Source organism: Plecotus auritus (assembly GCF_963455305.1).
Source record: "Plecotus auritus genome assembly, chromosome: 7".
NCBI classification, from domain to species: Eukaryota; Metazoa; Chordata; class Mammalia; order Chiroptera; family Vespertilionidae; genus Plecotus; species Plecotus auritus.
The window spans coordinates 106,440,684-106,512,772 of record NC_137774.1 but is presented as its reverse complement, the minus strand read 5'-3'; the positions used below and the strand labels follow the sequence as shown (position 1 = coordinate 106,512,772).

The 72,089-nt window shown below is 40.9% G+C and overlaps 2 protein-coding genes across 2 annotated transcripts; both read right to left on the bottom strand.

Annotated features, from left to right (window-relative positions):
* Positions 1-19,080: 19,080 nt before the first annotated feature.
* Positions 19,081-30,530, bottom strand: TICAM2 (TIR domain containing adaptor molecule 2). Its single transcript, XM_080677235.1, has 3 exons — positions 30,421-30,530; positions 22,008-22,128; positions 19,081-20,057 (listed from the first exon to the last, which is right to left on the bottom strand). The coding sequence occupies exon 3, from the start codon at positions 20,000-20,002 to the stop codon at positions 19,298-19,300; it is 705 nt and encodes a 234-aa protein (XP_080533361.1). The 5' UTR covers positions 20,003-20,057; positions 22,008-22,128; positions 30,421-30,530; the 3' UTR covers positions 19,081-19,297.
* Positions 30,531-46,076: 15,546 nt separating this feature from the next.
* On the bottom strand, positions 46,077-59,466 carry LOC308252504 (transmembrane emp24 domain-containing protein 7). Its single transcript, XM_080677236.1, has 3 exons — positions 58,965-59,466; positions 54,078-54,323; positions 46,077-49,225 (listed from the first exon to the last, which is right to left on the bottom strand). The coding sequence occupies exons 1-3, from the start codon at positions 59,163-59,165 to the stop codon at positions 48,989-48,991; spliced, it is 684 nt and encodes a 227-aa protein (XP_080533362.1). The 5' UTR covers positions 59,166-59,466; the 3' UTR covers positions 46,077-48,988.
* Positions 59,467-72,089: the final 12,623 nt, after the last annotated feature.

Sequence of the window (72,089 nt, the reverse complement as noted above, 5' to 3'; positions counted from 1 at the left end):
CTGATTCTCTTTTTAGTTATAATAATTCAACAGCTAACAATCACATATCCCTTCTGTGCTTCCAAACGCAATCAAATCACACATTTCTATTTCCCTTTAACCCCTAAGGAAATTCTAATTCATTATGTTAATCACAGCAATGGAACTATTCTAAATCAAAATTCTAGAGGTAGTAAGTTTCACAAGGGACTTGGGTGATAACAGAACATGTCAGGCCAAGAATGGTTGATGCAGGCAGAAGACGGGTTGGCAGGCACTGCAAATTACATGGGTGTGGGAGGCAGGCTTGAAGTCAGGCCAAGAAATGTTTTAAGGAACATTACGTGAGCCCTTCAAAGGAGAGAGCCCTTCAAATGTTTTAAGGATGCAGAGCCCAGGCTAAGATATTAGAGAAACAAAGGGTCAAGGACATGAGAAAAGAGCCTGCAAAATTCAGGGATCCAAGACTCAGGCTCTAGACAAGAGTCTAGGAAAGAGACTTGCAGATTAGCAACAAGAGGAGACTTGAGACTAGGCTACCCAGAACTGAGCTCAGTGTGTTGAAAGGTAAATCTAAAAGAAGGAACATAAAATCCACACAGCTGGGGGGAGGGGGGTTTTAACAGATAGAAATATACTAATAAAGTAAAGGTTTTTAAAGTGTGGCTTCTATCAGCACTATGGGCATCAGTTGGAAACTCGTTGGAAATGCAAATTCTCCAGTCTTACCTGAGAACTCAGGAATCAGAAGCCCTTGGGGATAGGGCTCAGCAATTGGTGTTTTAAAACACCCTCTGGTCATTGAGATGTGCAGTGAAGTTTGAGAACCACAGCAACAGTGTCTTCACTCTTACCTTCCACTGACAAGTATCTGAGAACTGCAGGACCAAGAAATTAGCCTAGCTCCCTCCTTTCTCCTGAGCCTGCTTCCTCTATTTTCACATTAGAGTCTTCCTGTCAGGGCATGTGGAAGGGGAACAATGGTCAAAATGCTTTCCACTTTGGGAATGTTATGAAGCAGATTACTGTTGAGCTGCATGTATGCATATTAATTCAAGACAGGTTTATAAAAGATTATAACTACAGTTGTGAGTATGTGAAGCAGTTTATCTTGTATTATTATTTATTAATTATTGTAATATTATTCATATGAACAACTGTAAACCTACTTCCCCCCCCCCCCCCCTGCATTACTGCAGGAACAAGTGTATGTGGAATATGATCTGGAAGAGAAGGGGGAAAAGACAAACAGTAGTTTACTATAGCCAGGCACAAAAGCAAAAGAACAAAGCAGTGAGAAAGCTCGAAGGTAATTCTCACCCATGATATTGCTCACATGAAAAACAAAAATATTTTAGAATATAGTTTTTCTGACTGAAGAAAATGGTTTTGCAACACAAATGAAGGACATTAACATAATACACCTAGTGTGTATTATGCTAAGGGAAATTAGACAAAGACAAATACCGCATGATCTCACTTATATGTGGAATATAAAAAAAAAAAAAAAAAACAAAGCAAATGAATGAAACAAAACAAAAACAGACCCATAGATATAGAGAACAAGTTGATGGTTGCCAAAGGAGAGGAGGGCAGGGGTAGGTGGGTGAAATGAATGAATGAATGGATGAAATAAGAAGTAAGATCCTGTCTAAGTTAAAAGCACATATATTAGGAGTGTTGTGTGTGTGAGAGAGAGAATTTGGTGCCTATTTTGGGTCACTTTATTATCCAAGTACTATCATTTATGAAACATTGAAAAAATAATATTTCCTACAATGCTTTCATTGTTTCCTTGACTTTTTCTTACATAATATATTGTACAACTTGTAATCCAGAATCTAATTGTAGCTTTTATCATTATTCCTAACCCTGTGTCTTTATGGTTTATTATTATTGTGCAACTAGCCATATGGCATTACACTATTTCTAGAACTGAAACACATCAACTGAAGCTCATATAATATCATTCTCTGTACATTAACAAGTTATTACCATGATCTTTTGTAATCTTTTGATAAATGTAAACAAGGATAGATAAAAAGAGAAACCAGGAATAGTCAAATTATTTTTTTTAAACTAAGAATGATTACTGGTATTTATTGCCAAAGAATAATAGTAAGTGTGGCTGAATAAAACATAAAGTAGAAACTCCTTTTTTAGAAATATATATATATATTTTATTTCAGAGAGGAAGGGAGAGGAAGAGATGGAAGCATCCTATATAATCCTATATAGTAAAAGGATAATATGCAAATTGGCCCTAATGGTGGAACGACCGGGAATGACCAGTTGCTATGATATGCACTGACCACAGGGGGCAGACACTCAACACAGGACTGCCCCCTGGTGGTCATTGTGCTCCCACAGGGGGAGCTCTGCTCAACCACAAGCTGGGCTGACGGCTGTGAGCTGCGAGCTACGAGCATAGCAGTGGTGGCAGGAGCCTCCCCCGCCTCTGTGGCAGTGCTAAGGATGTCCGACTGATGGCTTAGGCCTGCTTCCTGCAGGGAGCGGGCCTAAGTCATCAGTTGGACATCCCCCAAGGGCTCCCAGGCTGCCAGAGGGATGTCTGACTGCCAGCTTAGGCCTGATCCCCCAGGGAGTGGGCCTAAGCTGGCAGGTGGACATCCCCTGAGGGATCCTGGACTGTGAGAGGGCACAGGCTGGTCTGAGGGACTAAGCCTCTAGTCATTGATAAGAGAGAATCATTGATTGGCTGCCTTCTGTAAATCCCCTACTGAGGATTGAGCTCAGAGCCCGGATATATTCCCTGACCCAGAATTGAACCAGGAACTCCTGGTTCACAGGTCAACACTCAACCACTGAGCAACACCTTTTTTTTTTCTTCTTTCATACCAGGATGAAAGATATGGCCAGTCTGGGACACACCCTTCAGAGGAAATATGTTCCTGCTATTGTTGGGGTACTCCCAGTCTAACTTCCTTAAATCAGCCAAAGAGAATTATAAAATTTCCATAATGCTAACCATTAAAAGGAACAACAGAATTTCTCTCCCTTTACATTAAAACCATTTTCTTCAGTCAGAAAAACTATATTCTAAAATATTTTTGTTTTTCATGTGAATTTCAAAACACAGCATTACATATAGAAAATAATGTGTGCATCTTATAGTGTTGCACTTTGCATTGAAAAAAAACAACAACAAATATGACAGTCCCTGACATTCAGAAGCTTGCCTTACCCTCACAATTAGACCATGTTATTCTCCTACTAGACATAGATCATCTCACAGAACATTATGTTTTTCTTTTTAGACTGTATTTTGTTTATTTCTGCTCTGATCTTTATTTCCTTCCTTCTACTCACTTTTGGCTCTGTTTGTTTTCTTTTTTAAGTTCCTTTAAGTGTAAAGTTAAACTGTTTATTTGAGATTTTTCTTGTTTCTCAAATAGGCTTGTAATGTTATAAATGTCCTTCTTAGGACTGCTTTCACTGTGTCCCATAGATTTGGGGTTTATTCTCATTTTCATTTGTTTCAAAGTATCTTTTTATTTCTTCCTTGATCTCATTGTTAACCCACTCATTATTTAGTAACATGTTATTCAGTCTCCATGTCTGTGTTTTTCAGGTTTTTTTCTTGTGATTGATTTCTAATTTCATACCATTGTAGTCATAGAAGATGCTTGATATGATTTCAATCTTCTTAAACTTATTGAGACTTGTTTTATGTCCTAACATGTAGTCTATCCTAGAAAATGTTCCATGTGCACTTGAAAAGAATGTATATTCTTCTGCTTTTGGGTGAAATGCTCTGAAGATATCAATTAAATCCATCTGATCTAGTGAATCATTTAAGGCTGCCATTCCCTTGTTGATTTTCTGTATGGAACATCTATCCATTGATGTTAACAGAGTGTTAAAATCCCTGACTATAACTGTATTACTGTTGATCCCTCCCTTTATATGCATCAAGATTTGCTTTACATATTTAGGTACTCCTATGTTGGGTGCATAAATATTTACAAGGATTATATCCTCTTGTTTGATTGCTCCCTTTATCATTATGTGGTATCCTTCTTTGTCTCTTACTATACCCTTTGTTTTTAAAGTCTATTTTGTCAGATATAAGTATTGCTATCCAAGTTTTTCTTTTTTAAAACAATAGGAATCAGGCTTGACAACAGTCCATTTTAAAATTTGATTTTAGAGAGAGTAAGAGAGGGAGAGAGAGAAAGAGTGAGACATGGATTGAAGAGAGAAATACTGAACATTTGCCTCCCATATGCACCCCGACCTGGGATCAAACCTGCAGCCTGGTTATGGACCCTGACCAGAAATTGAACTCACCACCTTTAGGTGTACAGGATAACACTACAACCAATTGAGCCAAATCAGCCAAGGCCATTTTCTTTCTTTCCATTTGCATGAAGTATCCTTTTCCATCACTTTACTTTTAGTCTATGTTTCATTCTGAAGTGAGTCTCCTGTAAATAGCTGATATATGGATCTTTTTTTCTTATCTATTCAGCTACCCTGTGTCTTTTGATTGGAGCATTTAAGCCATTTAAATTTAAAGTTAATTATTGATAAGTACATATTTATTGCCATTTTATTCTTTTAACTATGTTCCTCTGATCTATTCTTTTTCTTTTCTTTCTCCTTCTTCTTAAAAGAAGACCCTTTAACATTTCTTGTAATACTGGTTTGATGGTAACAAACTCCTTAAGCTTTTTCTTACCTGGGAAGCTCTTTGTTTCTCCTTTCATCTATATATATAAAAGCCTAAGCGACCGAACAACCGAATAACCGGAACGACCAGAATGAGCAGAACGACCAGTCACTATGATGCGCACTGACCACCAGGGGGCAGAGACTCAATGCAGGAGCTGCCCCTTGGTAGTCAGTGCACTCCCACAGTGGGAGCGCCACTCAGCTGACTGACCTGTCCCGGTGGCCAAATTTGTGCACCAGGCCTCTAGATTTAAATAATAGCTTTGCTGGGCAGAGTAGTCTTGTTTGTAGGCCCTTGCTTTTCATCATTTCATGCCAATCCTTTCTAGCCTGAAATGTTTGTGTTGAGAAATAAGCTGTCAGTCTTATGGTAACTCTTTTGTAAGTAACTAACTCTCTTTTTCTTGCTGCTCCCTCCCCCCAACCTCAAGGCATAGTTTATTGATTTTTAGAGAGAGAGGAAAGGAGAGAAACATTGATGTGAGAGCACAACATTCATCAGCTGCCTCCTGCACACCCCCCACTGGGGATTGAGCCCATAACCTGGGCATATACCTGACCAGGAATTGAACAGGCAACCTTTTGGTGCCCGGGATGACACCCAACCAACTGAGCCAGGGCTCTTTTGCTGCTTTTAAGATTCCATCTTTGTCTTTAACCTTTGCCATTTTAATTATGATGTGTCTAGGTATGGGCCTCTTTGGAATACTACTCAGCCATAAAAAGAAGAAAATCTTACCTTTTGCTACAGCATGGATGGACCTGGAGAGTACTGTGGTAAGTGAAATAAGCCAGAGAAAGACAAGTACCATATAAAATCTAAAGAACAAAATAAACTAATGAACGAAATAGAAACAGATACAGACACAGTTAAAAGACCAACAACTGTAAAAGGGGAGGGTGGTTGGGGGCCTAGTGAAAAAGGTGAATGAATTTAAAACAAACAAAAATTTCTAGATGGTTGTTCAGAGCTCAAATGTTCTTCCTCCATCTTTCACAGTACCCAGTACAGGGAGTTTATGTCATTACTGTGGCCATACTTTTACTCTACTTGTGTCTTTCATATATCTGAACACTCATTGAGAGCAGGAACAGCGTCTTCTTTATATCTTCAGCCTCTTATTTATATCACAATGTATGATGCATAGAGTGTGCTCAATGAAAAGACTTTAAATGAAGGTGTACGAATAGCTCTATACTGCAACAATTGGGAACTATGAAACACTACAGAGTCTAGGAACAGGCCTAAAATACATATGTGAATGTTTAATAGATGATAAAGGTGGCATTTAGAAGTACTGGAGAAAGATAAATGATAACAAAAGGGTATTAGAGCAACTGGAAAAAATAATTACATCAACATTTCTCACTTTACACCAAAATAAATTCCATAGAATTCAAAGACTGTAATGTGAATAAACCCACAAAGGTATAGAAGAAACCAGAGGATAATTTTTAATAATATTTACATTAGGAAGTCCTTCCTAAGCATAAAAAGGATAGAAAAAAACACACACTCAGATAAGCCCTAGCTGGTTTGGCTCAGTGTCGGCCCACAGACTGATGGATTGCAGGTTTGATTCCAGTCAAGGGCACATACCTCAGTTGCAGGCTCAATCCCTGACCCTGGCTTGGGTGCATGTGGGAGGCAATTAATCGATGTGTCTATCTCACATCAATATTTCTCTCTGTCTCTCCCCCTCCCTTCCACTCTCTCTAAAAATCAATGGAAAAATATCCTCAGGTGAGATTTAACAACAACAACAACAACACACACACACACATACAAACTCAGATAAAAAAATTGATAAATTCTATAATTTACACATTTAAAATAAAGTTTATATGGAAAAAACTACTGTAAGTAAAGTCAAAACTTACACTGAGAAATATATTTGCAACTTAAATCTCAGTCATTGGCTAATTTATCCCACACATAAAAAGCCCCTACAATTCAATATGAAAAGACCAATAATCCAATAAAAACTTGGGCAAAAGGCATACACAGATAGTTCACACAAAAAAAGGGAACACCAAAGACTCTTAAACATATGAAAAGATGTTCAACCTCACTTTTAAAAATATACCAATTAAAGTTTGATGAGATACTATTTTTAGAGATGCTATTTTTTATCTACTAGATTGGCAAAGGTCAAAAAGTTTGGTAACATGCTTGAAAGGATCTGGGAAAACAGTCACTCTTATATAATGTTGGTGGTAATATATATTGATACAAACTTTGTGGAGAGTATTTTGACAGTATCTATAAAAATTTCACAGACATTTGCTTGAAAATGAACTCACTAGGCTTTTATCTTACCGACATAATTATTCATGCATGAGCAAAATTTCACACATATTATTTGTTACTAGAGGCCTGGTGCATGAATTCATGCACCGGTGGGGTCCCTCGGCCTGGCCTGTGGGGATCAGGCTGAAACAAGCTCTCTGACATCCCCGAGGGGTCCCAGATTGCGAGAGGGCAGTTCTCGGGTGACACACCCCAGAATCAGGCTCCTTCCTCTCTGGTTCCGGGTGCATCACCTAAGAACCGCAGCTGCCAAGTCACCGCAGCTTGGCAACTCCTGCGTTGAGTGTCTGCCCCCTGGTGGTCAGTGTGCATCATAGCTACCAGTCGGACAGTCAAACAGTCCGATGGTCGCTTAGGCTTTTATATATATAGATAGGACCATTGTGACAGCAGATTGGAACCAACCTAAAAGCCCACCAATAGAGACTGATTAAAATAAATCATCATACATTGAAACAATGAAATATTTGACAGTCAAGAAGAACAAAATAAAAAAGCTCTCTATGTTTTGATATGGAATGACCTCTGAGATTGACTGATTGATAAGCATGGATAGATAAATCTATAATATGTACATACATATAGGTCTTATTGATGATATGCATAGAGTATCTCCGGAAGAGCAATTTAGGAGCTGGTAATATTAATGGGCTTTGAGAATGGAAACTGGATTGCTTCTTTGTATCCTTAGAATTTTGAAGCATTTGAATATATTATTTGTTTTAAAAATTAAATAGAACTACGTTAATTTTTTAAAGTTGAGTAGGCCTTTGTAACAACAGAAAATCACTTGGATCCTAATAAGGTAGTCCAAGGAAGAACAAGAGAAATATCTCAGCAGAGCATAATAACCAAGACCTGTTGTTCTCCTAAGTTCCCAGTTGTCAGGTAGACTGAATTATCTACTCCCTGAGCCAACCCCGTTGCAGAGTACTAACCAATGCCAGAATTTCCCCGGCGACGAAATCAGGGCTACAGCTGCCCTCACCTTCCTCTCCTTGCTTGCTAGCAATGGAGAAGCCACCACAGCATACACTTAGACTGACCAACAAAAGAATGGCTGGAGCCTTCCAGTTCTTTAGCTGACATAAAACTCAGAGAAACAAAGAAAGTTTTGGAGTCCCTAGGACCTGTTACTACCAATCCTTATGTCACCTCATCTTCAGAGCACAGCTTTTGAGTTCTCTCCCTTGGATCTGCTCCAATGTCTGGATGTCTGACTACATCAGGCACCTAGCCTTGGCTAGAGGGAGGCAGTGCAGCTCATCTTTACAGACATTCTTTTTAAAGTTAAATGCAATAAATCTGTTTCTGTTTAAGTGGCAGATGGGTTGTTCTTTGGCTTTAGGAAAACTTATGTGAGGAAAGTGAACCCATATGGTCTGATAGGAAAAAAATAGGGCAACTATCAAGATCTGGATTGAATTACTTAGCTAATCGCGTAGCAGTCGGCCATGATTAATGAGCAAGGTCCCATGAAAGTGACTTCCTAGAATGCCTTACTCATGTTGGCTTTAAGCACTTTATTATTATTATTATTTTTAATCCTCACCTGAGGATATTTTTCCATTGATTTTTAGAAAGAGTGGAAGAGAGAGGGAAAGACAGCGAGAAATATCAATGTAACAGAAACACATCGATTGGTTGCCTCCTGCAGGTGCCTGGACCAGGGTCCAGCCAGAGAGGAGCCTGCAACCAAGGTACGTGCCCTTGACCAGAATCAAACCTGGGACCCTTTGGTCTGCAGACCGACGCTCTATCCACTGAGCTAAACCGGCTAGGGCTTTAAGCACTTTACCTGTAATAACTCATTTATTTTTCACAACAACTCTTAAGAGGTAGTCATTATTATGATTTCCATTTTACAAATGAGGCAACTGAAACATGGAAAGTTAATTGACCCAAAGTTACCCAAGGGGTAAATAACAAATCTAGGATTGAACTCAGATAATGTGGCTCCAAAGGCTGCACTCTTATGAAAACTTTTGGCATTCATTAAGTCATAGTAATTTTACCTGTAGCATGATCTAAACATGAAGAGTAATAATTTTTGGTAGAACCAGCCCTACTGAAACTCATAGATCAGAGTGTATGTGAATGTCTATATTTCCTTTAGTCAATATTTTGTACATTGCTGAATTTTTTTGTTCTGAAGACATAATAAACAACATAGTTATATGCACCCAGAAGCTTTGCAACACTAATTTTCCTGAAATAGACACAATTCCAACTCATTTTTCTTCTTCCTTCTAAATCAAGGCAGTGTTTCATTTAATGTACATATCATCTAGTGTGAATAAAGAAAGCAAATAAAGCAAAACAGGAGTCCTCAGCAAAAATTAGGACAAAACTTGAGTCCTTAAGACTGAAGACTGGAAGTTAGCTAGACAGAGCACAGTGGAGTTGGACCATGTATCTCCTGACTCCCAGTCATGAGTTATTCATACTAGGCAAAAACTAGAAACAGGATACCTTTACCTCACCATGCCATTTCTTGATTTTACCTAGAAATTGCTATCGCTTCTCCTCATGCTACCGACCGACCTCTCCTAAGATTCTCAACCCTGGGGAGAGCAGACAGATTCATTGATAAGCACCAGACTTAGAGCCAGATCACTTGATATTCCAATGACTCCACTACCTATCAGCCTGTGATCTTGGGCTTATTACTTATGTCTCCAGCTTCATTATCCAGGGACTAATAAGACTAATCATGTGAAAACATGGAGATGATGTAAATTAAGTGACCAACACATTAGGTGGTAAAAAATGAAACCAGTAAGCACCGGCATGTATTTCTCTAATTTATGCATCTATTGAGTCTTCGTTTTTTTCATTCCTCAAATCATTGCATGTGTAATAAAATTCTACAGCATGCCCTTACTGGTTTGGCTCAGTGGATAGAGCGTCGGCCTGTGGACTGAATGGTCCCAGGTTCAATTCCAGTCAAGGGCATGTACCTTGGTTGCAGGCACATCCCCAGTGGGGGGTATGCAGGAGGCAGCTGATCGATGTTTCTCTCTCATCGATGTTTTTAACTCTCTATCCCTCTCCCTTCCTCTCTGCAAAAAATCAATAAAATATATATTTTTAAAAAATTCTACAGCACTTAACATGACTTCAAGAATGTGCTGACTTAAAAAATGACTATTAACTATTTCAAACATACAGAAAAGCATGGAAAATATTATACTATCACCTATGTATGTATCCATTGAAAATATAGCACTGTCTTATATATTTTAAAACTTTATATAAATGGTATAAGATTGTCCATATCCTATGTAACAAAAGCCTAGGTGGCATCATGCAACATTGTCATAAGATGGCCGCTGTGACGTCGTCACAAGATGGCTACCACAAGCTGGCCACCCTCATGTCATCACAAGATAGCCGCCACAAGATGGCCACCACAAGATGGTCACCACAAGATGGCCGGCAGGGGAGGGCAGTTGTGGGAGATCAGGCCAGCAGGGGAGGGCAACTGGGGGTGATCAGCCTGGCAGGAGAGGGCAGTTGGAAGTGACCAGTCCCTGCAGGGGAGGGCAATTGGGGGGGACCAGGCCTACAGGGGAAGGAAGTTAGGGGCGACCAGGCCAGCAGGGGAGGGCAGTTGGGGGCAATCAGGCCAGCAGGGGAGGGCAGTTGGGGATGATTGGGCCAACAGGGGAGGGCAGTTGGGGGCGATCAGGCTGGCAGGGGAGCGGTTAGGGGACCATCAGGCTGGCAGGCAGAAGTGGTTAGGGGCAATCAGGCAGGCAGGCAGGTGAGCATTTAGGAGCCAGCAGTCCTGGATTGTGAGAGGGATGTCCAACTGCCAGTTTAGGCTCTATCCCACAGGCAGTCGGGCATCCTCCAAGGGGTCCCAGATTGGAGAGGGTGCAGGCCGGGCTGAGGGACACCCCCCCACGCATGAATTTCATGCACCGGGCCTCTAGTCTATACTAAAAGCCTAGGTGGCCGTCACACCGTCACGCCATCACAATCCATCACCAGAGTGGGCAGGGCTTGATGCTGCGTGTGTGGGGGCGGGTCCCAGCGGCTGCTCCACGTGACTTCCGCCGGGGTTCCCGCGGCCCCGCGTGCACTGCGAAGGCAAGACCCCCAGCTCTGGCCTACCTCTTTGGAGCAATCCATCAAGGAGCCCTGGATGGGTGGGCAGGGCCTACCTCTTTGGTGTGATCGATTGTGGGGCTCCCGCACTGTGAGAGGGCACAGGCCAGGCTGGGGGACCCCTCCCCCCAAGTGCACGAATTTCGTGCACCAGGCCACTAGTTATTCTATAACTTGCTCCACTCTCTCTAGCATTGTGTTTTTCAGATTTAGCCAGGTTGATATATGTAGCTTTGTTAGTTATTTTAAATGCTCTATAGTATTCAATTGTGTGAACCTACCACAATGTATTCCTACATTCTCCTACTGGTGGACATTTAGATTTCCCCCCAGTTTTTCTAAGCTTACAAAGAATATCGCAATAGACATCCTCCTCATAAGTGTTTCTTTGGGTATCCGTGGGAGAGTTTCTCTAGGGTACAAATTCGGAGGAGGACTTGCTAGAATGCCCATTTCAACATAACTAGCTTTTGCCAAATTATGTTCCAAATTGCTATAGCACTTTGTTGTTACAGTTTGTGGGGTTTCTTTGTTTGTTTACTTGTTATTGAGATATATTTTACATGCCATAAAACTTACCAATTTGAAGTGTACAATTCAATACACTATAGTTTTTAGTATATTTGCCAAACTGTACAACTGTTACCCCAATAGAATTTTAGATTCATGTAAGTGTTTTTATTTATAAATATACTTAAGACATCTCTTTGTAAAGCTGGTTATATGTTCTTTCCAGTGTATCCATGGAAATCCCCTGGGAGGAGCTAGTTTGTACAGATTTCCTTGTTTTAAACCTGTTTGAGTAGGTAGCTGGAAGGAACATTCCTAATTAGATTATGAAACTGCTTAAATGCAGGTTCCTGTTATTTGCTATAAAAAGCATTCCTATTTATTCACCTCAGAGTAAAATGACTCAGAACTAACTCTATTTGAAGAGAATGGGAGGAGTGTTATACCAAATAAAGGAGTTATTTTCCCTCAGAACAATTCTTGCTGAAGCCAGAAAGAGAGGGAGGTGTGAACCAGCATAGATGTTGGAGTAAACAGTTGTGAAAGCCAGTGCATTGGCAAAGGAGAAGAGAGCAACCATTTCCCTCCCTCTTAGTCCTCCCCCACCCACCCCCCACACACAGGTTAGCTTATTGAGCTTTTAATCAAATAATTTTCATGTTCTAAGTTATTAATTAATAGAACTTTCAAATACTGTTTACTCCAATTCAAAGTTAATGTGTTAATTGACAATGTGGATTGTCAAATATGACTTAAAATAAAAATTTACATAAAAACTAGAGGCCTGGTGCATGAATTCGTGCACCGGTAGGGTCCCTTAGCCTGGCCTGTGGGGATTGGGCCAAAACCATCTCTCCAACATCCCCCAAGGGGTCCCAGAACTGCAAGAGGGCAGTTCTTGGGTGATGCACCCGGAAATCAGGCTCCCTCCTCTCTGGTTCTGGGTGTGCCACCCGAGAACCGCAGCTGCTAAGTCACAGCAGCTCAGCAGCTCCTGGTGGTCAGTGCATGTCATAGGTAATGGCCAGACAGTCAAACAGTCGGATGGTCGCTTAGGCTTTTATATACATAGACTAGAGGCCCAGTACATGAAAATTCATGCACTGGAGTGGGGGGTCCCTCAGCCTGGCCTGCCCCCTCTCATAGTCTGGGAGCCCTCAGGGGCGGGAGGTGACCCAGCGATCAGGGGAAGGCGATGCCCCATCACACCTCTGCTGCTGCCACTGCTACCAGCGCAAGCCTCGGCCAGCCCTGGTTACATGAGCCTTGGGTGGCCCTGGGCAGCTGAGCAGCCGCTATCCAAGACTTGCCTGCGCCTCAGGCCGGCCCTGGGCGGCTGGGGGGCTGAGGGCGGGTCCTGCCACACCGTGTGCCTGCCACCCCCCGGCTGGGCTGAAAGGACTGGGGGACTCTGGTAGGGCTGAGGGGACTGGGTGCCACCATCTTTGTGATGGCATGATGGTCAATTTGCATATTCTCTCTTTATTAGATAGGATATTATTCCTACCCAGCTACTAAGTGTTCAAATTCTAATACATTTTTTTTCTACTTGGAATCTCATAAGAAAAATCAGGTTTATGGACAACAACATTGTACTAACTCATTCTTTTACTCATTGGCTTAAGGACATCAATTTTCAGATGCTATGGTTTCATTTACTCAGGTGCTTGGCAGCTTTCTGAAATTTCCTCCTTGCCCTTCAGAGTTTCCCACACGCACAAAGGGTATGGTCACATTCTGTGACCCACCCAGCGGGTGACATTAAGACCTGGCAATGTAAGATTCTGATGAGGAGGAAAGGCACAGGGCTGACTGCCCAAGGCAAATACACTGTATCTCCCCTTGCCAGCAATGCAGTTATGGCAACAGCTTCTCAACATTGGGCCAGCCCCACCCAGTCAAGAGGCTTTACCTAAAGGAGGAAATAGTTTGACTCAACAATGAAGTGTGGCACATGGACTGAGACAATTCTGAATTGGGTATTTATACTAAGCCACCCTCAATCCTGGGTGTCAGCTCAGATTTCCCTATGAGTTTATGAAAATCACTTTGCCCTCTCTCCCCTCTGCTCTGCAAGACCTCATCTACATGTGAGTTTAATATTTACCACCTGGAGATGAAGTGATTGGGCTTCTTCAGGCTTTGGAACAGCACGCACAACCGTAGCCAGCTTCAGGGTTTAAGAATGAGCTGCAGTCAATGTGAGGACCCAGGGAAGCTGCTTCTGTAACTGGCTGTGTTACTCCCCATGCATTGAAGCCTCAGGCCCACATAGGAGGTTGTGGGTCCACCCCCAGGCCCAACTCATACTTTAGGATCTGCAAGGTGAAAAGAACAATGGAATGAAATGGAAAACAGCCATACTTTCACTGGAAGGGATTAAGGCAAGCAAGCAACTTGAATTCAGGGTAGAGGTCCAGTTAGGTGAGGAAGGAGCACTACCCCCTCTGCCCATCCTAAGAAGGAACAGTCTACTTCATCAAACCTGTGTTCCCAAATGAGGCAAAATTATCTAGGTGTTGCTCAGCCCCAGAAAATAATTGAGTTAAATGAGGCCCTCAGACCCCGACTCAACAGCATGCTCCATTTGTCCGCTGCTTCTGAGTGTGAGAAGCAATGAATAGCAGAGGCATCCGCATCTGGGCTATTCGCATGAACTGCTTCAGAGCTGGCACTCCTGGACTTCCACCCCCCTTGCTTTCCTAGTTTATGGCCCCACTTCCCTAACTTGTCACAGTCTCAGCCATGTTCTTTCATCCCCGTGGCCTAGGCTCCCTCCTACCACAACAGCTCACACATCTCTTGCTGTTCAGGGGGCTTCTCTCAATTTTCAGTACCTGGATGGGTACTGCACCTAAAAACAAGGCCATGCATCGTTCTTTCTCTGTTTAAACTCTATTTCCTGCAAGTAGCAAGAGTTGCAAGAATTGAGGTGTAAGTGGTTATAAACTCATATTTGCCCTTTCCCCCAACCCATGTGCCGGAAGCCAGTTCCAGCATGTCATAATTGCAAGAGTTTCATCAAAAGGTTGATGGAATTTGGGGACTCAACAAGGGCTGAGTCACATATGTTATTGCCTGTTGGAGATGGCAGAGAGCATTTCCCCAAACCTGAAAAGGATACATAAATTGATTGCTTGCTGCCAAGAGAGCTCAGGGTATCTTAATCTACATGTTATTGCCTCCTACTAGCCAAACACCTGAACAGCCCAAGGCAGTTTCTCCCAAACCTGACAATCTGACAATGGATTCTGTACCTAACCCTACCCTTTAATGTGTATATCTCCACCTCGCCTTAGGACAAATTGTGTTAATAAAAAGCAAGGGGTCCTGAGACAAAGAGAACTTAGTTCCTTTAGCTAAGTCTCGTCTGACTCCCCATAATGCCTTCCAAAATTATGTTTCGTCTCTGGACTCTTATTTAATTTATTAAATAAGGAAGGGTCCAGATTTCTGAACCCTTCTAAATGCTGGATCAAGACCACCAGCATTACCATGGAGCAGATTAAATGTGCATAGGCAACAGGAATAGTTCTAGTAGCATAGAACTGGTATAGTAGCTATGTGTAAGGCACTATTTGAATGCTTCCCATGTATTACTTAATCTGCAAAATAATCTTACTAGGGAGGCATTATCTTTATTTTTGGATATAGACTCTGAGACTCAGAAAGGCTAGGTATCTTAATTAAGATCACATTTTATAGAGGACGGGGTGAGATTCAAACCCAGATGGGCTGACTCCACAGCAGTGGCATTGGAAGGGATGGGGCAGGGTGGTGGTGGGAGGAATCCATTTGGCTGCAGGTGGAGAGAACTTTAAAATAAAATCAACTCAAATTATTACGCCATGTATAAAAATTTTCAATATAGCAGTGATGAAATATTCTTCCTTACTTGGGTGGATCCCTCCCATCATCATAATAGGCTAGACCAGCCGTGGGCAAACTACGGCCCACGGGCCGGATCCGGCTGTTCTATCCGGTTCTCTTGCTCTCCCCTCCGCTCCTTTACTTTGAATTTATATTAGTTCACACAAACACTCCATCCATGCTTTTGTTCCGGCCCTCCGGTCCAGTTTAAGAACCCATTGTGGCCCTCGAGTCAAAAAGTTTGCCCACCCCTGGGCTAGACAGTGTTGTGTCTGTATATGGTGCCTGACAATGGAACAATCATGGTACAACTGAGGGAAGCTTGACTGCAACACTGCAGATGGCTGAGCAAAGATATAGAAAGAACCTGGGGTTTTAAAATTATTGTGGTAAAATACACACAAAATTTACCATTTTAACCATTCAGTTCAGTGGCATTAAGTACATTCATAATGTTGTGCAACCATCACCACTATCCACTTCCAGAACTTCTTTATCATCCCAATAAAGAAACTCTGTACCCATTAAATATGACTTTCTATTCTTCCCTCCCCCAGCCGCTGGTCACCTCTATTCTTCTGTCTCGATGAATTTGCCTATTTTAAGTACATACAATATTTGTCCTTTTGTGTCTGGCTTTTTTTCACTTAACATCGTGTTTTCAAGGTTGTATCTATGTTGTAGCATGTATCAGAATTTTATTCCTTTTTAAGGTGCAATATTATACTATATGTAAGAAGCTGGGTTTTAATGACACCTTTGAGGCACCATATGTTAGGGGACCTCTTGTTAAGGTGGATGATAAGTTTATCTTATGGGGTAGGTCATGTGCATTGGGTTTTGTTTCTAACAGCTGAAAGAATCCTAATTGACACATAAGGTACAATTCAGATTCTTCTGTGAAGCTCCAGGGTGGGCAATAGGCCCAGAGTACTCAGAGTGGAAGCTCTCCAGCATGTGGCACAATTCTCCAGCATTTCCCCATGGGTATGTGTGTAAATCTAAATCTATGTATGTGTACATATGTATAGGCACACAAACACATGACCTAGCCCAAGCCTTTACCTCTTTTCATCCTTAGTTTAGCTATTTTTATAATTTTCTTTAAAAAATATTCTTATTGATTTTAGAGTGAGAAGGATAGAGAGATAGAAACATCAATGAGAGAGAAACATTGATCAGCTGCCTCCTGCACACCTCCTACTGGGGATCAAGCCGACAATCCGGGCATGTGCCCTGACCAGGAATCAAACTGGTGAACTCTTTGTTTGTAGGTCGATGCTCAAACACTGAGCCACACCAACCAGCTATTTTGATAATCTCTTGTTAAAGCTATTTGGTTCAACATATACAATTATTCGGTACTTAACATTTTTCATCATAAAAAACTACATTGAACTCCAAATGGAGTGAGACATTGTGTTTGGTGCTCTACAGAGGAGTACACATTGATGCCTCTTTTGAAAATACTTTTCCACAATCTTCAATAGAGTTAGTAATAATCAAGTTTAGTCAAGGGTAAAGAATAAAAACATTTATTTAAGGAAAACCATCCAGCATCAATAGCTCTGAGTTTGGCAAGTACTATGAAGAGTGGGTGATTAATGTTTTGTTGGTATATGAAATTTGAAATACAGGAAGCAGTATGGCAATATAGATAGACAGATAGATATAGATATAGGTATAGGTATAGATATATATACTTATTATTAAAACTGAAAAAGAAGAGTTAGTAAGCTACTATGATAGAAAGGAACTTGAGGTTAAGAAAATGTCACCATGCATGAAAATAATCCCCTCTCTAATAAGTTACTAGTAGAGAAGGAGGCTAGACTTACTTGCAAGATTATGGGTGAATGTTCCTCATGGAACATTTTGGTTCCTGGCTGTGAAGAGGTGGACTGTACAAAGATGTGAGCAGTCCCCAGTACTAGAAGGAGACACGGAGAAGCAGGATAAGGAGAAAAAAAAAATCAGGCAGAATGTCTTTGCTCGAGGGTCCCTATAAAAAACATATTTTTAAAAATCTGAGTAAGCATGTATTATAATTTTTATGTGACTATAAAAATATAATAAACAGCATGAAAAGTATTGTAAACATATAAGAATCCCCTTTCATTGTAAACATATACATTAAGCCTCCTGAAACTATATTATACATCACATTACAAAATTCTATTTTTGCTGTTCCCTTTTCTGGTTCCTAGTTGTTCACATCTGGGAGAGAACCAAGGCCTTTAGAGACCCTTCAATCCAGTCCTTTTATTTCATAGATAAAGAGGGTAAGCAGCTTGCCCACGGTCACATTCATCCTCAGTGGCAGAGACTGGACTAGACCCAGGTCTCCTGATCTCCCATTGGGTGCTCTTCACATCATAACATGACCTGGCTCATACCCCACTCCTCCTGGTCTGTACCTGATGATTCTCCCTGAATCTCAGCTGGACAGAAGGGCTGTGAGGGAAAGGACAGGTCTGTTGGGGCTTTCTGGGTTGCTATGAGTGTGGGACACTAGATAAAGTCCTGATTACAGAAAATGACCAACATGAGGAGCTTCACCTCCAGGGGACATCGCAACCCTCCTCCATGGAGTCTCTAACAACCACATGATCAACTGAGCTGCTAATCAGTAGTGGGACTTGCCTCCAAATATGTAAATTCCTGCAAAAAGAAAAATACATTTAACTGGATTTTTTTGAAAAGCCCCATCATTCTCACATCTATTTCTGATTTCATGTTCATCAGCACTCAACATTCCATATGTTATATCCTGGCTAACCAGATTTCTGGGTGACAATAGGGTGGATGCTTTATCACAACATTCATGAGAGGTGTCTCAAGAGGGAGGGTCGTCAGATCTCTTGGGGTCATTCTTATGTGTTTCCTGTGAGAAGAAAATTAAATTATATATATATATATATATATATATATATATATATATATATATATATATATTTACTGTTATTTTTAAATCATCACCAGAGGATATATGATCTTACTAATTTCACAGAGAAAGGAAGGGAGAGAGGGAGAGAGGGAGGGAGGGAGGGAGGGAGGGAGGGAGGGAGGGAGGGAGGGAAAAACAAACATTGATGTGAGAGAAAAACATCAATCAGTTGCCACCCATTGCACCCCGATTGGGGATCAAACATGCAACCTGAGTATGTGCCCTGACCAGGAATCAAAACTGCAACCTTACAGTGTATTGGACGACACTCCCACCAACTGAGCCACATAGGCCAGGACGAAAGTGTTATATTTTTTAAATGTCTATCATGCAAGTTTTTGTTCAAGTTTCAACACAAGGACTGTGAATTGAGAATATCCTTTGTGCCCTGACTGGTTTGGCTCAGTGGATAGAGCATCGGCCTGCGGACTGAAGGGTCCCGGGTTCGATTCCGGTCAAGGGCATGTACCTGGGTTGCAGGCACATCCCCAGTGGGAGGTGTGCAGGAGGCAGCTGATTGATGTTTCTCTCTCATTGGTGTTTCTAACTATCTATCCTCTCCCTTTCCTCTCTGTAAGAAATCAATAAAATATATTTAAAAAAAAAAAAGAGAATATCCTTTGTCATATTCATGAATTAGGAAAACTGTGACAGCAAAGATCTTGAAACTGACATTCTCAAGTTTATTGAAAATTCAAGAAGTACCACAATTCTTTGATTGTCTGGCAGAAATTTATCTCCCTTGTGCTCTCTAGGTTCCTATAAGAATAGGATCTCTTTTATTTAAACCTTTCCTGGAAGTTACTTTCTCAAGTGAAGATAAATCATTTGTTTTATAAGTCGAGAGCCAGCCACGTGTTCTGTGTTCCACCTCAGGCAATGAATTCCCTTTGTGCCATTTTTCTTGTCTCTTTCCATATAGTTTGCTGTGTCTTATACACAGACTCCTGAAAAATTCTTTCCACTTGTGTAGGAAAGCCACGACTTTCTTCCTCCAGGGCATTGATGGTTCGCAGAGCAAAGGGAGTCCTTTCCCGGGTCAGGGGGTTGTTCAGGGGCCGCATGGGTATAACAGAGTTGTATTTGTGCTGCCTGTTAACGGAGTTCATCAGGGACGTGTAGAACTGGAACCTACACCAGGTATCTCTTAAAAAGTTTTCAGTCAACAATAAGATGGTCCATGCAGACCCATTTACAGCATCATCTAAATTCTGTAAATGCTGTCTGCCACATGGCATCTCAGCAAAGATGATTCCAGGTTTGATGCCAAAGTCATTTTGGAGCAGATCCTGGACTCTGAGAGCTTCGTCTATGTCATCCTCTGCGTGCAATATCACAAATTTGAAGAACACCTCTTCTTCTGCCTCCTCTTCAGACATCCCATCCACGCCCGCAGCTCCCGCCAGCTCTCCAGTTGGCATCTCTGTGGTGCAGCTGTGCTCAGGAACATCATGCAAGGAGATGTCAGATTTCTTGGAATCCGACTCATGTCGTCTCTGACTTGTGTCCACACTGTGGCTTTTACCCAAAGAGAGAGAAAGAGGGCAGGGATCTATTTTAGACTTCCCGGTACCCATGATAAATATCCAAGTTAGAAGAGAAAAGTTTTATTCCTCAGCATTTCTTCTCATTCTAAAAGAAAAAATAACAAAGAACATTGTAAATTTAATCAAAACATTAAAAACAGAAACTTGCATTCAACATGAAAAGCTCCTAAGGAAGAAATGCCACACAGATCATCGGGAAACAAAATCAACTGTCTTTTGTGAGCTTCACAAGGGCTACTACAGGTAGTCAAAGGTAAGTTAAACCGAGTGTCCAGGCAAATATAATAGGAGACATTTGGAAGTTTTAAATTGTGTTCTATTAGCACTATAAACCTCCAAATTAAAATGAATTACTTTGATATTGTAGTGAAGAGGTACCATACCACTCTATCCATCTGCAGTTAAAATCCAACTTCTCTATTATCAAATTACTAGAGGCCCAGTGCATGAAAATTCATGCACTGGGGGGGGGGGGGGGGTCCCTCAGCCCAGCCTGCCCCCTCTTACAGTCTGGGAGCCCTCAGGGGCAGGAGGCGACCTGGTGATCAGGGGAAGGCAATGCCCCCATCACACCTCTGCTGCTGCCACTGCCAGCAGCGCAAGCCTTGGCTGGCCGTGATTACCTGTGTCTTGGGCGGCCTTAGGCGGCTGGGCAGCTGTCATCCGAGGCTTGCCTGTGCCTCGCACTGGCCTGGGCGGCTGAGGGGCTTAGGGGACTGGGGGACTCCAGAGGCAGGCGCCCAGGTGGGGATGAGGGGACTGGGCGCCGCCATCTTGTGGCTGTGAGCGCCAACATCTTTGAGGGCATGGCAGTCAATTAGCATATTCCCTCCTTATTGGCTGTGGGTGCCGCGTGTTTGTGAGGGCATGATGGTCAATTAGCATATTCCCTCTTTATTAGATAGGATTCTAGAGGCCCGGTGCATGGGATTTGTTCATTGGTGGGGGGGTGGCCTGCAGGGATCGGCCTGCTGTGGGAGCGCCGCTCATCCCGGTCAGCTCAGTAGCACTCCCACTGCGTTGAACGTCTGCCTCCTGGTGGTCAGTGCACATCAAAGCTATTGGTCGACTGGTCATTCTGCCATTCTGTTGCTGGGCTTTTATTATATAGGAGTCTAATTTCAGAGTGGAAGAATTAAATCAGACATAAAAGAAAAGTATTCCATGTGAATCTAATTTAAATAAATGTTCAGATAATGTTGATAACATTGTTAATGTAACTACAAAATAGGCAGTGACAAGGGGATTCTTTTATCAAAAAAAAACAGAAATTTTTTTAAATTTTATTTTAGGAATTGGCTCACATGATTGTGGGGACTGGCAAAATCCACTTCCTTTTTCTCACTCCCTTAATAATTTCATATAATCTTTAGATTTTAAATGCCAAATAACCACCTCTTGGCTGGACCTCTCCCCCAAACCCAGACTATATGCTGTGCTTACTCAACATCATTAGCAAGTCTTGTCATACATTAAGCTGTGCATATCATATTGAATTACACCAGGAGGTACGTAATGTCTAGTTCTCATCAGTAAGACTGATCAGTTGGATTAGGGTGATGAAAATCTCCCTCCTCCCTCCATCTCTCCCCTCTCTCCCTTCTCGAACCTATTAGTCATGTTTCTTTGGAGAACCCTAATACCACCTTCTTTAAAAGTTTGTTGCCCTAAAATTAAGAGTTAATGTTTGCATTTTTAAAACATTATGACCACTTGGGAAGAGAGGCTCCCAAACAATAAATAAAATAATAATCATTAATAATTTGATAATAAAATACATGCACATGTACAATTTTTAAATCTGTCCATGAATTTACCACAGAAAAAGTTTTTGTGTTTAAATCACAGCCTCTGAAATTTATCACATTTAAAATTAATGCATCTAGGACTAGACTTGAATCCTTCAGCCTCTACGTTTTCTGTCCGATCTAAACAGCTCCATCTTGTGGCAAATACATGCAAAATCAATGGGTTCTTTACTCGTCAGTTAATATATTTTGATGTTATTAATAAATAAGTGTTGTTGAAAACTTACTCTGTACCAAAACCTGCTGGGTTTTGGGGCTGTGAAGCCAGGATAAGTAGACGAGTAGGACCCACTGCACTGGGGCTTCACTCAGGAGAACGGGTGCCACGCAAGCACTCGGGAAGGACACCTGCAGCAGGGCACAGCGGCATTAGCACGGCAGAGAGAGAGGTGGACGTTTCCACGCAGTGGGACCAGCATTTGCAAAAACACAGGCACCAGAGGGCAACTTTTGTTAGGATCATTTTGCACTAGGTGTTTATATGGCTCGAGTCCATGTATATGAGGGTGGGAAGAAGGTAGTGATGAGAGATTAGAATGGAGAGATAAATAGGATTACAGAGCATAAGGGGCCTATGATACTATGTTCAGGACTTTGAATCTGATCATGCTGGCAGAAAGAGAGCCCCTGGTAGATGTTCAGTTGGGGTGTTTTAGACAGGTTAAAATAGCTGCAGTAAAAAGACGAGGCTAGGAGCCTGTAAGGCCTTAGACAGGCAGAACAATCAGTTGGGAGGCTGGTGCAATAATAACCTAGGTGAGAAAGCAGAGTCCTGACCTAAAGAAGTGATCATGGAGACAAAGACCTATATAGTAGGTAACAAAGGCAGGTGGGTGGCAGAAAGAATAATCACGTATGCCTCCCAAACCTGTGCCTGCTGTAACTTGGTGGTATTGCCATTCGCCTAGATAAATGGGGGTGGAGGCAGGTGTGAACAATTAATCCAGCTTGGAATCTAGGGAGCTTGGGGTCCCCATTACCTAGAAGATGGGCTATCCAGTAGGCACATACACAGATAGGTCCAATGCACAAATAGGAGAACATCTTCAAGGGGGATAAAAGTTTGGCACTACTTCATCCTGTGAGGAATTGAGACTAGGCAGAAAATAAGGTGAGAGAACAGAGACAGAACCAATGCCAGACAGGCATCCAGAGGAGGAGGGGCCCGCAGAGAAGACTGGAGCATCAGGAAAATCAGACACAGGTCGGTATCTGGAACTGAGGGAGGAGAGTGCTCTGAGCAGTGGTTGGTGTCCACTGCTTTTAGCACTTGGAGGCTGGGGGGGAGCAATGATGGAATGACGGGAGCTACCACACGAGACTGCAGTGTGCTTCAGAGTCCAGGAAGTGAGGGCTCGAGGAGGGGGCGGGGGGACTTCCCGAAGAAGGAAAGGAGAGACCAATAGTTACAGATGAACGTAGGGTCCAGAGAAGATTTCATGAAGAAAAGTGATGCTTGGAATGCCTAGGAACTGAAGGAATTTGCTAGGAGAGAGAAAGAGGATGAAAAATATGAGAGGGAGCTTCTTAGAGCTGAGCTGTTATCTTCTTGGTCATTAGGCAGTTGTGCCTCTCTTCAGCTTCCCCTTTCCTGAGGAAAGCAGAGAGAAGCCTTAGCTCCTGAGTGTGCTAGGTCATGGGATCATGCTCCTGAGGAACACTGCACACAACGTGGTGACCTAGCAGCTTTCAGGAGAAGGTGAGTGCACTTCTGTTTGTGTGAGGGATAGTTACATTACAGTATGTCCTCGGGTTACGTAGGAGATCCGTTCCTACAGCGAGAACCCACCTACATAAGCACCTACGTCACTCACACGGAGCACATACACAGCAGTAATGAAGTGAAACAGTACAAAAAATTTAAAAGAAAGATAACAATTCCTGACCTTTACTTGTGGTAAATAAATAATAAAAAACATAAAGCACATATGTACATACGTCGAAATGGCGGAATTTTTTTTTATTATAAATAAATGGGAGATGGTGATGTAACCACAAAACAAGGTACATCGAGTCCAACGTAACCGGAGGACTGCCTGTATCTTGAGAGAGATATTGTTGTCTGGAAGTTTCAGTATGGATGTGAAGTGGCCAAACGGGTATTCTTTAGCAGATACTACAGATTTGCTCACGCAAAATTGATTCTGACTTCCTTTTAGTGTTCCTTCCCGAAATTCCTATACCAAAAGTACTTAAAGCTATATTTCCTAGACTCCCTTAAAGCTAGGGTTCAAGATGTTGTTTAATTTCTGCCAATCAGATGTACTTACATGTCTGGATTAAATATGAAGGCAGGCAGAGCATGGGGCCCCTATTTAGCTGGTTAAGACTTTAGCAGAGTTGTGATTCAGGAGCCGGCAGCTTCCCGAAAGGTTTTTTGATAGGTTTCCTGGTCGTGGCAAAAGCCCCAAAGCTGCTAGGTGGTGCAAGAAGGTGTCCCTAGAAACTCAACCTAGGGCCTAGCTCTTCAACTTTCCTGATGAGACTGTAAATCCTGCAATGTCCTCGTATGCATACCTCTCTGCTTCAACTAGCTAGAGTAGATTCTGTTCCCAGCAACTAAACTGTGATTGGTACAACCTCCTATTTCAGGGCAAAACAGCCTGCCACCTGTTTTGCAAATACAGTTGTATTGGAAGACAGCCATGCCCACATACTTATGTACTATCTGTGACTAATTTCATGCTACAGAGGCAGAGTTGAGTAGTTACAGGAGAAACCATGTGGCCCATAAAGCTGACGATATTTACTGTCTGACCTTTTCCAGGAAAATCTTGCCAACCCCAGGATGTCAGCACAGGAATGCCAGGACACAAGAGAACAGACCTATCAGCCAGACAAAGAACATGTGGACTTGTCTTTCTTCACACTGAAAATATTTTTAAAACACCAACTATGGTAACCAATACTAGCATAAAAAGGTAGAATTTTTTTAAAATTTCTTTTATTGATTTCAGAGAGTAAGGGAGAGGGAGAGAGAGACAGAAACATCAGTGACGAGAGAGAATCATTGATCGGCTGCCTCCTGCACACCTCCTACTGGGGATTGAGCCTGGAACCCAGGCATGTACCCTTGACCGGAATGGAACCCGGGACACTTCAGTCCACAGGCAGGCACTCTATCCACTGAACCAAACCAGCTAGGGCAAAAGGTAGAATTTTAATCCATCCTGATCTTATACTGAAATAATATTATTAAGAATCAGCTGGCATTTACTTATTTTCTTCTTTTGGAGACTGTGCAGAATTCATAAGGATGGCAGAGGCCCAGTATAAATAAAAGGATTAGCAAAATTACCTATTAATACTTATTTATAGCCCAACTAATTAGTGCCTGTATTTTCCATATGGGTTACCAGAGCTTGCATGAGAAAAGTTAGGGTTATCGGCTATCTAGGAGTATAGCACCCTGCATCTTTCCTTCATGGCACTAATCACATACACTTTATTAATGATGTATATCATTTACTGCTTAATTTCTCATTTTTTCCCACTGGCAGACTGTAAACTAGTAGATTGTAAAGTCTACCAGAAAAATGACCAAATCTGCCTTGTTCACCACTACACCCCCAAAGTCTCACTTACAATCACCACTCAAGAAAACCCTTCTGAATGAATGAATGAGACAATTCCAGATATGACTAACAGGTTTTTTTGTTTTGTTTTGTTTTGGTTTGGTTTTGTTTAGAGAGATAGTCAAACAGATAGCTTTTTATCATCTGTATTAGATAAATTACTGATTCAATCAGAATAGGATTAGCCAGTCCAAATATATCTTGGATTTTAAAATGAGCAATTATGTTGCATTTTTAAAAATCATGTGAACATAAATATGGTATATTCATTTCAAGACACAGCTCACGGATCATATTTGGCAGAAAGCATTTTCTGTTATCTCTAGGTTAAGTATTCCTCTCCTGGACACCCATAATAAATATCCTGTTCACAGCTCTTACAATATGTATAGCACAGCAATCTTAACCTGTCTTCCTTGGTAGCCTGGGAGGTAGCTTCCACTCATTTTCCCATACTTCGTCAAGGTAAATGGCATCATCACTTTCTAGTTATGACTGCCAGAAACCTAAGGCTTCACTGACACTTTCTCCTTCCTCTCTAGACTTTCACTTCAAGCTATCAAAAATCCTGTCTATTCAACCTCCAAAATACATCTCTAATTGTTCCACTTTCCCTCTGCACCACATTTTCACTCTAGATCAACATCTCTCCCCTAGTCCACTGCACTGCTTCCTAATTGGTCTCTGTAGGTACTCTGGTCAGTCTAGTCCTTTCTCCACTCAATAGCAATGATCTTTTTAAACACATACTTCGGATCAAGTTACTTCCACTTACAACCCAGCAATGGCTTTCTACTGCTCCTAGAATAAAAGTTTCTTAATATGGTCAATGCTACCCTGTATCTGACTTCTTCAGCTCCAATCTCGTCTCCTGCCTCGCTCCCCAGTGTTCCTCCAGGTCCCCGCACACAGGTATTTTTTTTTCCCCAGATCCTCCAATTTGCTCAGCTTTTCTCCTGCCACAGGATCTACGAAGACATTTTACTGCAATTTTGAAGAATGAGTTTTATGACTATATTTTCCTTTTATTAGATACTTGAACATAGTATCATGGACTAGCCAAAATTCTATTGAAGGTAAACAATCAGAATGTCCAAAAGCTGGGGAATGGCAATAACTTAAACTGTATCATATTATTTATATGACTGAATCCTATTATATCATTCAAAATGTTTATGAATGTTATGAATAATTTTAATGACATGAGAAAATGCTTCCATAATATTAAGAGAAAAAAAGTAGAGTATAAAATAGCATATACAGTGTGATCTCAGCTTTGTAAAACTAACTGGAGAAAACAGATTGGAAAGAAGTACACCAAAAAGGTAACATTGATTATCTGTGTTTCGTAGGTGTGTGAATGTACGTATATCTATATGTATATCTATCTATCTATCTATATCTATATATATCTATATATATATATATATCCTTTTTCTACAATGATAATGCAATCTGAAAAAAAAAGATTTTAGTAAATAAAAAATTGTTTTCTAGGTTTTATACTTTTAAATGGAGATTTTGCTATAAAAACTTGATAGTCTGATGTCTGCTTAGTCACTTAAAAATGTGTATAATATTTTCTGAACAAGCTACTTCATTTTTCTTCTTTCTATTTAAAGTACCTGTTACTGGTACCATTAAGAAAGTCTTTAGAGACCACAGCTTCCTACTGAAGCAAAGGAATTAACAAAAATAATTATTACATATTCTTTTTAGTAAACTGGATGGTATTTTTCTTTCATTTTCTGTATTTAAAAATGAGAGCTGGCACTAAAGGGCAAATCTTCTCCCAAACAGGAAGAACATTTTATAAAAACACAGAATTTAAGGGTAACCTGTATATCTTATCAAAATGAGGCTCAACAGAAAGATGGTTGTGTATTTTAATAATAGAGAGTCCAGCCTGGCTAGCATGGCTCAAAGGTTGAGCATCAACCTACGAACCAGGAGGTCATAGTACGATTCCCAGTCAGAGCACATGCCCAGGTTGCAGGCTTGATCCCCAATGGGGGGCATGCAGGAGGCAGCTGATCAATGATGTTTTTATCTCATCATTGATGTTCCTATCTCTCTCTCCCTCGCCCTTCCTCTCTGAAATCAATTAAAAATATATAAAAAATAGAGAGTCCTAGTAACCTATAATGTTCTAAAGGTGCCACATGCTTCATGGAATACCAGTAGCTAATAGCAACCCACCCAAGGGTCAGTAGTAAAGAAAAAAATGGTACAACAGGACTATGGCAGTACTGAGACAGAGCACTTGAACAGGGAAGTGAAGGTGCACAGCCTGTGATGGTCTACTAGAGGCCATGGCAGGCAAAGGGAACAGGCTCGAGGTCAGTGTCCCTACAGTGGAGTAAGCAAGGGAGAAGGTAGGGGATGAGATCAGAGAAGCAGCCAGGAGTTAGATCACACAAGGCTTTGAGGCCATATTAAGAGTTTGTTTTTTATGACTGTGATAAGTAGCCATCAAAAGATTTTTAAGGGAAGTGAAAATTCTGGTTATACTTGAAAAAAGTCACTGCTATTTGTAGAAAGACAGAGGAGAAATAAGGACAGAAGCAGGAAGAGTAAATCTGAGACTTCAGTCAACTAGGTAAGAGAGATTGTGTTTTGCATGAGGGAGGCAGTGAAATGTGGTCAGATTTGCGGTATCTTTTCAAGGTAGAGTCAACAGAATTTGCTAGATGCTTGGATGTAGGGTCTGAGCTAAAAAGAAGCATCAAGGATGATTCCTCGAGTTTCAGCCTAGTTCAGTGGTTGGCAAACTTATTAGAAAACAGAGCCAAATATCAATAGTATGATCGAAATTTCTTTTGAGAGCCAAATTTTTTAAACTTAAACTTCTTCTAACGCTACTTCTTCAAAATAGACTCGCCCAGGCCGTGGTATTTTGTGGAAGAGCCACACTCAAAGGGCCAAAGAGCCACATGTGGCTCGCGAGCCGCCGTTTGCGGACCACGGGCCTAGGTGAATGGCATTAACAGTTACGGAGATAAGGAAGGTAACTGAGGGGAACGTGGAAGGGGAGGACTGGGTTCTGTTTGGACTAACTCCATTTAAATGCTTTTTAGACTTCCAAGTGGAAATGGTGTGTAAACAGCTGGATGCATGCATCTGGTGCTCAGGCGAAGTAAAGCTAGAGATAAAAATTTGGAAGTTTTTCAGCCTATAGATGCTATTCACAACCAAGGGATATGGCTTGGGATAGAAACTGCCTTGGGATGAAGTATGGCTAGAAAGAGAATATGGCCAAGAACTGAGCGCTGTGGTACTCTTAACATTCAGTGGTTTGGGAGAGGAGAAGCCTGCAGACACAGGAGTACCAGTGAGGTGGAAGGAAAAGCAGAACTGGTGACCTGGGAGCCAAATGAAGAAAGAATATCAAGGAGAAGGAGTAGTCAACCACCATATGAAGTGAAAACTAGGCACAGATACTGGATTTCACCAAGGGCAAGGGGGTGATGGAGACAAAAAGCCCAGAGGAGAGGGTGGAGGAGGACACTGGAGGAATGGAAATAGAGACTTGGCCGCAAGTCATTGAAAGAAGTGTTGCTGTTTTTTAAATCTTTATTGTTGAAAGTATTACAGATGTCCCCTTTTGTTGTTGCTTAAATAAAAGGGAGCAAAGAAATGGGTGGGACCTAGAAAGGATGTTTGGTCTGGGGGCAGGGAGAATTATTTAAAGACAAGATTTATCAGCAGTCCCAAATTTGTTAAATGAATAATAAAAACATACCACGAGGAGCAAATGATTCAACAGTATAAATGTGGTTTATACTTCAAGTACCATACTGCTGGGCATGCGTAAATTTACTTTGATTTAAAAGGAAGTGAGGCATTATTCTACTCCAGCTCAACTACTTTCAGATTTAAATGAAATATAAACTGGAGTTGCTTAACTCCATTTATAACCAACACACTATTTAAAGTGTTCAACTATCTCATATTTTAAAGACACCCCTCTCCCTTCTTTTTTAAAGTTTATTGCCAAAAAAAAAAAAAATGGAGAGGCCTTAACTAATATAATACCTAAAAGCAGCTCACAGTTGTCAGCCCAAATTATTTTTATCCAAATTAACTTTTGGACAAGAAGCCAAATAAGACAATCGAAACCTTCAGCATTTTGTGCCTGGCTGAGGCTCAGGCAGAACCTTTAAACCATTTAAGACGCTGGGCTATTTGCATGTGGCTCTAAGGTTTCTTTTCTTTAAAAAAAATGGGTTTTCCAGTCAACGTGAAACTTACAAGGGCAGTAGAAAGTTCATGGATATTCCCTTCAGAGTCAGGCACCGTCGGCCTGAAAAGACGGCGATGGGCCCACCCGGGGACCCCAGGAGCAGGCCGCGCCCCGTTCGCCGCGGGCCGGGTTCGCTGGGGCAGCAGCGCGCGGCCGTCCGGCCCCCCAGCGCTCCGGAGCCCGGCGGCGCCTCCCCGCGACATCCTACTTGCCTGGAAGGAGTGCGGGCCACACCGGGCCCAGCCTCGTGGCTTTTTGGTCTTCGTCTCCTGCTGAGCGGACCCACTCAGTGTGCGACCTCCCCGGGGTGTCGGGAAGGTGAGGTGTCCAGCCCCGCCCGGCTGCAGGTCCCGTGCCCACGCCCACTGCCCTGCGCGCCGCGGCCCTGCGCGCGGAAGTCGAGGCACCCAGAGTCCCCACCCCTCGGAGACGCGCTGACACTTACTTAACCCTTGGAGGTCGGCGGTGCGGGCGCCGCAGCTCCCCAGGGCGAGTGTGTGTGCGTGTGTGGAGGGGGTGGTTATAACGTGGCTGGACCTCTCCGCGCAGGAGGGAGAAGCGGACCATTCAGAAGGGCGGAGAAGAAATCAGAATTCTGACCCAGGCAAACATGGACTCTCGCTGCGCTGCGCTGCGCTTCTGCTTTTTTGGGGGGAAGGGGGTCGGGGGAGGGGGAGGGGGTCCCCATAAGCCCTGACTTTGAGACTGGGGAGTGCGGGGGACTGCACTGTATCTGCTCCTAACAGACCTGGGTGCACTGCTTCCGCCTTCCCCGCACGCCCAACACTGAACTCGCCAGTAAAGCCAAATACTTGATCCTACCATATCCACCGACGCTTCCCAGACGGGAGCCCCTAAACTCCAAAGGAAGGAATGGCCTGTCTTAGCCAAACAGACCTTTCCCGAGGTACAGCGACTCCCCTGGTCCTCCAACATGGCCCCTTGGCGTTTCCTTTCCCACTGGGGCTCTGTCACGGAAGGTTGTTGCTGCAATCAACCACATCCCTGGCCAGGGATGCATAGCGCATCGCCCTGTCCCCTGCAAAATCACCTTTCTCAGGTTCCTTTCCCACAACAGAAACAGACCGAAACTTCGCTGAATTAAGAAAGAAAGAAAAAAAAAGCAATCAAGTAAAAGAAGCATAAAAAGCCTTATGCAAGAAACACCTGTAAGAACTGTTTTTGCCTTTATTTGAGCCAAACAGATGACAATTGACAGGAAGCAAAATCTCAATGAATTGAGAAAAATGCTCCAGAGAGTTTTACATCTTATTTTATACATTACAATCAAAAGAGGAGGCATAAGGGGGTTACATGAAATTTATTGGTGATAGATTAGGGAAAGTGGGAGAAGGCAAAGCGGGGAAATCTCTGGAACAGAATTAAAAAGTAAGACGAATAGACACATATTTCTTCTTAATAGGGGGGTATAGGATAGTTAACAATTAACATTATAGCAATAACAATGAGGGGTTCTGTGGTCTCCTGCTCTGGTGGGAGATTGTGCCCTTAGGGGGTCTGAAAAAAGGAAATTACCCTGACATTCCAAACATATGTTATCCTAAATGCAAAAAAATAACAAGACAGACTTAGTTGAGATAATAAGACAGACTCATTGACCTTTGTTGAGAAAGATCCTGACCCAGGACATGAATACCTGCCAGGACCTGTTTTTGGTTAAAAAGTTTAATTTCAGACCATCCTATGTGGGTACTAAAAGGTTAACATGGGTGGTGCACCCGGGCAGGCTAAATAGCCATCTCAGATGGTGGATAAAGAAAAACTGAGGAGGTAGGGGATGGGATATCCAAAGGGAAGGGCTGCACAGCACCAAGCCAAGGGGACATTGGGTCGATGATGGCAGCACTCAGGAGCTGGAGTTTCATCCTTATACTAGAGGCCAGTTGCACAAAGATTCGTGCAATAGGTCTTCCTTCCCCTGGTTGCCGGCACTGGTTTTCCTCCAGCAACTGGGACCCAGGCCTTTGCTCTGGCCGCAGCGGAGAAGCCAAGCCTTTTCAGTCTTCAGTCTTCAGTCATCTTTAGTCTTCAGTATTCAGTCTTCGCTCTGTGCCTGTGTATGCAAATTATCCTACCATCTTTTTTTGGTTAATTTGCATACTCACCCCTGATTGGCTGGTGGGTGTCATGGCGGTATGGTCAATTTGCATATTTCTCTTTTATTAGTGTAGATGTAGTCACTGGAGGGAAGCTTTTGTTGGTCAGTGGCTTTGGGGGCTGAGGTGGTGGGCTTGGAATGCGATGGAATGCAGGTGTACAATCAGGTGCCTCAGGACAGTTTCAATTCCTTAGTCCGACTCCTGGTGTCTAGCAAGTTTTTCCTGGTCTTTTGTTCTCCATCATCAGGAAGCTTACAAATGGCCAGTAAGGATCATATTGCCCTATAGTCCTACTTTAGGTCTCTGAGTTTGTAAGGCTGCCATGCAGGCCTCCCTGGAATTTGTCAGGTTTAGTATGTGGCCTCTTTTTTGTTCACACTTATAAAGCCAAAAACTTGATCCTACCATCTCTACTTCAGGCTCCCAATCCTAGTCATATCCTAAGAACCCAGTTCAAAAATAGCCTCCCACCCCTTCTCTTTTACTCAGGCAATCCCTACTTCCTGCCACAGGTAGAGCTAAGAGTTATTTCCTGTTCCTCTACCCACACCCAACAACAGGAAGGGCCATAGAAGGTAAGCACTGGCAGGTATGTGTCAACCACCCCATGTGGCCTTTATGCTTATCAAACTTGTTAAAATTCTCCTCTTTCAGTCTCCTCTGCCTGTACCTCTCACAATCCTTCAAATACTGCTTTTCCATTTTTTTTTTATTGCAATACTACTAATGGCAAATGCCATAAACATTTATTTCCCCATTCACCAACCACATCCCATGCACAAATAAGCCTAAAATCACTAATGTCAAGGACAAATTCACTTGAATTTTTCCATTTTATGTCACAAATTGCTCCAAATTTTGCATTGTTCTTCATATTTACATGCTGTACTCAGAAAATATTTTAAATTGATTATGAGTTCCATTACTTGAATTTTCTTTTTTTAAAAATATATTTTTATTTATTTCAGAGAGGAAGGGAGAGGGAGAGAAGATAAAAACATCAATGATGAGAGACAATCATTGATTGGCTGCCTCCTGCACACCCCACACTGGGATCGAGCCTGCAACCCAGGCATGTGCCCTGACCGGGAATTGAACCGTGACCTCCTGGTTAATAGGTCAATGCTCAATCACTGAGCTACACAGGCCAGACCATTACTTGAATTTTCTATCCAAATTATTAAGTATACATTTCAAGAGAGTACACTGATAACATATGCCACAAATATTTGGTGTCTTCTACACTAGGGATACAGTGTGAACAAAACACACATGGTCCCAGTCCTCTTGGAGATTTTGTAGTCTAGTCCGGAGATAGACAATAGACATATAAACAAGTAAGAAAATTTCAGGTCCATTCATTGATAATGAATGAATGAAATAAAGCAGAGTAAAATGAGAAGGAGTGAGTGCTAATTAAATCAGAGAAGAGATGGCTTCTCAGACATGTAAAATGTTTTCCCTGTGGCTTTCTTCCCCTGAAATCTTTGACGTTAAATGCTGGTGTTTTCAAGGTCTTGATCCTCTGTCCGCTTTAGCTTACTTTACTATTTCCCTGGATATCATACATATGCCCAGCAGACTCTCACATAAATCAGTAAGGATATAAATGATTTGAACATGACTAATGAACTTGACCTGATTGACAGACATAGATTATGGCATCCAATATAATTTCAAAACACATATTCTTTCTAAGTTCACATGGAACATTAACAAATTGAGACATTAACAAAATTAGTCTATATTTTTTGCCATAAAGCAAATCTCAACAAAGTAAAGTCAAAACAAATCAAAAGATTGAAATAACATAGAATATGTTCTCTCACCACTTACATATTAGTCTGAAAACCAAAAACGAAATGATAACTAGAAAAGCCTCTGCATGTTTGGAAATCAAAAGACATTTAAAAATAACCAATGGGTCAAAAATAAACCACAACAGAAGTCATAAAATGTTTTTATCTGAATGTTACTAAAAGTACTACATATTAGTATTTGTGGGACATAGCTAAAAATCTAATGAGAGCAGGATTTCTAGTCTTAAACATACATATCAAAAAACAAAGCCAGAGAAGCTATCTAAACATCCACATCAAGACATTAGAAAAAGAAAATGAAATCCCCAAAAAAAGAAATAAAATAAGATCAGAAAATAGGAAAAAAATTATCAAAGTATCAACAAGAGCAAAAGACAGTTCTTTGAAAAGACTAATAAAATTAATAAACTACTGGTGAAACTACTTAGAAAAAAAATAAAAGAAACAGAAAAGACATAATACTAAAAATAAAAAGGAAACATCACTACAGATTATAAGACATTTAAAAGGTAAAAGATAACTCCATTCCAATAAATTTAGATGAAATGAGCTGGGAGACAGTTGTCTATGTGCCTCTTGTGTTATATATATATATTAATATATATATATATATATATATATATATATATATATATATATATATACATATATATATATATATATATATATATATATATATATATATTGATTTCAGAGAGGAAGGGAGAGGGATAGAGAGGTAGAAACATCAATGAGAGAGAATCATTGATTGGCTGCCTCCTGCACGCCCCCTCCTGGATATTGAGCCCGAAACCTAGGCATGTGCCCTTACTGGAATCGAACCTGGGACGTTTTAGTCCAAAGTCTGACGCTCTATCCACTGAGCCAAACTGGCTAGGGCTCTTGTGTTTCTATGTGTCTTACTGAGTACACCAAGAATTCAAGACCCTGACGGCTCTTTACCTGAGCCATATCACGGGGAAGTGTATATAGTGAGCAACCTTGAGATATAAGGTAATGTCTCCCACTAGGACCAAAGAACAGGCTTACTTACTGCTTGCTATAACAGAGGTGGATTCTTCAAGCTGAGTGTTCCTCAGATGTGACACAAGCCCACTGTGTGCGCAGTATCTATACGGATCCCTTCATGATACCCTGATGGGACTTGTGAGGAGGAACCAATGCAAATGTGCTGATGGTGGTGCTGCTTGCTGTGTCATTAGTAACAAACGTCCTCTGTCTCTGACCCAGGAATTCTGTCTTCTGCCAGCATCCATGAAACAGTAACAGGTTAATTTATTAGACTGTAAGTGGGGTAAAACCAAATCCTAGACCTAACAAAATTGGTAGGTAGAACCTCTAGAAAATCAAATGTTCTCCCCCAAAACAAATATACACTGGATAAAATTGTCAAAAGTAATCATTCAAGGGCTCTGGAAATTGAGATAAACAAATTGAGAACCATTTATTCATTAAAAAAAAAAAAAAAAAAAAACCATGCTGAAATTTTGGCACGAGTCTGTGGCATTCTTGCTAGAAGCTGCTCTCATCTCCCAAACTCAGCACATTTCCCAGTGTTGGTGTACCAGGGGGAGGCCACCAATGAAAGCTGCTGGAGAAGCCAGCCACATGGCTCAGTGGTTGGGCATTGACCTATGAACCAGATCATGGTTTGATTCCTGGTCAGGGCACATGCGCAAATTATGGGCTTGATCCTCAGTGTGGGGCTATTCCTCTCATCACTGATGTTTCTATCTCTCTCTCCCTCTCCCTTCCTCTCTGAAGTCAATAAAAATGTATTAAAAAGAAAAAAAAAAGCTGCTGGAGGGAGCTAACTTGAGTTGGAGTAGATGGATGGCAAAAAGTTCAGACCTAGTGGTGCTGTCAATAAAAATCACAAACTTGGGAGGAAATAAATGGGGAAACCACTTTGTTAGTCTGAAACCACTTTGTGGTCTCACATGAGGTGAGCAGCAGACCAGTGGAATAGCCAGCAATTTAACAGGAAGGTCCTGGAAATGAGAGAGCTATTGAGTCAAAATTAGCTCTTCACAGATCTCTGCATGATTAGGCTACACATATACATGGGAGACACAAGCCTGCCCCTGAAGATATATGTGTGTTTGAACACTGGTTCTAGCACTAATTGTGTGACCTTATGCAAGTGAACTTAACCATTCTGTGCTTCAGTTTCTTAATCTGTAAAATGGTGGAAAAGCATTGCTTAGAAGAGTAAATAAACTATATAGCATGAATGTAGAACATAGTGTAGTAGGTACATGGTATTACGAAAGTGTTTTACTACTATTATTTCTCAAAATGTGGAATAACGCTTGCATCAGAATCTCCGTGAGGATTTCCAACATTCACTCCACATCTACTGAATCAAAGTCTCAGGGTCAGGGGAAGAAACTTGAGAAAGATCAGTTTTTTACAAGTAGACCAGGCGATTCTTATATCACAATGTTTGAGAAGTTCTATTTTCAGGTTGTAATTTTACTATCGCAATTTTCTGTTTGGGATCAGTTTCCAGATGCCTTGAGAATAAGAAATTATCATATTTACTTCAGTATCCCCATTTCCTAGCACACAGTAGACATTTAGTCAAACATCTATTGAATAGTAGAAAGTTTTAAAGTTAATCTCCAATTCCCACCATGTAGAATAAGTAACAAAATAGGCTTAGAATTTAAAACTTTATAAAGCTAAAGTTACTCTAACATCATACAGAATAATGCTTATATACATACACACATATATATACACATATATATATTATATATATACACACACACAATAGAGGCCCAGTGCAGGAAAATTCATGCCTGCCCCCTCTCACAGCCCGGGAGCCCTTAGGGGTGGGAGGCGACCAGGCAATCGGGGAAGGCGACACCCCATCACACCTCTGCTACTGCCACTGCCGGCAGCGCAAGCCTCGGCCAGCCCTGGTTTCCTGAGCCTTGGGTGGCCCTGGGTGGCTGGGGGGCTGAGGGGACTGGGGGACTCTGGAGGTAGGCATGTGGAGCAGCCAGGCCCACCTTGCCACGTGCCTGATGCCCCTGTGGGGCTGAGGGGACTGGGCGCCACCATCTTGTGGCTGTGGGTGCTGCCATCTTTGAGGGTGGGACAGTCAATTAGCATATTCCCTCCTTATTGGCCGTGGGCGCCGCCATCTTTTCCACGGTGTGAGGGTCAATTAGCATATTCCCTCTTTATTAGATAGGATTATTGATTTCAAAGAGAAGGGAGATGGAGATATAGAAACATCAATGACAAGAGAGAATCACTGATCAGCTGCTTCCTTCATGCCCCATACTGGAGATCGAGCCTCTCATGAAAACTGGCTAATTCCTAGAACAAAATAATTAAGCTGTTTATCACTGAATCTCTATTTCTAGAAAAAAGGATAGAACATACTTGGCACTAAATGAGTATTTGTTGAGTGAATAAATGAGTCACTAATAAAAAGATATAATCTGGGCATTATCTGAACTCTGAGTCATCCAAAGGTGATGTAGAAAATGAAAGTACAGAAATTACACATTTCATTCATGATCCAAATGTAAATTGAATTTCTGGAGGTGGGTAATGAGAAAACAGGTCATTGGGACCAATGTTCTCACTGAAGATGAAACACATGTCTTCTTGAAGACATGAGAGATAGAATTTCCCAGGTCAAAATCAGGGACAGGATTGGAGTTCAGGAAGCAGTGCCAGAACTACTTTTGCCCTTGGAGTGGATTGGCAATCTTAGAGGAAGTAGCTGAGTGGCAAAGCTGTCTTTTTTTTATTATTGATTTTTTAGAGAGAGGAATTGGGGATAGAGAAACATTAATGTGGAGAGAAACACCGATTGACTTCCCTGACTAGGAATTGAACCGGTCACCTTTCAGTATATGGGATACTCCAACCAACTAAGCCACAGTGGCCAGGGCCAGAGTTGTCTTTTCATCATCAACTACAATTGGAAAGACAAGGGCTGGGCTTGGTATCCAAAGGCTGTATCCTGGAGTGAGGGGTACAAACTGCAGTGCAGTGTGCCATCTAGAGGAGCACAGAAACTCTAATGCCTAAGTTCCAGACTGTGACCTCAGGCACTTGGCAGAAAGAATAAAAAACTTCTGGCCTTGAATCTACTTGGCAGCAACATAGCTAATGCACCAAGGCCAGAATTATTGGTAAATAGAGACCCATTATGGTGCCTCCCTCAGGGAAATGGTGAAGAAAATTGAAGTCGGCCAACACACCAAGTACACTTGCTCTTTCTATGGCAAAACCAAGATGAAGAGGTGAACTGTGGGGATGTGGCTGTGGTTCCTGCATGAAAATGAAAGCTAATGGTACTTGGACCTACAACAACACTTCTGCCATCACAGTGAAGTCTGCCATCAGAAGACTGAAGGAACTGAAAAAACAATAGCAGCTCTGTCATTTGAAACATTGCTAACTTTTAATAAGTGCGTTAATTTACATAACAAATGAACAAATAAACCAAACTGCCTAAGTCTCTTAAGGAAGAGAAAATCATCTCAGATCTTAAGTTATTTCTTTTTTCTTCAGGATTCTCAAGTAAACAATCAAAGATAATGAAGTATAAGTATAACCAAGACAACATTAATTAGAAGCAAATGGACTACAAATAGCACAAAAATAATCATAACAGGCTGTACATAATGAAATTATCAGATACAAAGGATAATCCATGGAAATAAAATCCTCACTTTATAAATGCAGCAAGGAACTAGATGCCATAAAAAGTAACAGAGCACATAAGGAAAAAGGACCTAACAGAAAAAAAAATGATTAAAAAATATAAAAACAGAAATCATGAACTCAGTGAATCTCTTATGGTAAATTAAAGTTACAAAGTGAATTCATGACTTATAAGATATATCAAAACTATGTAAGATGATGCAGAGAAAATAAATACAGAACATATAGAAGAAAAATATAGAGATATAGGAGATACACCAAGAAGGCCTAACATATGTTTACTTGAAGTCCTAGAAGGCAAAGTGATAGCACATTGGACAGAGGCAATATTTAAAGAGATTAGAATTGAGAATTTCCCAGAACTGACATTCAAATTCACAGATCCAAGTTGCCAAATAAAACCCAAGTAATAAAATACATGATATCCTCACTTACAGGATAATGAAACTGCAGAAAATCAAATACAAAGAGAAAATCTTGAAAGCAGCCAGAGGAAAAAAAGATTAGTTTCAATAAAGCAACAGATGGATAGCTGACTTCTTCATAACAAAATGGAAGCCAGGAGACAATGGGAAGATATCCTATATAATAAAAGCCTAATATGCTAAGTGTCTGGTCATCCAGTTGCCCATTCAACCAATCAAAGCATAATATGCTAATGATATGCTAAGGCCACTCAACTGCTCACTATGACGTGCACTGATCACCAGGGGGCAGACAGTCAACCAGTAACTATGACGTGCACTGATCACCAGGGGGCCAATGCTCCGCCTGGTAGATTAGCTTGCTGCTGGCGTCCAGCTGATTGGGACTGAGTGAGATAGACTGGACACGCCCTGCAGTCCCTTCCCGGCTGGCCAACCTCCTGCATCCCTCCCCGGCCCCGATCGTGCACTGGTGGGGTTCCTCGGCCTGGCCTGCACTCTCTCGCAATCTGGGACCCCTCGAGGGATGTCAGAGAGCCGGTTTTGGCCCGATCCCGCAGGCCAGACGGAGAGACCCCACTGGTGCACAAATTCGTGCACTGAGCCTCTAGTCTATATATATAAAACCCTAATATGCAAATAGACCAAATGGCAGAACAACCGAACAACCAGTCTCTATGACATACACTGACCACCAGGGGGCACGTGCGGAACATGGCGACCGTCAGCAGCAGGCGGCAGAGCACAGGACATGGTGGGCATCAGCCGCAGCCACAGCAGGATGGTGGAGCAGGTGAGCAGGGGTAGCAGACCAAGGCAGGGCGCTGGTGGCTGTCATTGGGGCAAGCCTCTGGTGGTTACTGAAAATTCTTTGCTCCCACCTGCTGCCAGCGCCAGCCCCACTCACACTCACTGCTGGTGCCAGCCCCAACTGTTCTGTGCCGTCAGTGGATGCAAGTGGGGCCGGTGCCGTCAACGCATGGGAGAGGTGGCAGGAGTGGAGCTGCTGGCAGACAGGGGACTGGGGGCCACGGCGGGAGGGGCAGGGGGGGCCCCTGTGCCCACTGCAGCCTAGCGGCCCACAGTTCCTTTCAAGGTGCACTTCTATACTCAGCACAAATTTCCTTCAAAAATGAAGGGCGGAAAATGAAGGCCAAGTAAAGACATTTCTTAAAAAAAGAACGAAATGAACTTGCCACCAGCTGTACTGCACTAAAGGAAATTGTAATGTATTCTTCAAGCAGAAGAAAAATTATTCCAGATGAAAGCTCAAAGAGCATCAAGGAACAGAGAACAAAGTTGGTAAATATATGGGTAAATTAAATTAATATTGACTACATAAAATAGTAATAACATATTTAAAGGTATACAAAATATATGACATTTAAATTGAGAAGGTAAATGGAGTCATAAAGCAATTGTCCATAAATTTCAAATTTAAATAATAGAATATGGCCTCTGATCACAATGCTGCAATTACATTAGAAATCAATAATAAAAAGAAACTTAAATACTTATGTTTGGTAATTAAGAATTATAATTCCAAATAATATCTATGGGTCAAATTAGAATAAAATCAGAAAATTCTTTGAGATTGATAAGTAAAGTAGATATCAAGACTTGTAGAATGGAGCTCGTGGTAGGCAGACTGCTAAGATGGTCCCTGAAATCCCTCCCCATCCCCTTATCTATACCGTCATGTGGCAGAACTTGTAATTTGCTTCTCACCAACAGACTATGGCAAAGGTGGAAAATTTTTGAAGATGCAGTTAAGGTCCCTATTCAGTTGACTCTGAAGGGAGAATATTCCAGGTGGCTCTGACCTAGTCAGAAAATCCTATCAGTCCTTCCCTGAAAGAAGAGACTCAAAGCAGCAAATTCTCTCTCCTGCTGGCCTGGAAGAGACAGTCACGATGGGAACTGCTTATGTGGAGGGGAAGCCTCACGGGCTGAGAGCCTCAGTTCTCCAGCTGCAAGGAACTGAATTTCCTCAACAACCTGGAGAGTTAAGAAGAGGACACCAAGTTCCACAAGAGAGCACAATCCAGGTGACAACTTCATTGCAGCCTGTGAGACCCTGAAGAGAGGACCCAGCTAAGGTTTGCCCAGACTCTTGACTCATAGGTATTGTGAGATAATAAAGTATGTGTTTGACACTGATACATTTGTGGTAATTTGTTATGTAGCGTAGAAAACTAACATAGCCTTGGCCGGTGTGGCTCAGTGGTAGAGCATTGTGCTAATTCTAAATTTTGCACAAAAATGCAAAAGACAGCCAAAATCTTGAAGAGCAAGGTATAAAGACCTATTTTACCGATTATCAAGAAATTAAAAAGCTTCAGTAATTAATACAATGTTACTGGTGTTAAGGACAAACAGATCAATGGAATAGATCAGAGAGCACTGAAACAGACTTATGTAAATATGGGCACTTAATAGTGACCAAATTGGCATTATAAATCAATAGAGAAATATGAGTTTTCAAGAAACTGAAAAAAGAAACCTGGTTACTTACCTTATCTCATACAAAACTCAAATCAAGTAAAAGATAAAATTATACATATTTTAGAACATAGTATAGGAGGTGTTCATGACTTCAGGATAGAGAAATATTTCTTAAACAAGACATAAAAACATCAATACAGGAACAATTGATACACTAGAAACAGAAAAATAAAAACAAACAGTGAGAAGATATTTGAAATAGTTATAAACAAAGGATTGAGTTTACATAAAGGAATACATACAGGAATCCTATTAATCAAAAAATGTCAAACTAATGCAATTTTTTTAAATGGGCAAATGATTTGAACAGGGACTTCACAAGAAATCAAAATGGTAAATAAACCCAGGGGAAAAAAATTTACCTCATGAAAATACAAATTAAGCAATGATGAAGTTTAATACCAGTTTAACAATATGCACATATATGTATAAAAATAACTGAAATACTCAGATTTTCAAAAGTTTTAAAGTCTGACAATACCAAATGTGGAACCTTCCAATGTTGCTGGTGAAAGCACTAATTGATACAATTGCTTTAGAAAAGTTAGCTATTACTTAGTAAAGATGAAGATACACACACACTAGGAGCAAATAATTCCACTCCTAGATGTATTCTCAAGAGATCATACACATGTACAATAGGACACATACTAGTATACAAGAGTGTTCATAGTGGATTTGTTCATAATAATAAAGAACATGAAACAATCCCAAAACTATTACAGTAGAAGAGACATATACCTGTGGTATACTCATATGATGGACTACTATATACAATAACAAAATCAAACTATAGCCATATGTATCAAAATGGATGATTCAGCAAAACAAAGTCACAAAAAAATACATGTAATATTCAACTTATTAAATAGAACTTAATACTCCATTACATTTTACTTACTCAAGTTAATTTTTGCCTGATTAAAAAAGAAATATTTTTCAGTAACACAGACATCAGTACTATTCAAAGTGCGGTCTATAGACCATATCAAACTGTTACAGGCTGATGCTGAGATAAGCAAATCAAGTGAGTTTGACATTGACAAAACATTCAAGTATTTGATTTTGTATTTATAAAAGTATCTGTGACATATAGAAATTATTTAAAAAAGTAGTTTGAGAACTATTATACATAACTGGTGAAAATATAAAGAAAAATAAAATTATTTTCATTACAAGCAGAACATTGGTTATCTCTAGTGGAGAAATTCAAGGATGTGGTCAGGAAAAGATACATAGGAACCTTCTAAGGTGCTGGCAATGTTGTATTTCTTAAAAAAAAAAAGTATTTTTATTTTTTTATTTTTAGGGAGGGAGAGGGTAACATTGATGTGAGAGCGATACATGGATCTCCATCAATTGGCTGCCTCCTGCATGCTCCCTAATGGGGAACAAGCCTGCAACCCAGGCATGTGCCCTGACCTGGAATCAAACCGTGACCTCCTGGTTCACAGATCAGTTCTCAACCACTGAGCTATACCAGCGGGGCTGAAACATTATTTCTTAAGTTCTGGTGCTGCATTTTCTTTTTAAGGTAGTAATAATCACTAGCAAATAACAGCACTAAAAACAGATTATGTTAGACCAGTGTTACTTCTGGTATAATATCGATTTCAGCAAGGAATGGGATAATTTCTAATGATGATATCTTAATAGATAAAATCAAGACATGCAGACTGAAAAATTGCACATTTGATAGTTTAGGGGTAACACCCTGTATATTCATCCAGAATTTGGAAACAACTGAGGTGGAGAGGTTCAGAGATAATCACTTTATTATTAACGAAGTTAAAGAACATGTTTTTCCAACCTGTAGCGATGGGGACAGGCTAATAGTCCCTATCCCTGAATTAGCATTTACTCCACTCAATTGCTGACCTATCTAGACAACCACAGACCTCCCCTGTGGATAGACAAAGTTAAATTTTTTTGGGATATAATTCTTTCGACTTATATATTTTCTTCCTCCTGTAGCACCCTGTAAAAGCCTTAGCACCTTCCAAGGACATTCTGCTTTATTCCTTATAAAACATTAGTTGCTCATATAGCTGTCCTGCCTGCCTCCCCCAACTAAGTTATATTCCTGGAGGTCAGACTATCTTATTCATTTTTGAAACTTTTAACAGACTATTATACACATGATAGATGTTCAAACACTTTCATATGTGTGTTATATACTACTTAAGAACCATATGGTAGAGGCCAAAGTAAGAACTTTAGAAACAAAAGAACAAGAAACCAGAATTGGACCAATGATAAAAATATAACTACTGTTAAGTGCTTGTATATGATAGGCACTGATCCTAATGTTTTATAAACATCTTGTTATATTATCATTATAGTAGATATCACCTTAGTAATAGATGAAGAAACACACTGTTAATAAAATCATTTGTGTGAAGTCATGCAACCACAATTTGAACTTGATGTTCAAGCACTAAACCGATATTGAGCTACCCTGAAATCAAGATAGGTAAGCCTTCATAAATCTATCCTTTAATTCGTGTTTGTAAGGCAATACTGCACGGTGGCTAAGAAAGAGGGCTCTGGAGCCAGACTGCAATGTTTGTATTCAGATTCTACTAATTACTGTTATATGGGGCAGGTTTCCTAACCTCTCTGCGCCTGTTTTTTCAGCTGTAAAATGGGAATTCGTTGGTTCATAGGACTATTCCAAAGATGAAGTGTACCAATACAAGTATTTAGCACAGCTGGCACAGAGTAAGCATTCAATAAATGTTAATCTCTATTTACTGTTTTCCTTTTTTTAAATTTTTATTGTTGAGAGTATTACAGATGTCCTCCATTTTTTCCCCTTGACCCCCACCAGCTAGTTTCTGCTCCACCCCAGGCCTTCATCACCCTATTGTCTGTGTCCATGGGCAATGCATATAAGTGGGGTTTTTTTGCATTCTTTTCCCCCCCTTTATTAAGGTATTACAAATATGTGCTTATCCTCCCATTGCCCGCCCCCCCCCCCCCCGAATCCTGCCCTCACCCTCACTATTTACTGTTATTTTTTATAGGATTGTGCCCAGAAACCAGAAAGTCCCCTATGACTACATTATAAAGGGAAAGAAAAAACTTGAGGCAACTTGGCATTATACAGTATAGGTTAATTTGCTTAACAACTAAGAGCTTTTTAGGAAACTGTAGGCTAAACTGCCTTTCACCCAAACTTTCAGTAAGAAATGCAAAGGGCTCTAGCCGGTTTTGCTCAGTGGTTAGAGTGTCAGCCCATGGGCTGAAAGGTTCTGGTCAAGGGCACAGGCATGTACCTCAGTTGCAGGCTTGACCCCCAGCTGCAGGTCGGGGCAGGTGTGGGAGGCAACCAGTCAATGTGTCTCTCTCACAACCAATGTGTCTCTCTCACATAGATGTTTCTCTCTCTCTGTCTCTCCCCCTCCCTTCCACTCTATCTAAAAATCAATGGAAAAAATATTCTTGGGTGAGGATTAAAAAAAAGAAATTCAAAATGGTTAAAAATGAGGCAGTTTAGCCCTACCCGGTTTGGCTCGGTGGCTAGAGCGTCGGCCTACGGACTCAAGGGTCCCAGGTTTGATTCTGGTCAAGGGCATGTATGTACCTTGGTTGTGGGCACATCACTAGTAGGGGGCGTGCAGGAGGCAGCTGATCAATGTTTCTCTCTAATCGATGTTTCTAACTCTCTATCCCTCTCCTTTCCTCTCTGTAAAATTCAATAAAATATATTTTTTTAAAAATGAGGCCATTTAGAGGTGGTACAGGTTTCCTGTGCTATCTGAAAGCTGAGTGTTCCTATAAAACCTTTCCTAAGCATAAATAGGGTAAAGAAAAGAAGCAATTACCATTAATTTACATGGGAAAATTTTTAAGCATTCCCAGACCCAAAAAATAACGTACTAAATAACACATAAAACCTAAAGTAACATGAACATATAATGAAAGCAGTGCCACTCATGCTGCTCAGGGTGCATGCTGCCTCTATAATGGCTCCCTGCAAAAATGCTGCTGAATGCCATTTTCACCATCCTATATAATAAAAGGTTAATAAGCGAATCGGCTGAACGGCAGAACGACTGGTCGCTATGACACACACTGACCACCAGGGAGCAGAAGCTCAAAGCAGGAGCTGCCCCCTGGTGATCAGTGCCCCCTGGAGCACCTCTCAGCCAGAAGCCGGGCTCACGGCTGGGGAGTGCAGTGGCGATGGCGGGAGACTCTCCTGCAACCGTGGCAGTGCTAAGGATGTCTGACTGACGGCTTAGGCCCACTCCCCACAGAGCCGTCAGTTGGACATCCCCTGAGGGCTCCCAGACTGCAAGAGGGTGCAGGCCAGGCTGAGGGATCCCCCCAAGTGCATCAAGTTCGTGCACCAGGCCTCTAGTTTCTCATAAAACGACAATCCTCTTTGGATTTCTTCCAGTTAGTGAAAACAAGAACATATAATGTAGATCTTTTTGTAAAAGGGAAGTGGTATATTATGAACTTTCTCTTCATTTATTTTTTCTTGGCCGGTCCAAGATGTTTTGATGAAATACCAAATAAATAATCACTCTGTGGCTACAAAAATGTACTCCAAGCTACAAGTTCCTAAGGAGCTTAAATCCTGACTGAAAAAAGTCAATTTGTTGATTTTTTTTTTTAATTCTACAAGAACTGATTGGTGCAACCCTACAGAACCAACACCTGTTTAATTTGTTTTTCTTTTCAAAAGTAACTAAAAAGCCTCTCTTGATTTATTTATATATTAATTTGCTTAATTTTTGAAATCAATAGTCAGAGGGTTAGCTTTGTCCTATTTAACTATCAATGTTACACATTTATAAACTAAGCAAATATGGACAGTACAGAGATTTAAGTGAAACCTAAAAGAATAGAATTGCTTTTAGTCCATTGTATTTTCAAAGTTGATGAGCATCAAGCCAGAAGAAAAGTAATGACCACACACCATTTATTTCTTTTAATAGTAAAAAGAATGTTTAGATTATTAGCAAAGTAATCTTATAATGTATCTTCACAGTTGAAATTTAAGTATTCATTTGATACACTTGTATATTAAAGTCCTTTTCCATTATTTAGTCTACTTTAAAAATATATACAGCTAATGATGTTTAAATATTCTGAACCATATGTTCAAATATAAATATTTGAGAAATTCAAACTGTTGCATCAAGTTATGAAAGAATTAAAGAAAAAAATGAGCTACAAATTATATAGGAGGAAGAAAAAAGTTTACTTAACACTTATGTCTGGCTAAATCTGTACTTTCTCATTTATATATACATACCCAGTTGAGTATAGGCAGCCATCAAATATTATCCAGTTACATACAGATTAGACTAAGCCTCTACTATTTTCTATGACAGGTAACAGTGGTGATTTCAAACATATTAATATACCTCAATAGTTTCATCAAAAGTTATTTGTAGCAATAGTCTAATATTATGAAATTCTGATAGGCACAGATGAAATCACTGCATTATCTATGCCAAACTCAGCACACTAATGGTACCTGACTCTGCTTACTTATGGTCTAATTATCTGAACAAAACAGAACAGACAGGTAACCAGAAAGGACATTTAAGACACACCCATGCTTATGAATCACATTAACATTAGTGTTGAAAATTTCCAAATCTAAATATAGAGGGACACTTATAAAGCTGTGGGACAACGCCCACATAAGAATCCAAATGATAAAACTGCAAAATCTTAAACTTCATTTTTTAATCTGATATTAAGGATTAGCTATTTGGTCTTAAAAATTTTTGGAATTAAAGGGTCAAAGTTGAAAACATGTTTATCCCTTACTACACTGCAGCATTTGAAATTAGCCAGCATGGCAACTTTAATTCCTTTTGCTTTTACATGCAGTAATATACGTATATACGCATTTTAAGACAGCTTAAAATTGAGTTAACTTTTAGTAAGTAGTGGTGATTAGAATTGCTATCCAATCAGTATTCCATGTCACCACATATCAAAGTCTATACAATATGTGCCAGAAGCTAATTCCAGCATGTCAGCAGGGCTGAATCATCTGGAATGGCTGAGGGCATTTCCCCAAACCTGAAAAGGATGCATAAATGATTGCTTGCTGCCAGACAGCTGAGGGCATTTCAATCTCCATGTTATTGCCTCCTGCTGGCCAAACACCTAACAGCCAAAGGCAGTTCCTCCAATCCAACAAAACCTCTGTATACTAAACCTTGGCCTTTGATATGTATATCTACCTTGCTTTAGGACAATTTGTGTTAATATAAAGCAAGGGGTCCAGAGAGACAGAAGAACTTGGTTCCTTGAGCTAAGTCTTCTCTGGCTCTCCAAAATGCCTTCCAAAATTATGTTTCATCTCTGGACTCTTTATTAATTTATACACAGTGCCTTCTCCAGGTTCCTGAACCCCTTCAAGATGGTGGATCAAGACCCCCGGCATTAAATATGAGTCTTTTTCAGCACTTACCACTTTGTGTGGGGAAGGGAGGCATGGCAAAAAGTAGTTGCATTATTTTTTTTTATAGCAGAAAAGCTTTAAATATCTATACAATTTTACAGTATCTTGTATTCTATCTTAGAACAAAATCTTATTCCAGTCAGCTCAATCTATATAAGTTATAAAATACAAACACATTCTAAACCATATAGTGTACAGAATATGCACTATTTAATATTCATTAAATGCAGTACAATCAAATAAAAAAAAACACACAGCATTCTAAATTTTTAAATCTTTGGGATGCTAACCAGAAATTATACAAATTACATATACAAGACAAAAAAAAAGAATAGAAAAGGAAAAGAGAAAGAAAAAAAATCCAAAGAAACTAACTTCTCAGTGCATCACACCTATTGGGATTAAATGTATGGCACTTTTATGATACTAATATTACAACTATCAATTTAAACTGGGAATGACTCAAAACATTAAAGCCACATAATGGCAAGAACGAGCCAATTAAATGTTTAAATGAAACAGATCACCTTTTTTCTTTGTAAAAAGCACTGAAAATGTAATGGGTGCAGATAACTCAAAAAAATTCTTCTTATTTCATTCGTCCCTACACTATAAGACATTGCAGTACCTTAAATTATTCTGTATTTATTCTAACTGGTATGACAATCTGATTTTTTAAGGCCTGAAAACTCTATTATGCTACTGAAACATACTATTTTCTATGTGGTAAGAATATCTTTATGAAAAAAATAACATATCTGGTTATAAATCATAGAATAAACCCCAAAACCAAAAATCTGACATTTTCCAAGCTAGTGAAAAATAAGTTATACCATGATGTATCAATTTAAAATTATATCAATATTAACAAACATTTCTATGGTACATTTTCCCCCCATGAAAATTAAACAGTGCAGAATAGGGCTTGGGCTATAGTGAGTCACATTTGGTTTTCTGAAAAACAAAACCCAATTTACTATAAACAATTAAAGGCAATTTTCTTCCTCCATAACACATGTAGATATTAAATTGAAGATTTTAAAAATATTCACTACCTATAAGAAAAGTAGTTTTAAATGGCAAAAAGGAATCAAAATACCAAAGTTTAGTGTGCGAAGAATAGATACAAACAACCAAGAAAAGAGATCACTGGTGTATTGGTGTTGAATATTTAACACGAATAGCCCAAAGTAAGTCCCAAGGTTGTTATACCTTTACAAATAAAAAAAGGTGTCCTTTCCATAGTTTGGGATATGCATTGTGTATTCTCCCAAACAAGTATATGAGTAAGGTTTTTAAAATGTTGCCAATATTCAGTTCTTCAGTTACCTAAAATTAATTAGAGGACAGCAATATTACAGTGGCAATGGTGCATCAATTCCCAAAACGTAGTTATGATCCAACACGAGTTGTGGTGGTTCTTTTATCTGAGAAAAAGCTTTTCAGAAGAAATACCTGCCCTATGCTAACCACCAGAAGAATGAGGGCTTCTCCTACTGACCAATAGGCCACTCTTGTATTTAAATCCTCTGCTCGGCTTCGGCCTTGAGCTTCTCTCAAGCGGAAATGGGTCTGATAGTCAATGACAGACTTCAGAGCTTCATGAATCGAAACACAGGCAGATTCCATCTAAAGAGAAATATTTCCAGTTAGTATGTTTAATATTTTCTGTACACTCCATCTTTCGTTTTTAATTTCTCATTTCATTAACATTCACACATTTATGTCAGAGGTCCTGGCAATGCAACCCTTTACTCATTCCCACTAGTACAAATGGTAAAGTTAGAGATCCCATAAAGCAGCTGCTTGCCCCAAACTAAAATGTCACAGCTGTGGCATCTGTAAGGATGGCACACTAAGCTAACAGCAGCAGAAATACTTATCAGTTAAGGTTTGTGGCTATAAAATTTCAAACCCAGATTCCTTAAAAAGAAAAGATTAGGAAGAAAAAATTGGGTAGATCAGCAAATATGACCAATCCTATATAATAAAAGGGTAATATGCAAATTGACCAAATGGAAGAATGACTGGTCACTATGACGCACACTGACCACCGGGGGGCAGACACTCAACACAGGACCTGCCCCCAGCTCGCAGGTCCCGATTGCCTGTGGGCCAACCTCTTGGTTCCTTCCCCCAGAGGGCAGGCTCTAACAGCCCATGGGGAACGGGGAACCAGGGGTGGGTGGCAACAGACGTGGGTGGTACCAGGCCAAGGCCCCCACCCTGCTAGTCACCCCACACACAGAGGGCGACCAGTGTTGGGGGACAGGGATGGTGAGTAGGCGGGAACAGCCAACCTCTCAGTTCCTCCCCACGGCCGGCAGGCTCCGATCGCCTCATGGCAAATGGGGAACTGGGGGGTGGGTGGCAGTGGGGGGCAGGGCTGGCTGCCAGCAGCCAGGGAAGATGGCCTGATCACAGGCCAGGCCTAGGGACCATACCTGTGCACGAATTTCATGCGCCGGGCCTCTAGTAAGAATATATACAAATATAAATCAAGTATGGCATAAAAATAGATTGTTAGTCAAAAGTTATTTATCTATTTTAAAAATAGGTGAATCTGAAAATAGGCCAGAGTACCTTTTTTTAAAAAAAAAGTTACCAATTTGCTAAATAAGTTTTTCCCTCATACCAATCAACCAAACCAATATATATGTTCTCAATGGGATACAAGTTTCAGTTTCACTGTGTAATCAGTTTGTAAGCCTTCATCTTACTTTTTTTTTTTTTTTTTTTAAAGAAGAGTTTGCCCTAGCTGGTTTGGCTCAGTGGATAGAGCGCCGGCCTGCAGACTGAAGGGTCCCAGGTTTGATTCCAGTCAAAGGCACATGCCCAGGTTGTGGGCTCAATCCCCATTAGGGGTTGTGCAGGAGGCAGCTGATCAATGATTCTCTCTCATCACTGGTGTTTCTCTCTCTCCCTCTCCCTTCCTCTCTGAAAACAATAAAAAAATATATTGAAAATAAATAAAAAAATAAAAACAGTTTATTGATTTTTAGAGAAAGAAGGAGAAGAGAGCAACATCAAAGAGAGATCTTAACACTAATTGGCTGCCTCCTGCACATACCCCATCAGGGATCAAGCCCACAACCCAGGCATGTGCCCTGACTGGGAATCGAACCAGCAACCTCTCCATGCACTGGATGATGTCCAACCAACTGAGCCACACTGGCTAGGTGACACCTTACCTTTTAAGGGTTAAATGTCTAATTTTTTTTGTAACCCAGAGCTTAATATTTTTTACTCTGAAAACTTAATCCTAGTGATGAAATACATGCTTTATTATACTATACTTATTTTACATCACAAAACACATATTAAGAACTTAAAAAATCGGAGTTGGTCTTAATTTTAAATAAGGAATGTAGACCTTAGAAAATAATTCAAATATTTAAAAAAGTTCTACCAAAGTATGTATAAAAGGAATAATTATAAAAATTAAAGATACTTTTAAAAAGTAGAAAATTATATTTGATGAACAAGAATAGATCCAGAGACAAATGGGGGGGGGGAGGCGGTTAGAGAGCAACCAAAGGACTTGTATGCATGCATATTAGCATAACCAATGGACACAGACACTGGGGCTGTGGGGGCTTGCCCGTGGTGGGAATGGCTGTGGGGTGTGGGTGGGGGGTCAACTGGGGAAAAAGGAGACATATGTAAAACTTTAGACAATAAAAAAAAACACAAAAAAGTAGAAAATTATGAGATCTACAGGTTGAATTTACCTATTAGAATACTCAAATATTTTTGCTGTTCTTGTTTTAGTTTGACCCCTAGGAATGAAAGATTTAGCAAAATGGTGCTAAAATGATTTCTAATTTGTGATAAGAGGCTAGAGAAGTGCTTTAGCATTTCTTTGCTTTCTATGTATCCTCAAAATACAAGGTCTAATGATTCTTCCCCTGGAAAATATGTGTAAAAGCAAGGACTTGACACAAATTCAGAAAGTTTAAGGATTCCTTGAAGCCTGACCATGGGGTATGGATTAAGAACACAGCTGGATTAGAGAAAATAGATTAAGTATAATTTTTCAGAGAGTGCTGTTTCCTTTTTTTTCCTTATACCTTTAAAGTGAAAATGTTCAAAAGTATAGAGAACAGAACAATGAACCTCTATGTCAATAATTATTAACATACGGCTAATCTTGTTCCATCTATATTCCACACCAATTTTCCTCCCTACTCCAATTATTTTAAAGCAAACCCAAGATATTTTATCATTTCAGCTATACTTCTATACTTTATATTTATTTCTGAAAAGTAACACTTTAAAAAATATAACCTCAGTAGCATTACCAGTATAACACAAAGTAATTAAAAATAGTTCCTTTATATCAAACTAGATGCCCGGTGCAAGAAATTTGTGCACTGGCGGGGGTCCCTCAGCCTGGCCTGCGCCCTCTCGCAGTCCGGGACCCCTTGGGGGATATCTGCTAAGGGGTCCTTAGCACTGCTGCGGAGGTGAGAGAGGCTCCCGCCACCGCCTTTGCGCTCGCCAGCCATGAGCCTGGTTTCTGGCTGAGCGGTGCTCCCCCTGTGGGAGCGCACTGACCACCAGGGGGCAGCTCCTGCATTGAGCGTCTGCCCCTGGTGGTCAGTGCGCATCATTGCGACCAGTCGTTCGGTTGATTTGCATATTAGGATTTTATTATATAGGATATAAATTTCCCCAAAAGCCTCAAAAGTTGTTTATAAGTCAGAGTCCAAACAATGTCAACACAATAATTTGGTTGATAGGTCTTTTAGGTCTTCTTTAATCTTTTGGTTCTCTCCTTTTTTTCCTTTCTCATCCATTTATTGAAGAAATTGGGGCCTCAATTCCTGTAGCATTTCCTACTTTCTCAATTTTGATAATTGTATTCCCATGGTGTTCTTCTATCCTTTGTATTTCTTATAAACTAGTAGCTGGAACTAGAGACTTGATGGTATTCAGGTGTACTGTTCTTAGTGGGAACACAGCATAGGCAATGTTGTGTACTCCACTACTGCCTATTATCAGAAGACACATGTCTAGTTACCTATTTGTGAAATATCATTAGATTTAGTGATATCAGTCTTATCTACCCATTATAAGGTTTCCCATCTGCCTTTCACCTGATGGTTTTAGCAGTGGTTTTGCTGCCTACTCTAGATCCAGCATTTTATTACTGGTTGAAAAATGGTGAAAACTATCATTTTTTAAAATTAATTTGTTGTTGTTGTTAATCCTCACCCAAGGATATTTTTCCACTGATTTTTAGAGAGTGGGAGAGGGAGAGATAGAAACATCAATGTGAGAGAGACACATCTACTGGTTGCCTGCCACACGCACCCCGACCAGGACCAGGGATTGAGCCTGCAACCACGGTATGTGCCCTTGACCAGAATTGAACCTGGATCCTACAGTCTGAGGGCCGATGCTCTATCCACTGAGCCAGACCGACTAGGGCTTCTTACACATTCTTAAAAACTGCCTCTATCATCATATGATTTTGCCAAGAAATGTGGGAACAATGAAATACCAGCTTAAGGTTTTAACAAGCAGGTGTTAAATAATTCCTTTGAATACCTAATTGAGTATCTTTTAGATATAATCTGAGCTCATACTGTATTTGAACTAGAACTAAATTAGCCCTTTCATCAGCTGAACAGTACCTGTTCACTGACTTTAAATTTATTTTGCTATCTTTTTCTCATTAAGCTATTCTTCAAAATAAAACCCAATTTAGCTTCCTTAACTCTTTTTATTAGATGACTTATCATTAATCTTTTAATATTTTACCTGAAGTTACAGCAAAAGTTATTGTACCAGTAGCTTGAAGAACAAATACTAGTAAAAAAAACCACCTGTGGTATCTTTATATATTAATTAAGGCATCATTTTGCATCTAGTTATATTAATCTGCTAAGCTATGGTAGCAACATTCCTCCATGAAAATGCTTCAGAATGCTGGAACACTGTTTAGACTTCCTAAATTTCCTTCGCCACTGATGTTTCTACTTAAATGATCCTCCTATTTTATTTTATATATTTATTTTTTAAAAAATATATTTTATTGATATTTTACAGAGAGGAAGAGAGAGGAGAGGGATAGAGAGCCAGAAACATCGATGAGAGAGAAACATCGATCAGCCGCCTCCTGCACACCTCCCACTGGGGATGTGCCCGCAACCAAGGCACATGCCCTTGACCGGAATCGAACCTGGGACCCCCCAGTACGCAGGCCGACGCTCCATCCACTGAGCCAAACCGGTTTCGGCAATGATCCTCCTATTTTAATACTTCTTATTTTCTTTACACTTAAAAGTTCATAAAATCTTTTAACACTGGTCTTCACTGAAAAGTCTGAGGTTCTCTGTGAAATGCTTAATCTACTATAAGAGTTAAGATAAGTCTTAATGACTGTGTTAAAAATCAAAATTCTGTGTTTATCGAGTTAATGCACATAAATTATGTGTTTCACACACCAACATTGTATCATTGATTTTTTATTTACCTGGGTAAGAGCACTGACTCGGTTCTCACTAGGAAACAAAGGGGGGTCTTCTCCAACTTGAAAATCAAAATATACGGTTTTATGTGTGAAAGTAGAAAATTCATTGCTGAAGCAAAATTTGTATGTCCCATTTTTGGAGGCTGTGAAAGTAAAACTGTCATACTGTTTCTTCATCTCCTTGTATAACACATTACCATCAGGGTCTTCTAATCGACAATCTACATCATAGTGACCACCAGTGATCACCTATAAAGAGAGAGAAAAAAAGAGATCACTGCAATTAACAAGTTTTAGAAATAACCAGATTTCCTGTTAAAATGGCAATAAAGTTATAGGCTAAGGACCTTTACTATCACAGACAATTTTACATTTTTTTATTTCTACCAGTGGATGGAACTCGGGGAGGCAGATTTCAGTTCAACTAAAGGTTTATAAAAACTGAAAAAATTTCCTCAAGATAGGAGAGAAGGAACTAGCTAATTAGCCAGACAACTATTCTAGTTAATGTAGATCTCTTATATCACTTAATTCTCCCAAACAAACCTACCAGAGGTTTTTTCACCTTTCCATCTGACAAACTGAGAAACTGAATTAAGATGAAACTTGACCTCCAAAGTCGTACTCTTTACCCTTAAGCTTAGTGTCATGTAATATTTTTCTTCTGCAAATTTTCTCATCTAGTTTCCTATTAGTATCATCCAAGCACACCCATGGATAGAGGAGTGAAATAGTAAGGTAGGTCAGTCCTTAGCATAACATCCCATCATAGAACTCAAACTAATTTTATTGCCAAATTGCAAATAGGTTGTGTTTAAATTATTTTACAAGTCAGTTACATAGAATTTGATACATATTTTGTTTTAAATTACAATGCGAATTGAATAGACTTACTGGCGGTTCTAAGAGTATTATCATTATTTATAAACTTGTTTCCAATAGAAACAGAAATGATTAATGACTAAAGCAAAAACAAAACAGAACAACATAAAAACAAAAAGACCTTTTATCTGGAAAGTTTGTATTTAAGGGCAAGCACATTGAAAGGAAAGCTGGGAATAGATAACATGTTTCTGAAGAGGATTTTGGAGCTATTTTCAAAGGCTTATGCTTAATCAGTCACAATTTGGGCAACTTGCATTTTCCAAGTGAAGAGAGGAGGGGGAGATTTTTCCTGAAGTAACTGGACAATCACCAGAGAAAAGGGGGAAAGGATTAAAGAGAAGAAAGTCCTCCTTATATGAGAAAGAACTGAATGGGAAGAGGGAGGAGACAGGAGAAGAAAATAGGGTGCACGTATACACTTGGGTAAGAATTCATGAGGAAGAGACAATGGGTTTGAGGTTTCCCAAACAACATGAGACTGAGTGACACAAGCCTGTATTTTCAAGCTTGAACAATTTGGTTAGCATATTATTGACATTCTAGATCTGCAGAACAGAGATCAAACTTTGAACTTCAAAGAAGAATGGGTTACTTATATGACCTCTTGTAACTGTACTATGCTACAAGATCATTTTGATAATTAAATGAAACTATGCACTTAGGAAACTGTAAAGATATGTAAGACTAATATTAGAGACATAATGTTTTGACATAAAAACAGTGTCTTATCATTTTACCCCTCTCCTCAAAAGTCAGACTTTTCTTCTGGATAGGGAGGGGGGAAGAAATATGACATCATTTTATACACCTAATTCATATTGACTGTTGCACTTTAAATAATCAAATAAGTACATACATACAAACTGAATAGGGCCAGAACTTATAATAACGCCACTTTTCTTCCAACAAATTTTAAACAAGTATTCTCATTTCAGATAATAGTAACCCTTTACAACTTGTCTAGTCAAATAAGATAGAAACTGGAAATCATCTCAAATTAAGTGGCCCTTCCAGTCCAGTTAAAATAAAGGAATCTCTTGATGTTTTTGCCTTTCTCAAATTCATACCATTTTTTCTATTCCTAATCCACAATCCAGACAAGAGTATTGCCACAACTTACTAAAAGTTCTTCCCACAACCCAATCTCTCATCCCTCTAATCAAGTGTTTCTCAACTTTGATTAGATAATTGTGGGCTAGGTAATTCTTTGTTGTGGGGACTGTGTTGCCTTGTGCAGATGCCAATAGTCTCCTCTTCCCCACATGTCTCCTGGAGGTGGGGCAACCTCCCTATCCTTCTTCATTCCCCATTTGCTTAAAACCTTTTGATAATCACATTTCCTTTCAGAAATCCCCTTTTGATTTCCTCTACAGAAAAATCGAAACCTGTTAACAATGGCATCCATTCCCCTGTACCTCCTCCAGGTAGCCTCAGCTCTTCCTTTATACCCTTTCTCATTCTGTGTTCCAAAAATAGCAGACTGCCAGAAGTTCTCTGAAGTCCTTGCTTTAAATCTTTTCTAACAGTTAAACAGAGTTTTTTGCTGAAGAAGAACCACAGGACCAAAAATGACAATACTTACAAATCCGTTTTTTTGCAGGAAAAGAAAACATCACAGCTAAAAGCTGTCTCACAGAAACAGATCCAAGAGAAGTTAGGTTTTGGCTTCTTTGTCCTCCCTGTGAGGGGTGTGGCTACACATATACTAGTACTCTCTCGCTCAGATTACGTACCACCAAATGTGCAAGGAACACCTTGGAACTAGCCCAAAAGAGTGTTGGCTGGGTATTTTATATTTTGCTGGTCACATAGGCATATTCCTGATAGGTAACCAGTCTTAATACCAAGCCTCTGGGCGGTCTCGAAGAGACCAGGTGCAAATCATCAACCTCACTATTATCAATAAAAAAAATGCCAACAAACTAGTACAAATTACCCTCAAAGCCCTTGGGTCCACAGTTACAAAGCAACACTATCACTCAGTGTATTTCAGTGCCAGCTAAGGCTAATTTCAGGCCTGCTGGAATTTAGTCGTACAAACATAACACATCTACCTAGGATGTCATTTTTCGTCCTGCGGACTTGTAACTCCTATTTATCCTCAGACCAAACATCAGCCCCTCAGCTAAATTTCCCAATGATCCTTCCTCCTTCAGTCAGCACCAAAGTTTTGCCACCCCAAATGTGCCTTCTGGAATATTGATTTTTAAGCTGATTAAGAAACAAAAGACTCAAAGACTGTTACCTCCCCTTTTCCCACCCAGGGTTTGGCCCCTGCTGACCCCCATCTCCACCCCCTTTTCTAAGGAGATTCAGACAAAAAACCTGCTTCAGGAAGGGAACCTCATATTCACTTTATCACATAAGACAGGAAAAAATTTAGCAAAGCCTGTTTGTTCCCTAGCCCTCCGCCCATTGTTCCTGGTTTGCCTAGCAGAAATTTGTTGGCCACATGTTCTGCTCTTTCTGGGTTACCTGTGAATTGCCTATTTCTCCTCTGAAATCCCAGACCCTGCCCACACCTTCTGCTTTGTCCAACATGGCAGATAAGCCTCAATTGCCCAATTACATCCATAATAAACTTTGTACATTTTCTCCTGTTAATTTGTTTCTGTTAATTTGATTATGAGTCCAGCTAGAACTTTGAAGGCAGGAGGAAAGTTATTTTTTTATGGCCCCATGATACCTACTATGTACTTTCACTGTTACATTTAACATTAAATGACTGTTCATGTCTATATAAGCTCCTGAGGTCAAAGTAAGTCTTGAGTTTAACCTGGAACTGCATACTGATTCTGCTACTTGCTATGTTTTATGTCCTTGTGTTTTAACCGATGGAAGCCTCAGTTTCTTCATCAATAAAAAAGGAATAAGAAATATACCTATTTCATATCGAGTTGCCCTGAAAATTAATATACCCGAAATGCTTGGCATACTGTCTGCCACATAACAGGTGCTGTTTGTAGTACTATGTGGTTTGACCCCTGCTGACCCCCCTCCTCTCTGCCCCCCTTTCTGGCTTCTTATTCCCAAATATATAGGACCTCTCTATGGTTTTCAAATTATCAGTTACACAGGGTCCTTGCAAAGCCTATTCCCTCTTCCCCCTTATTGAAGTATGTACAACTCATTCTTTACAATTCAGCTTAAAATCACTTCCTAAAGATTGATTCCAAAGACCAGATTATCTATCCCCTATTTTCTGCTCTTAAAGCAGTTTTGATGAATGAGCAGGTAATAATTAAGAAAAGAAGGGTAGGATAAGCGGGGAATCAGGAATGAAAAAAACACCCTTCGGTGTTTTGATCACAGCACCTAGCACCGAACAGCTGCTCAAATACGTGAAATAAGTCTACCAAAGGAATGGAAACAAGAGTAAAGATTGTCCTAACCAACTTAAAACTACATTCAGCCAAATAAAGCTGCTTCTTTTTTTAAAAAACTATACTTCCAAAGACAGAAGGGGCCTCTCATTTATTGCAGCAATTCTTTTTACACCACCTTGAGATCATCTGGCCTAGAATGATGCTCTTCCAAAGAGAGGGATGCGTTAACGGTTAACCAATAGTTCTACTATCAATGAAAAAACTTAAAAGCAATGGAGCTAGGTATTGGCAGCATCTCACATCTGATTAAAGCAGAGGAGGGATTGGAGAGTGGGGACAGACACTGGGCACTATAGAACAGGAATACTTTTTTAAAAAAGGAAAGTCTTTTAAAAAAGAAAGCCCAATGGCCTTCAAATAAAGGACATTAGAGAATGGGCAGGGGAGGGGAGGAATCACAGCTACGGAAAGCATTTCTGAAACTCATATATCTTAATATCTGGTCTTAAATGTCTCTCGTCCACGGTTTAGAAGAGGGAAACCAAAAGCTCTATCAGCTACCTAGAGCTGATTCCTGAATCAGCCAAGGAGTAAAGAAACAAGGTCAGGAGGGGAGCACTTGCAGATTACTCCCGATCCTGGACCCGAGGGCGGGGGCCCTGGGCCGAGCCCGTAGTACCTGGAACTCGAGGGTGCACTTGGTGCCTTGCGTGATGTCCTCGTAGAAACACTGCTTGGCATTGTCGGGCAGCTCGAAGGTGATCTCGGAGGCGCCGCCGGGTCCCGGAACGAGCAGCAGCAGCAGCAGCAGCACGAGCAGCCGGCAGCCCCAACGGCCCGCGGCGGCCGCCCAGCGGGGGGCAGAACCCAGCCTCGGCATCCCGAGGCGGTGGCCTTAATAGAGCAGGGGAGACGCGGAGTAGGGTCTGCGCGGACTCACCGCGCCGCAGGCCTCAGCCCGAGTCGCTCCAAGCCTCGGTGATATTGGGGATGAGGAGCCTGCCGCGGCGGGCAAGTGGGGGTACGGAGAGACCCGGACCTGACGCCGAGAGCCACCTAAGGAGCAAGTATTAAAACCAGCACGGAACCGGCGGAAAGGCCTGAGGTGGCCGGAAGTGGGGAGCCAGCGCTTGGGAAGGGGCGGGGCCTGAGGCACCTGCCCCAGCGACCCGGATGTACTCTCTTTGGACTGAGGGGAGAGACTTGGGAGTGTATACGTGGAAGCTCGCGAGGCCTCCGCCGCAGCCTGGGACGAGGGGCGGGGCTCACGTAAGGAGCGGGTGGGCGGGGTTAGGAGAAGGGGTGTGGCCGGCGGGCTCCTGTCAGGGCGTTCGCCGACTGAGCGAGCTACCGCCGGGGAGAGTAAGCTGCACGGGCTGGTGCTGTGAGAGCTGAGAGCTCCCAGGGAGTGATGGTGAGCTCATTTTTACCCGAGGGGGCTAACCACCGGCGGTGGAGTGCTTAGCTGTGTGCAGAGAGCTTTCTCTTAAACAATAACAAATATGCGGGAAAGCAGTTTAGCGAGGAGCGTGAATTCTGGGACCGTCTATTGAGTGTTCATTATCATCAGGCACTGTGCTAAGCACAGTACATTTACTGTGTTTTTGGATCCTTCAAATAACCCTAGAAAGTAGGTATTATGCCTGTTTTACTGAGGAGGAAGTTTGTCTTGGAGTACTTAAAAAATAATAGAGTGTAATATTAATAGTAGCCAACAGGTGTTGATTTCATAAATTATACATGTTCTCGCGTTTATAAACACGAATTAGGTATTATACCTTTTTAAAATAAATGACCATGGGGAGGCTCATGCGCTGTACGATGATCAGCAGAGGAGGAAATAGAGGCAGGTGGGTAGGAGACAGGCAGGGAAGTGAGGGGGGCAGTGAGGAGGTGGGGTAGAGAGATGGGTGGAGGGGGTGTTCCCGGGCGGCGAGAGGCAGAACTTCTATGGCAGGATGAAGGAGCTCCAAGGAAGTGAAATTTGCGGGAGATCGCACCTTCCTGAAAACTGGGCTAAAAAGAAGCATTATTTCTTCTGTGAGTGGGAAGAAGACAATTTCAAAGTCGAAATTGTGGGTTCTACTTTCCAACTCTTGACTTCAGGCTAGTAACATTGCTCTTTTAAACCTCAATTTTTTTAATACATAAACTGGCAATATAAACAAAGAATGAAAGTGAATTAGATTAAAATCACAATGCAATACATTACATACCACCAGAGAGGCAAAAATTTCAACACTACCAGATATTGGCGAGCATGTAAAGCAACAAGACCCCTCATACACTGCTTGTGGAAGTGGAAACTGGTACAACTGCGTTGGAATACAATGTGGCATTATCTAATGAAATATAATTTTAAAATTTGAAATTAAATAACATTTAATTTTAAAAACTCTGGGATCAAAAATTTGAAAACAGCTACATCAGAGAAACTTATGCACAGGTACACCACAATACATATACAGGAATATTTAAAGCCTAATAAGAGTCCCAACCTGGAAATACCCCAAATATCCATTAATTTGAATATATTAATAAAGTGGGACATTATATAGCAATGAAAAGTAACAGATTATAGCAACATAGGACAACATGGGAAAATTATATAAACAATACAACAGAAGCTAGGCAAAAAGAGAAATAATAGGCATAAATTTTAAAGTGCAACACTACCAGATTTTGGCGAGCATATAAAGCAACAAGATCTCTCATACACAGAAAATGAAGGCTGACAACAGGCAAAACTAAATGATACTATTTTCCCTAATACAGTGATCCAAAGAAGCAAGGGAATGACTATCTCAAAAGTCAGGGTAGCAGGGAAGAATGGGATAACAGGTGAGAAGCAACACAGGGTGGCCTGTGAGGTGGGGGCTCTTTGGTGCCTGCAATGCTTTTTTTTTTTTTTTTTTTTTTTTTTGCCTAGAGGTAGTTACATTTATTTCAACTTTATAATCACTTGTTAAACTCACATGTGTTTTATGTATTTTTCTGTATGTTTGTTATATTTCACAATAAGAGAAGAGAAAAAATGGGATGGGGGAAAAGGGGTCCTAATATATGGTGACAGGAGAAGACCTGACTTTGGATGGTGGGCACATGGTGCAATATACAGATGTTGTAACATAGAAACCCACACCTGAAACCTATATGTTCATGTTGACCAATGTCACCCCAATAAACTTTAAAAAATAAAAATAAAAATAAAATGGCAATTTAAAAAAGTAATATGTACATGTTAAGTTTGAAGAATCGCATATTAAAAGCTAAAAAATAAAACCCTTATGTATTTTATGATTAAGTATAAGTGAATTTCTTTGAACTGTCTTAAGAAAAAAAGGAAAAATTACTATGTTAGATGCATCAGTTAGCTATTATTTTGGGGAAAAAAAACACACCTCAAAACTTGTGGCTTGCACAATATATATTACTGCCTGGAAGAATATAGGTCAGCTGGTACATCTGCTCTCAGATGGGCTCACTCATCATCTGTGGTCAGATGAGGTTGGGTGGACAGCTTTGCTGATCTTGGCGGGGCGTACTCATATTTTGGTGGAACAGCTGGTTATAGGCTGGTCTAGAATGGCCTTGGCTAGGACAACTGGACTCTCCTCCATGTAGTCCATGTTGTAGCCTCTCATCCTCCAATAGGCTAGCCCGGGATTGTGCACTCAATGGTTATAGGATTCCACAAGAATGTGAAAGGCTTCTTGAGGCCTAGGCTCAGAACTGGGCCCTGTCACTTCTGCCTCATTCTGTAACCCAAAACAAATTACAAGGCCAACCTATTTTCAAGGGACAAGGAAGAGCTGCAAAGTCAGGGCTCCGTTAGGGAAGCAGAAGAATGAAAAACAATATCTATATATATATAAAACCCTAATATGCAAATAGACTGAACGGCGGAACAACTGAACAACCAAACAACCAGTTGCTATGATGTGCGCTGACCACCAAGGGGCGCATGTAGAACATGGCGGGCATTGACAGAAGGTGGCAGAGCACAGAACATAGCAGGTGTCGGCCACAGTGGGATGGTGAAGCAGGTGAGCGGGGGCACCAGACCAAGGCGGGGCACTGGTCACTGTCATCAGGACAAGCCTCTGGTGGTTACTGAAAATTCTTTGCTCCTGTGCACCATGGTCCTGCCCATCGCTTGCACCTGCTGCTGGCGCTGGCCCCACTTGCACCAGCTGCCAGCGCCGGAGCCACCACTTGCACCTGCTGCCAGTGTCTAGCGCCGGTCCCAATCATTCCTGAGGGTTTCTCCACCTCCCCCTGCTCCTGAGGGGCAATCAGGGCATCAGCTGCAGCTCGCACCTGCTGCTGGCGCTGGCCCCAATGGCTCCGCACCATCAGTGGGTGTGAGGAGGGCCAGTGCTATCAGTGTGTGGGTGGCAGCGGGAGTGGGGCTGCCTGCTGGCAGACAGGAGACCAGGGGCCACAGTGGGAGGGGCCAGGCGGGGGCACGGAGAATGGACCGAGATTCACCCCTGTGCCCACCACAGCCTCACGGCCCACAGTTCCTTTCAAGATGCACGAATTTGTGCACTGGGCCCCTATATATCCTATATAATAAAGAGGTAATATGCAAATTGACCATCACTCCAACACACAAGATGGCCGCCCATATGTGGTCAAAGATGGCTGCCCCCATGTGTACACAAGATGGCCACCACAAGATGGCCAGCAGGGGAGGGCAGTTGTGGGCAATCAGGCCAGCAGGGGAGGGCAGTTGGGGGGGACCAGGCCTGCAGGGGAGGGCAGTTAGGGGGGACCCAGGCCTGCAGGAAAGGGCAGTTAGGGGCAATCGGGCAAGCAGGGGAGCAGTTAGGCGTCGATCAGGCTGGCAAGGGAGTGGTTAGGGGGTGATCAGGCTGGCAGGCAGAAGCAGTTAGGGGCAATCAGGCAGGCAGACAGGCGAGTGGTTGGGAGGCAGCAGTCCTGGATTGTGAGAGGGATGTCCCAGATTGGAGAGGGTGCAGGCTGGGCTGAGGGACACTCCCCCCCATGCATGAATTTTGTGCACTAGGCCTCTAGTGTGTGTGTGTGTGTGTGTGTGTGTGTGTGTGTGTGTGTGTGTGTGTATAGCAAGGAGTCAACTATAGGAATTAGACATTTCTAATTGGGGTAGCTGGTTAAACAGTTTTTGGGAGGCTGTTACTTCTTCATCTGGTGCCAGAGCCAGAAGTCTGCAGGTAAAGCAGTCAGAAAGGGAAGATGGATGTGAAGTGGAAGGAGGAAGAGAAACTGGACCTTGAAGGATTGGCCACAACCCACATCACTTTTTTACCGCCTCCAATTCTCCAACTTCCATGATGGGTGGTCTACAGGAAGAGGTGGTGTTCTTCTTCGAGTTAAACATGCACCTGGCCCAGAGCCATTCCTTTCTTTGGATGCAGAAAGGAATATTGCTGCTGCTTCATCACTTCTGTCTTTCAAAATGTCTCTTGTAAACCACTAACCCCCAACTATGCAGGGAATGGAATTCGAGGAAAGAATAGTTCCAGCTGAGCTAAGTTAATATAGTACAAATGCACCACAGACACTTTGAAGAAGCAGGGGATGGGGGGTGGGGAGTGAGGGAAGAATTTTGTTCATTTTTGCAATCAATCTACCCCACTGGATAAATACAGAAAATGAATAAAATTAGATTCTTGCCCTTGGACAGTTCATAGTCTAGAACCGTGGTCGGCAAACTATGGCTCACGAGCCACATGCGGCTCTTTGGCCCCTTGAGTGTGGCTCTTCCACAAAATACCACGGCCTGGGTGAGTCTATTTTGAAGAAGTGGCATTAGAAGAAGTTTAAGTTTAAAAATTTTGGCTCTCAAAAGAAATTTCAATCGTTGTACTGTTGATATTTGGCTCTGTTGACTAATGAGTTTGCCAACCACTGGTCTAGAAAATAAAAATTTAACTTTGTTCCAAATTTTAGTTTATCTTTTCCTCATTTCCCAGGATTATTATAAGAACCAGAGAGTATATAATGTGAAAAAGCTTCATAAAATACACGAGATGATATGATCTTTTTTTAAAAAATATATATTTTATTGATTTTTTACAGAGAGGAAGGGAGAGGGATAGAGAGTTAGAAACATCAATGGGAGAGAAACATCGATCAGCTGCCTCTTGCACACCTCCTACTGGGGATGTGCCCGCAACCAAGGTACGTGCCCTTGACCGGAATCGAACCTGGGACCCTTGAGTCCACAGGCCGACGCTCTATCCACTGAGCCAAACCGGTTAGGGCAAGAGATGATATGATCTTTATGTCAGATACACATTCTTGTAGGGACTACAAAATGTTACAAGAATAAAACACCATGATTTGTTCACTTACAATGAAAACACAGCAATGGAAATTTTGACCTAAATATAGGCTTTGTGCCTAGGTCATCTCATACCCCTTCCTAATGTAGGTAGTGTCATGTAGGCTTGGGAAAATTACCTAACTTTCTGGTACCCAGTTTCTTCATCCATAAAAAAGAGGTAATAATGCCTATTTTGTAGGTGGCTGAGAGAATTGAATGAGGTGAGATAATATCCATACAGCACACAGCATACAGCACACAGCATAGTGCATTTAATGAAGTAGAGACTCTCTATATAATTCTCCTTCAAAAAGCTACAATGAAAAAACTTTATCTTATTACTCCTATACCAGTACCGTATATGGGTCTATGCTTATTTCTGTATGTTAGACTATTAAATCAGGTTAAGTGATCAGGTTGGAAGGTAAATATAGGGAGTCCTCCCCCCCAATGTAAACACACACTTTGAATAATTATATATAATAATAAATGTATTTATTAAAATACATTTCATTTTCAAAATTGAGCTATCAGCTGTTACAGTGTGTATATGTATTTTGAGACAGCCTGTATAAAATCAAGAGAGGTTTCAAATGACAATGTTTAGGATTGGGACAGAGACACTTCCATTACCTCCTTGGTGTCAGCATCAGATACAGATCAGAGAAGTTGTAGGATGAAGCATTTGGCCATGCAGAGATGAAGATGACCATTTAGACAGCACCTGCCACAAAGTGGGTGGGGGGGGGAGGGCAGAAAAGTCAACATCTTCACTGTTGTTGTTTTTTAATAATATATTTTATTGATTTTTTATAGAGAGGAAAGGAGAGGGATAGAGAGTTAGAAACATCAATGAGAGAGAAACATTGACCAGCTGCCTCCTGCACACCTCCTACCGGGGATGTGCCTGTAACCAAGGTACATGCCCTTGACCGGAATCGAACCTGGGACCTCTCAGTCCGCAGGCCGCTGCTCTGTCCACTGAGCCAAACCGGTCAACATCTTCACTGTTTCACCTGCAGCCTGTATTCCTCATTATCTGAATCTGAGATATTGAGTAGCAATTTAGACACTAGAGTCTGCTTCTATTTCTAGTATTTTTAGAGGTGGTCTAATATTCTAGTATTTTAAATGGGAAAAATGATCATGTATTCCATATCCACACAAAGAAATCCAATCAATTTTCCTAAATATCACTAACAACAATCTTCAGTTCTATAACAATCCTTAAATGTATCTGCATGATATAAGTATTTAAAATATTAATCATCCAATTATTTAACACTTAATGGGCTCATCAATTGTATGTTTGTATGCAGCTCTCAAGGTTACTATAAAGTATCAGATATGAATTATGTTTTTCTTCTACACTATGCTGAACATGTATTATAATGTAAATAAATAAGGACATACTATATTAAAGATCCATAACACTTAAGAAACTGAAATTTTATAAAATGAGACAATTAAAAACTAGTTACTTTTCAATTGCCCAAATAAGGTTTGAGCGTGGGAGGGAAGGCGCACTGTGGTCTTGGTAGAGGTTTGGTGATGGGTAAAATTTGAGAGAGTGTGAGCTAGTGAAGGAGGTAAGTGACTCAGTACATGGCAGTGGCATGTCCAGGTCTAAATTCAACTTGGCAATTAAGACACTGTCAATGACTGAGAAGCCTCACCTGAAACAATAGGACAAAAACCAAAACAGCCAATAAAACAACCCCTCAAAATGGATAGCGTTCCCTTATCATGCAGTTATATGGCTCCTGAGTATAAGATTGTACATGGAAATGCATTTCTGAATGTGATTCTTCTGCTCATGTCATAATCAAAGTCACTTAGAATTCCAATCATTTCCTATGAATGATAGTAGATAGATTTTAAACATTTGGCACTGAGTATTCAGAATTGTTCTTTTTTCTCTTCTTATGACTCAATGAACATTAAGTTGAACAAGTTTCTCTTGAAGTTTTTCAACATTTTCCCTGTGTAACCCTAGCAACATCTGTAATTTTTTGCTTTGAGATGATCACTTCCCCAAACATTGGTAGTCAAAACTAATTGACAGGATGAAGTCTTTAGAAGACATTTTTATTTAATGGCCTACTCCAGTGGTCGGCAAACTGTGGCTCGCGAGCCACATGCGGCTCTTTGGCCCCTTGAGTGTGGCTCTTCCATAAAATACCACATGTGGGCGCGCACGTACAGTGCGATTGAAACTTCGTGGCCCATGTGCAGAAGTCAGTTTTCAGCTCTCAAAAGAAATTTCAATCGTTGTACTGTTGATATTTGGGTCCGTTGACTAATGAGTTTGCCGACCACTGGCCTAGTCCATTTGAGCTGCTATAACAAAATAGCACAGACTGGGTAGCTTTTAAACAACAGAAATTTATTTCTCACAGTTCTGGGGACTGGGAAGTCCAAGATCAAGGCGCCAGCCTGGTTGCTTTCTGGTGAAGGCCCTTTATCTGGGTCACAGTCAGTACCTTCTTGCTGGGTCTTCACATGGTGGGAGGGGTTAGAGAGCTCTGTGAGGTCTCTCTTATAAGGGCATTAATCCCATTCATGAGGGCTCTACCTTCATGACCTAATCACTTCCCAAAGGTCCTACCTTCTAATACAATCACTTTTAGAGGTTAGGATTTTAACATATGAATTTGGAGGGAAAGGATGACAAACATTCACATCATAGCACTTAATAATGTGAAAATGATATCTATAATGTACAACCCATGTACACAAGGACAGCAAAGACCCATCCTACCTGATAGTCTGCAATGCATTCTGCATCCTCTCCTCCAGATATGTAATCTAATCTACATATTTTAGCTAGCAGATACACAAAGATTCATTATAGTGGGTTTTGATTTAGAGTGAATTTGGAATAAAATTGTTTGTGATCTTCAGACGGTGAGAAATCATAAAATGAGGGAGATGTTCCTGTATTTTTACCCAGCTCCCACAATTGCTCCGTAGTAAAGACTTGTCTGATATCCCTGGTATTTAAGAGAAAGTCATATAGGTACATTAATTCATTCTCTTCAGTTGCTTAATCTATCTAAAGACACACATACATGCACAAAGGGTACATATTCAGAGTCTTGTGAATCTGTGAGTACTTCTACAGCATATAATATTTCCACAGTAGGAAATCAATTTGAAATTTAAAAATTCAAATTCAGAATTCTATTGAGAGTGATTGCCTACTTGACAGTGAGTAAAAAACAAAACCAGGAAAACCTGATGTTGTCCAATCATACAAACCACATTTGTGTCTCAGGGAAAAGAACAGATTGTCAGAAGCTATTGGTCTTCAGATATCTCTCACTGATGGCTGAAATGGAAAACACAAAATCTCTGAAAGCCAGGAATCCACTCCACTGTATTGTCAGCTCATCAGAAAGCTCTGTGGTCAGACCATGTTGTTCCCCTCTCCAAAGAAAATTTTCAACATTCTAGAGTTGTCAGGTTATGAACATAACATTATGGGGCAATATTTTAAAATCTCATTTGAAAAAATGTTTTTGTGTTTTACAAAAATGAAGTTGAACACAGTAATTTAGGCACTAGAGTTAGAGGAAACACTACCTTGCTTCAGAACATCAGCATTCTCCAAAGTGCAGGAAGCAATGGATGAAGAAGCTTCACTTATAAATGGGCTGTGGTCCTGCAGACATTGTAGGCTTCAGATGTCTTCTCTCCCTTCAATTCTCTCTTCTACGCCACCAACACCATACTGGCCTCTAGGGGATGCTGCTCCCTTTCTAATATTTCTGTCCAGGCAGAAACAATTGGTTCTTTTTCATCTGGGATTTAGAGTAGCATAGCTGAAATATTTAAGCAAAACTTTTGCTAAAGGCACCAGGATAACAAAGGGGAGATAATATTTAAAAGTGGTTAGTGAATGGATCACAAAGCTCCTGTAAAGTCATGTTAATAGATTTGGACTTCTTCCCAGGGCAGTGCAGAACCATTAAAAAGTGTAAAGCACTGAGAGAACCTAATTAGAGTGGTGTTGTAAAAGAGCATTCTAGTGGCCATATCAAGGCTGCATTAGAGAGGTGTAAATATTTAAACAAGGAGACCAATTAAAAGACTGTTTACAGTAACCAGATAAAAGATGGTGGTAACCAGAACTAAATTGGTGTGTCTGTTGATGGCTGACTAGCACCTGTTGTGATGGCTGTAGGACGGAAGAGGATATGAGTAGGAGGTGAAAATATTGGTCTAGAGCAGTGGTCGGCAAACTCATTAGTCAACAGAGCCAAATATCAACAGTACAACGATTGAAATTTCTTTTGAGAGCCAAATTTTTTAAACTTAAACTTCTTCTAATGCCACTTCTTCAAAATAGACTTGCCCAGGTTGTGGAATTTTGTGGAAGAGCCACACTCAAGGGGCCAAAGAGCTGCATGTGGCTCGCGAGCCGCGGTTTGCCAACCACTGGTCTAGAGTAAAGGACTAGAAGATGTGTATGTGTGTGGGGGGGGGGGAGGGGGGTGGGGGGGGTTGAAAGAGAGGTTAGATTGATTTTTCCTGAGGTTGAGAAAAGGTTTCCATAACAGAACCAAGTTACTCAGCTATTCAGAGACACCTTGGTAATGCCAAAGAAACTGAAGCAGCCTAGCAGTACAGAGCAGAGGGCAATCATTACTTGGATAAGGTGGCATTCTATAAACAAACACCCCTGTTTTCTAGGCACTGTGCTAGGTGTTTGAAGTACCAAGAAGTCAAGCGTCCTTATTTTTATTATAATTTCCTCCTTTAAAAAAAATCACATTATAAGACAGAGAATTGTCTTTTCTTTGTTCCATTATTTTGCACGTAAGAGGTGGTAAATAAATATTGGCTAAAGGGATGGATGAATGGAAAATAAGAATGATAATTGTTTGGATTTGGGACGCCATTCGGAACCCAGCTCTTTTCTTTTGTGTTGTTACATATAGCAATCTTATTTTTAACCCTTTGAAAATAATAGGGTTATATAGCATGCCACTTTCAAACAACTATATTTACTAGATTACCTTAATCACATGTGATTTTCTTTTTCATTTATAGTAACATTATCTTAATTGAAAACGAAGTTACAATGAACAGTTCCAGATGGGTGATCTGGACAGGAAGCAATTGGAGATGATATTAGTTCATTTGCATTGATCTTAACTGGCAAGGCTTACAACACACAATGGTAGTGAGAACTGATAAAGTGTCTTTTAGCTTAACACTGGCACGTGGAAAACAGCATCAGCTGCAGTCTTGCTGCATGTCTCTGAGCAGTCATCTCATTTTATTGTTGTCATGTCTATTTCTTAAAATGTAGAAATCATCCTTGATTTCCCTGTATTCCTCAGTGTTACTTTAATTTACTAATTAGATAGTGAGAAGGAACTCTGATAACTTCTATCTGGCACTTTTCCCCATAATTTTCCTTACTCCAGAGGTCAGGAGTCAACCAGGAAATGTTATCAATTGTTGTTGCTGTATTAGTCCTATAGTCAGAAGGTGAGGAGATCACTACAGAGTGTATCTTGGGCCCAACGGGGCTTTGGGTGATGCAGACTTGGATTAAAATCCCATTTACTACTTGGTCCCTGTCTGATTGGTGAATCATACTGATGGATGGAGTCCCCAAGAATTTGTGTTAATTAATTAGTATAGAATAATCCTCAAAATCAGAATTATTTCTCCATGATTTTCAAGGTAAATGGCCAAGATCCCTAGGAGCAAAGGCTAGCAGGATGATCATGGGAAAGACCTTTCTCAGAGATACCCAACATCTTGCCCAGCAGGTGTGGCTCAGTGGTTGAGCCTCGACCCATAAAACAGGTCATGGTTCAATTCCCAGTCAGGGCACATGCCCAGGTTGTGGGCTCGATCCCCTGTAGGATCTAGGTAATCAATGATTCTCATCACTGCTGTTTCTCTATATATCTCTTTCTCTTCCTCTTTCTGAAATCAATAAAAACATTTTTTTAAAAAAAGATACCCAACATCTTATTCAAAACATTCTAGGGTGGGGAACTGACTCAGGTCTGAACATGGATGAACACCATGGCTCTCTGGAGTGGACATTCAGGTCAGGTTTCTCCTAGCCTTTACTTCCTAGGAGTCTGTGACTATAATAAATTAAGTAGGACATTACTACATTGCTTATCAATTTTATTCCAGTGGACTCCATGAATTAACCACAACTAGAAATTTCTGCATATTATAACCTATCTAGGTCTGATTAGCAAAACAACTCTGCTTCTTAAAATGGGCAGAACCATATTTTTTAGGGCACTGTCTTTAGGGACCCTCCCGACACCACTGAGCTCAGGGAGCTCATTTTTATTCAGCTTTTCCTACCAGCCTTCCCAGCTTACGAAGGCCAGCTGGCAAAGCATGTTTCAGTGGTGGCAGTGCTATTCTGACCAATCCCATCATCATGAAAAGAGTGACAGTCTTCAGGGCTGCAACGATGGAGAGAAGGCATGTATATGTGTGTGTGAGGGGACATGATTGCTTACGATACTGAGTCCAACATGAATGTCTTCTGAAATCTTTGAATTCATTCCCCAAAATCATGCAAAACAAATTGTTGCCTTTTGATAGCATTTCACACCATCATCCCTTGCAGGCTTGTGTTTGCTAGTCCAGCCAACACACTTTTAGGATCAAGGTTGATTTCCTGAGCCAGGCCAAAGAATGACAGCACCTGCATCAAAATATAAACTATTTTAAAATAGCTTCTTCAACTAAGCACTGTCAAAATCCATTTCCATTAATATTTTTCAAATTTTGTATGCCATGAGTTAGTGAAGTCCTTATAACGTAACTACTCTGTAGTGTTCTCTACTCTGGTTCTGTACTCACTCTGAGTTTGAATTCTGGTCACCAGTCAAGCCACAGTGAGACACAGGCATGATTTGTTAGTTCCCTTCTCCAATGCAAGCAGTGGCCAAGTATTTCAGAAAATTTGGAGGGTTCTGGATTCCCCAAGTCCTAAATATGCTCTGATAGTTGCTCCTCTAATTGCCAGGATACAAGTTTTTCTTGATCATTGTCCTAATTTACATAAAAGACATAGTAAGGTTGTGCATTCAACTAATCTATAATAATAAAAGTGTAATATGCTAATTAGACTGGGCGTCCTTCCTGACGTCCTTCTGGACGACCTTCTGGACAAAGCCAGGGCTGCAAGGGAAACCCAGGTCCTGGGTGCCTGCCAGTGGCCAGAGGGAAGCCTGGGTCCCGGGTGCCAGAGGGAAGCCAGTGCCGGCAGCTGGGGGAAGGAAGGCCTACTTTTGCACGAATTTTGTGCATTGGGCCTCTAGTAGTATACATAATAAGGCAGCCTAAGAATTAATCTCCAGGTTTGGTTTTCAATGAGTTCAGGCTCCATTAATCATTGGAAAGGTTTTGAGTTTTGTACTGTGCTTTGAGGAAAAAATTTCAAGATTTGAATGTACCTTTCTTTCACTTTATTATCTGGTGTCTAAAGAACAACTCTCT

Bases quoted from the DNA above. Each gene is read 5' to 3' on its own strand.
- TICAM2 (XM_080677235.1), bottom strand. From the start codon at position 20,002: ATGGGTACCGGGAAGTCTAAAATAGATCCCTGCCCTCTTTCTCTCTCT.
- LOC308252504 (XM_080677236.1), bottom strand. From the start codon at position 59,165: ATGCCGAGGCTGGGTTCTGCCCCCCGCTGGGCGGCCGCCGCGGGCCGT. The intron at 54,324-58,964 runs GTACTACGGGCT...CTCTCTTTATAG, and splicing joins AGTGCACCCTCGAGTTCCAG to GTGATCACTGGTGGTCACTA. The intron at 49,226-54,077 runs GTAAATAAAAAA...ATTTCTCTTTAG, and splicing joins GAGTCAGTGCTCTTACCCAG to ATGGAATCTGCCTGTGTTTC.